Genomic DNA, 72,089 nt, shown 5'->3' on the forward strand with positions numbered 1-72,089 from the left:
AAAGGTAACTACCATATGATCTAGCAATCCCATTCTGGGTATATATCCAAAAGAACTGGATAAGAGTCTCAAAGATGTATTTTCATATTCATGGTAATAGCATTATTCACAGTTGCCAAGAAGTAAAAGCCTACCAAAGGCCCATTGACAGATGAATGGATAAACAAAATCGAATATATATCTATACAAGGAAATAGTATTCAACCTTAAAAAGGAAGGAAATTCTTTCACATGCTACAACATAGATGAACCTTGAGAACATTATGCTGAGTGAAATAAGCTACTCACAGAAGGACAAATACCGTCCCATTCCACTTACATAAGGTATCTAAAGTAGTCAAAGTCATAGAAATAGAAAATAGAATGGTGGTCTTCGCAAGGGCTGGGAGGAGGAGGAAATCGGGAGTTGATGTTCAGTGGGTATAGGGCTTCCATTTTGCCAAATGACAAAGTTCTGGAGGCCTGTTGCTCGACAGTGTCACTGTACTGAACACTACTAGGCTATGCACTTAAAAATGGTTATGATGATAAATTCTATGTTATGCATTTTACCACAATTAAAAATTAAAATTAAAAAAGCAGTTATAGAAGAAAAGTCCTATTGCATAGAGTAAAGGTGCTATGTAAAAATATAAAATCATGTAAACACCCCAATTAAAAGGTAGAGATAATCAGATTGGGTAGAAAACTAAGATTCAGTTATATGCTGCCTAAAAGAAATGAGTCCAGCTTTGTTTGGATTAGTATTAGGATGATATATCTATTTTCATGACATTACTTTAAACATTTTTATGTCTTTATATTTAAAGTGTGTTTCTTGTAGGTAGCATACAGGATGAAAATATAATAACTGAAAGTTTTCCAAAAATAATGGAAACTATCAAACCACAGAGCCAAGAAGTTCAGAGAACCTGAAGCAGATAAATAAAGAAAAAATCTTGAAGGCAACCAGAGAAGAAAGACACATATAGAGAAAGAAAGTTAAGAATTATGGCAGACTTCTCATCAGAAAATATGAAGGGAGAAGACAATGGCTAGGGATTTTTCAAAAAGTAAAATTATTTCCTTAGATCCAGATCTGTGATCTGTGAGGTGTAGAATAAGTAATCCCAGATGTAAGAAAGAATAAGAATATAGAGGAAGCTAATATAAGGTTTAATATTTTATTATGTGTTTATTATATTTCTTGTACTATAATAAAGCTTCAGCATTATCAGCAATTTCCCATGACTCTATGAAGTATTATTATCTCCATTTTACAGATGAGACACAGACATCATAATAATTGTCAGTCCTTCAGAGAACCAGAGAAGCTGCACGAGTAGGTATTTTAGAAACCAGATCCAGGGCACATTTGATCTGCAGGGAAGGAAACAGTAGAAATCCAGTGCTGAGAGTCATCCAGAGCTGAAAGATCAGCACCAGGAGGAAGACGATGGTTAGCAATGTTTGAGCGAACAGAAGACTGTCAGGCATCAGGTAGAAGAAACCAGAAAAAAAGAAGGTGAAAAAAGAGCAGGGCATAGGCGAGTCAGTGAAAGAGGAGTACGTTCCAAGTAGGAGAGAAGGCATAGAGTAGGAATACATAGCACATAATGAACTTTACACCGGTAGGCAAAAGAGTTTTGCTAAAAGGAGTATTAGAAGTTCAGATGGGAAGGTAAATGCCAGAATGTGTGAACTCTTGAACTCTGGACTATAGGGCAATACAAGATAACCCATTTTCTTTTCTTTTTTCTTTTTTTCTTTTTTTTTGGCTGTACCACATGCATGCGGGATCTTCCCGACCAGGGATGGAACCTGTGCTCCATGCACTGGAAGGTCAGAGTCTTAACCACTGGACCGCCAGGGAAGTCCAAGATACCCCATTTTCCAACCATTTCCTCTCTCTGCTTCAAGGTCCCATCATCTGACAACAAAGCTTCATACTCATAATACTCTATTTCTACTTCTAAGTGAATGACAATTCCATGAAATAACAATGGAGAGAAAGAAGTAAGAAAACTAAACACACATTACCATGACTGTGCAAATACTTTTATTGAATTTTAGAAGATAAAGAAAGCAGATTAATATCTTGTTTGAGATATTCAAGACTTCTGAAACAAAATGCCTGAAATAGCCCAGTAATAAGATATTCCCATGTTCTTAAAGCTTCCCATATGGATACTCCTGACCTTTCATGGAATCATATGGTTTATATATAAAGAGATTCAGTGACCTAAAGTGTCTCAGAATTTCTCAGTTATTCCTCTTGTCTCACTGAGGTCAGAGCATTTCAAGTGGCTCCAGAAGACTCTTTTCTGCATAGATTTAAGGACTCCAAATAAACTTGCTAACAAGAAAAAAATGTATGAGTGCTATATTTGCTTCCCATGAGAAATTTAGCCCAGAGTAACATGTGTGCCTCATTTCAAGGTTCCCAGAAGCATCTCCTTTGGGAATTCAAACCATAATTTAGTTTACCTCATTAAGACCATACAACTTGCCCAGGTTCTCTTAGCCTAGGAAAGAGAGCCAGAATATTCTCAGTGTTTTAGAAAGAACATGGGTTCTGTTGTCAGGCTGAGTAGAATCTAAATCCTGGTTCTGCCATTTAGAAACAATCTGGACAGTAGCCTCAATCTCCGAGATTCTCAGCTCCTTCTGGAAAATAGGTGCAATAATGCCTATCTGGTAGGGTTATAGTGATGATTAAAGTAAATGAGGTAATGCAGGAAAAGTGCCCATGAGATAAAAGGCACATTGTAGGGGCTACACGTCTGTTTTCTTCTCCTGTCCCCAGTACGAAATATAGTTTTAAGGGTTTAACATTTCCCTTTGGTACTTATAAAGAATAAATCTGAAATTAAACAAATACCACATATAGTACTTCTAAAAACTCCATCAAAAAAGACATTTAGCATCTATTACCATTAGCCTGCAGAGAAGCCACAAAAATAGACCAAGGAAGAAAGTGTGAAGATCTCATGACAAATAAATTTAGAGACAGTTTTCTCCTTCCCTAAGGCAGATATGTTCCATGGTTTTAATTAAACTTTTCAAAATTCATCTCAATCCTTCCTTCCATTCCTTTGAAATCTTTTCTGATACAAGTCTTCAGGCTTTCTTCTCTCCCCTATCTCCCCTATCTGGAGCCTCTATTAAACATGGACACATACACATCTCTATTAAACATGCACCCATATACATGCACATACTCTTTCTTACTCGAACTGTCTTTCTCTCTCTGTCTCCGTCTCTCACTGTCTGTGTTTGTGTGTGTGTGTGTCTCTCCCTCACTTCCTCCTTTCCTTCCTCCAACTCCCACCTCTTGCCCAAAAAGTTATTTCAACCCCTTGGAAGAAAATTGTAATTATATTGTATTTCCACAGGGAGTTCCTTCACTATTTGGTTGGCAACAGGCTGATGTTCTGAATATAGAACCGTGCGATTATTGTCATGGCAGGCTGTAAATAGACTTCTTTTCTTTGCAGATCATTTGATGACTCTTAATTACCTGTAGATTAAGTTCAAATTCCTTCATTTGACATTCAGGGCCCTTACCAATGACCCAATCATGCCAGGTTTATCTTCTGCCAACCCCATTGCATATGGGGTTCTGATCACTCTGGATAACTTACTGTTCCTTAAACACACCAGCCTTCCAGAGAACACTGCCTAGAAGTTGTACATGCCCAGCGCCTTTACTCATGCGGTATGATTCCTAAAATGCCCTCTCTCCACACCTTCCATACCTGGCGATAGCCTCCTTACACTACCTGGAGATACCTGGCGATAGCCTCCTTACATTAAGGATTCAGCTCAGTCACTCTTACTCAGCTTAGGCTAAGGAGTCCCTCTTCTGTGTCCCCAGCAAACAACAATGGAAGCTATCACCTACTGGTGGTGTATGATTCTTCCCCAATAGAATACTACAAGCTTTGGGGTCCTTTTATTCATATCTATCATTCCAGTGCTTTCAGTGCATTAGTACAATACCAGGATGTGGCTAGGACAAAATTTTTTTTTTTTTTTTGCGGTATGTGGGCCTCTCATTGTTGTGGCCTCTCCCGTTGCGAAGCACAGGCTCCGGACGCGCAGGCTCAGCAGCCATGGCTCACGGGCCCAGCCGCTCCGCGGCATGTGGGATCTTCCCAGACCGGGGCACAATCCCGTGTCCCCTGCATCAGCAGGCGAACTCTCAACCACTGCGCCACCAGGGAAGCCCTAGGACAAAAATTTTATATAAATTTTACTAATGAAACCAGAAAATAAATCCAATATGATTAAATCCAATTATGACTGACAGAAAAAAAAATTCCAAAAAAGGGTTTAATTCTCTTTTATACATCTGAAGGAAGTTTGGTGCCCATGGTGTTAGGGATCCAGGCTTCTGTGACCCTGTTATACCCCCATGCATACCTCAGGACCCAAAGTGGTTGCTCCTGTTCCAGTTATCACACTCACATTCAATCCAGCAGGGGAGAGGAAAGGGAAGAAAAAGGACATACTCCTCCAATTAAAAACACTTCCTGGGCTTCCCTGGTGGCGCAGTGGTTGAGAGTCCGCCTGCCGATGCAGGGGATGCGGGTTCGTGCCCCAATCCGGGAAGATCCCACATGCTGCGGAGCGGCTGGGCCCATGAGCCATGGCCGCTGGGCCTGTGCGTCCGGAGCCTGTGCTCCGCAACGGGAGAGGCCATGACAGTGGGAGGCCCGCGTACCACCAAAAAAAACCCAAAAACCAAAACAAAAAAAACAAACAAAAAAACACTTCCTGTACAAATGAACTTATTTACCATACATAAATAGATTCACAGACATAGAAAGCAAACTTATGGTTACCAAAGGGGAGGGAGGAGAGAGCTAAATCAGGAGTTTGGGGTTAAAATATACACACTAATATATATAAAATAGATAACCAACAAGGACCTACTGTATAGCACAGGGAAATATACTCAGTAACTTGTAATAACCTATAATGGAAGAGAATGTAAAATATATATGTATTTATATATATGTATAACTGAATCACTTTACTGTACACCTGAAACTAACACAATATTGTAAATCAACTCTATGTCAATAAAAAATTTTTTAATAAAATAAAAAAAATGAAAACACTTCCTGGAAATTGTATGTACTATTTTCACTTCCTTGTCAGAAATTAATAAACCAACAACACCTAGAATAGGGGAGGTTGGGAAGTGTAAAGCCTTTAAAGTTTTACTATTCAAATTAAACATGTACTCAGGAAACAGATTTCCCGCAACCGCAATGACTTATGATAATGTGAAGTTATGCTCAAGACAAGTTAATGTGCAATATATTTAGCATTAATTACTCTATATTCAAGCATACATTTTCATATGTATTTATAGCTGTAGCTTAACTTTATCTCAATCATGTGTTAGGATATTATTGCAGTCACTGCTTCTGAGATTGCCTGGGTCAACGCTTAGCAAGATTACTCTCCCCAGCTTTGGTCATTAAACACAGAGACTCATTACTCCCTAACGGTGTTAATGAAAAACAGCTCATAAGCAAGTTATATAACTTAATTGTAATCAAGAAATCAGCTTAGTTATATTATTTAAAGAAATTGGGCCTCCCTGGTGGCGCAAGTGGTTAAGAGTCCGCCTGCCGATGCAGGGGATACGGGTTCGTGCCCCGGTCTGGGAGGATCCCATATGCCGTGGAGCGGCTGGGCCCGTGAGCCATGGCCGCTGGGCCTGCGCATCCGGAGCCTGTGCTCCGCAACGGGAGAGGCCACAACAGTGAGAGGCCCACATACCGCAAAAAGAAAAAAAAAAAAAGAAATCACAGCGTTTCCCTCGTGGCGCGGTGGTTAAGAATCTGTCTGCCAATACAGGAGACACGGGTTCGAGCCCTGGTCTGGGAAGATCCCACATGGTGCGGAACAACTAGGCCCGTGCACCCCAACTAATGAGCCCGTGAGCCACAACTACTAAGCCTGAGCGCCTAGATCCTGTGCTCCCAACAAGAGAAGCCACCACATTGAGAAGCCTGCGCATCGCAACGAAGAGTAGGCCCCGCTCGCCATAACCAGAGAAAAGCCCGCGCGCAGCAACGAAGACCCAACACAGCCAAAAGTAAAATAAATGTATAAAAAAAAAGAAAAAGAAATCACATCTTGAATTCACTATCCCCCAAACTGAATCCTTCCCCATCCTCAGATATTCATATTCTCATCTTAACGGTAGCACCACAATCTGCCCACCTGCTCAAGCCGGAAACCTGGAAATCTATTAAGTCACTAAATTCCATTGATTCTTCCTGTTTCAATCCTTCCCTCCAGCGCCTCAGCATCACACTCTCCGTTCAGGCTCTCATCCTGCCTGACCTCCTCCTCCTAAACTTTCCCCGCCAGGCTCCGGAGCTGCTTCGGGTAAGAGCCCCTTCCTTTCTGCTGTCAGAATGACTCTCCTAATTACAAGTGCATTGCTCTCCTACTTTAAATCCTCTGGAACACTCAAGAGGAAAGAGTCCACACTCTCAAACTCCTACCCCTTCCAGCTACATGAAGAATCTGGATCCTGCCAATCTTTGTAGGTCTCGCCCCTGGCACTTCCCTTATTATTATCAATCCTTGCTTTAGGGAAATACTTGTCACTTCCAGAATGCCATGTAGCATTCCTACCTTTGCACGGGCTGTTCTCTCAGTCTGGAAGGCCCTCTGTTCTGTTCCCCTACCCTCTGCTTCCCATCCTCTGCCTGCCTCACCTTCTCCTGGTTTTCCTCCAAAAATCAGCTCAGATATCTCTCCTCTGAGTAAACTTCTCTGTCCACTCACCCTCCTCCCAGTCCACTGAAGAGGGAGGTTTCCCATAAAACATATACTTTTATTATATGACTTTTCTCAATACTTTGAAACTTTATCTCATCTAGATGACAGGATATTTCAGAGAAATAATTTTTTTAACATCTTTATTGGAGTATAATTGCTTTACAGTGGTGTGTTAGTTTCAGCTTTACAACAAAGTGAATCAGTTACACATATACATATATCCCCATATCTCTTCCCTCTTGCATCTCCCTCCCACCCTCCCTATCCCACCCCTCTAGGTGGTCACAGAGCACCAAGCTGATCTCCCTGTGCTATGCGGCTGCTTCCCACTAGTTATCTATTTTACATTTGGTAGTGTATATATGTCCATGCCACTCTCTCACTTCGTCCCAGCTTACCCTTCCCTCTCCCGGTGTCCTCAAGTCCATTCTCTATGTCTGTGTCTTTATTCCTGTCCTGCCCGTAGGTTCTTCATAACCTTTTTTTAAATTTTTCTGCCCATTTTTGGATGGGGTTATTTGCTTTTTTCATATTGAGCTGCATGAGCTGCTTGTATATTTTGGAGATTAATTCTCTGTCAGTTGCTTATTTTGAAAATATTTTCTCCCATTCTGAGGGTTGTCTTTTCATCTTGTTTATGGTTTCCTTTGCTGTGCAACAGCTTTTAAGTTTCATTAGCTCCCATTGGTTTCTATTTCCATTTCCGTAGGAGGTGGCTCAAAAAGGATCTTGATGTGATTTATGTCATAGAGTGTTCTGCCTATGTTTTCCTCTAAGAGTTTTATAGTGTCTGATCTTACATTTAGGTCTTTAATCCATTTTGAGTTTATTTTTGTGTATGGTGTTAGGGAGTGTTCTAAGTTCATCCTTTTACACGTAGCTGTCCAGTTTTCCCAGCACCACTTATTGAAGAGGCTGTCTTTTCTCCATTGCATATTCTTGCCTCCTTTATCAAAACTAAGCTGACAGTATGTGCATGAGTTTATCCCTGGGCTTTCTATCCTGTTCCATTGATCTATATTTCTGTTTTTGTACCAGTACCATATTGTCTTGATTACTGTAGCTTTGTAGTAGCTTGATTCCTCCAGCTCTGTTTTTCTTTCTCAAGATTGCTTTGGCTATTTGGGGTCTTTTGGGTTTCCATAAAAATTGTGAAATTTTTTGTTCTAGTTCTGTGCAAAAGGCCATTGGTAGTTTGACAGGGATTGCACTGAATCTGTAGATTGCTTTGGGTCGTAGAGTCATTTTCACAGTGTGGATTCTTCCAATCCAAGAACATGGTATATCTCTCCATCTGTTGGTATCATCTTTAATTTCTTTCATCAGTGTCTTACAGTTTTCTGCATACAGCTCTTTTGCCTCCTTAGGTAGGTTTATTCCTAGGTATTTTATTCTTTTTGTTGCAGTGGTAAATGGGAGTGTTTCCTTAATTCCTCTTTTAGATTTTTCATCATTAGTGTATGGGAATGCAAGTGATTTCTGTTCATTAATTTTGTATCCTGCTACTTTACCAAATTCATTGATTAGCTCTAGTACTTTTCTGCTAGCATCTTTAGGATTCTCTATGTATAGTATCATGCCATCTGCAAACAGTGACAGCTTTACTTCTTCTTTTCCGATTTGGATTCCTTTTATTTCTTTTTCTTCTCTGATTGCTGTGGCTAAATCTTCCAAAACTATGTTGAATAATAGTGGTGAGAGTGGGCAACCTTGTCTTGTTCCTGATCTTAGAGGAAATGGTTTCAGTTTTTCACGATTGAGAACAATGTTGGCTGTGTGTTTGTTATATATGGCCTTAATTATGTTGAGGTAAGTTCCCTCTATGCCTACTTTCTGGAGGGTTTTTATCATAAATGGTGTTGAATTTTGTTGAAAGCTTCTTCTGCATCTATTGAGATTATCATATGGTTTTTATCCTTCAATTTGTTAATATGGTATATCACATAGATTGATTTGCGTATATTGAAGAATCCTTGCATTCCTGGGATAAACCCCACTTGATTATGGTGTATGATCCTTTTAGTGTGCTGCTGGATTCTGTTTGCTAGTATTTCGTTGAGGATTTTTGCATCTATGTTCATCAGTGATATTGGCCTGTAATTCTCTTTGTGACATCTTTGTCTGGTTTTGGTATCAGGGTGATGGTGGCCTCATAGAATGAGTTTGGGAGTGCTCATCCCTCTGCTGTATTTTGGAAGAATTTGAGAAGGATAGGTGTTAGCTCTGCTCTAAATAGTTGATAGAATTCACCCGTGAAGCCATTTGTCCTGGGCTTTTGTTTGTTGGAAGATTTTTAATCACAGTCTCAATTTCAGTGCTTGTGATTGGTCTGTTTATATTTTCTGTTTCTTCCTGGTTCAGTCTTGGAAGGTTGTACTTTTCAAAGAATTTGTCCATTTCTTCCAGGTTGTCCATTTTATTGGCATACAGCTGCTTGTAGTAATCTCCCATGATCCTTTGTATTTCTGCAGTGTCAGTTGTTACTTCTCCTTTTTCATTTCTAATTCTATTGATTTGAGTCTTCTCCCTTTTTTTCTTGAAGAGTCTGGCTAATGGTTTATCAATTTTGTTTATCTTCTCAAAGAACCAGCTTTTAGTTTTATTGATCTTTGCTATCATTTCCTTCATTTCTTTTTCATTTATTTCTGATCTGATCTTTATGATTTCTTTTCTTCCTCTAACTTTGGGTTTTTTTGTTCTTCTTTCTCTAATTGCTTTAGGTGTAAGGTTAGGTTGTTTATTTGAGATGTTTCTTGTTTCTTGAGGTAGGATTGTATTGCTATAAACTTCCCTCTTAGAACTGCTTTTGCTGCATCCGCTAGGTTTGGGGTTGTCATGTTTTCATTGTCATTTGTTTCTAGGTACTTTTTGATTTCCTCTTTGATTTCTTCAGTGATCTCTTGGTTATTAACTAGTGTATTGTTTAGCCTCCATGTGTTTGTTTTTTTTACAGATTTTTTCCTGTAATTGATATCTAGTCTCATATCAATTATGTCCATATTGTTTAATGTATCATTTAAAGCTTGGGTTTCCTTATTTATTTTCATTTTTGATGATCTATCCATTGGTGAAAGTGGGGTGTTAAAGTCCCCTACTGTGATTGTGTTTCTGTCAGTTGCCTCTATTATGGCTGTTAGCATTTGCCTTATGTATTGAGGTGCTCCTCTGTTGGGTGCATAAATATTTACAATTGTTATATCTTCTTCTTGGATTGATCCCTTGATCATTATGTAGTGTCCTTCTTTGTCTCTTGTAATAGTCTTTACTTTAAAGACTTGTTTTTGTATCCATTCAGCCAGTATATGTCTTTGTTTGGAGCATTTAATCCATTTACATTTAAGGTAATTATCGACTTGTATGTTCCCATTACCATTTTCTTAATTGTTTTGGGTTTGTTATTGTAGGTCTTTTCCTTCTCTTGTGTTTCCTGCCTAGAGGAGTTCCTTTAGCATTTGTTGTAAGACTGGTTTGGTGGTGCTGATTTCTCTTAGCTTTTGCTTGTCTGTAAAGGTTTTAATTTCTCCGTCGAATCTGAATGAGATCCTTTCTGGGTAGAGTAATCATAGTTGTAGGTTTTTCCTATTCATCACTTTAAATATGTCCTGCCACTCCCTTCTGGCCTGCAGAATTTCTGCTGAAAGATCAGCTGTTAACCTTATGGGGATTCTCTTGTATGTTATTTGTTGTTTTTCCCTTGCTGCTTTTAATATGTTTTCTTTGTATTTAATTTTTTTTTTTTTTTTGCAGTACGCGGGCCTCTCACCGCTGTGGCCTTTCCCGTTGCGGAGCACAGGCTCCGGAAGCGCAGGCTCAGCGGCCATGGCTCACGGGCCCAGCTGCTCCGCGACACGTGGGATCTTCCCGGACCAGGGCATGAACGCGTGTCCCCTGCATCGGCCGGTGGACTCTCAACCACTGCACCACCAGGGAAGCCCCTGTATTTAATTTTTGATAGTTTGATTGATATGTGTCCTGGCATGTTTCTCCTTGGATTTATCCTGTATGGGAATCTCTGCAATTCCTGGACTTGGCTGGCTATTTCCTTTCCCATATTAGGGAAGTTTTCAACTATAATCTCTTCAAATATTTTCTCAGTCCCTTTCTTTTTCTCTTCTTCTTCTGGGACCCCTATAATTTGAACGTTGGTGCATTTAATGTTGTCCCAGAGGTCTCTGACACTGTCCTCAATTCTTTTCATTCTTTTTTCTTTATTCTGCTCTGCAGTAGTCATTTCCACTATTTTATCTTCTATGTCACTTATCCATTCTTCTTCCTCAGTTATTCTGCTATTGATTCTTCCTAGAGAATTTTTTTTTTTTTTTTTTTTTCTTTTTGCGGTATGCGGGCCTCTCACTATTGTGGCCTCTCCCGTTGCGGAGCACAGGCTCTGGATGCGCAGGCCCAGCGGCCATGGCTCACGGGCCCAGCCGCTCCGCAGCATATGGGATCCTCCCAGACCGGGGCACGAACCCGTATCCCCTGCATCGGCAGGCGGACTCTTAACCACTGCGCCACCAGGGAGGCCCCTAGAGAATTTTTTATTTCATTTATTCTGTTGTTCATCATTGTTGTTTGCTCTTTAGTTCTTCTAGGTCCTTGTTAAATGTTTCTTGTATTTTCTCCATTCTATTTCCAAGATTTTGGATTACCTTTACTATCATTACTCTGAATTCTTTTTCAAGTAGACTGCCTATTTCCTCTTCCTTTGTTTGGTCTGATGGGGTTTTTTTTTTTTTTTATTAGTTTCTGCTTTATAACAAAGTGAATCAGTCATACATATACATCTGTTCCCACATCCCTTCCCTCATGCATCTCCCTCCCTCCCACCCTCCCCATCCCACCCCTCCAGGTGGTCACAAAGCACCGAGCTGATCTCCCTGTGCTCTGCGGCTGCTTCCCACTATCTATCTACCTTACGTTTGGTAGTGTATATATGTCCATGCCTCTCTTTCACTTTGTTACAGCTTACCCTTCCCCCTCCCCATATCCTCAAGTCCATTCTCAAGTAGGTCTGTGTCTTTATTCCCGTTTTACCCCTAGGTTCTTCATGACATTTTTTTAAATTCCATATATATGTGTTAGCATACGGTATTTGTCTTTCTCTTTCTGACTTCCTTCACTCTGTATGACAGACTCTAGGTCTATCCACCTCATTACAAGTAGCTCAGTTTCGTTTCTTTTTATGGCTGAGTAATATTCCATTGTATATATGTGCCACATCTTCTTTATCCATTCAGGTCTGATGGGTTTTTAACTTGCTCCTTCGTCTGCTGTGTGTTTCTCTGTCTTCTCATTTTGCTTAACTTACTGTGTTTGGGGTCTCCTTTTTGCAGGCTGCAGGTTCATAGTTCCCGTTGTTTTTGGTGTCTTCCCCCAGTGGCTATGGCTGGTTCAGTGGGTTGTGTAGGCTTCCTGGTGGAGGGGACTGGTGCCTGTGTTCCGGTGGATGAGGCTGGATCTTGTCTTTCTGGTGGGCAGGACTGCATCCAGTGGTGTGTTTTGGGGTGTCTGTGACCTTATTATGATTTTAGGCAGCCTATCTGCTAATGGGTGGGGTTGTGTTCCTGTCTTGCTAGTTGTTTGGCATCGGGTGTCCAGCACTGTAGCTTGCTGGTCGTTGAGTGGAGCTGGGTCTTGGCATTGAGGTGCAGATCTCTGGGAGAGCTTTTGCCATTTGATATTACGGGGAGCCAGGAGGTCTCTGGTGGACCAATGTCCTGAACTCAGCTGTACCACCTCAGAGGCCCTGGCCTGACACCCAGCCGGAGCACCAAGACCCTGTCAGCCACACAGCTCAGAAGAAAAGTGAGAAAAAAGGAAAGAAGGAAAGAAAGAAAGAAAGAAAGAAAGAGAAAGTTGTTAAAATAAAAAATTATTAAACATAAGAAAATTAAAAAGTAATAAAAGAAAGAAAGAAAAGAGCAACCAAACGAAAAAACAAATCCACCAAAGATAACAAGCGCTAAAAACTATATATTAAAAAAAAAATGGACAGACCGAACCCTAGGACAAATGGTAAAAGAAAAGCTATACAGACAAAATCACACAAAGAAGCATACACATACACAGTCATAAAAAGAGAGAAAAAAAAAAAAAATATATATATATATATATATATATATATATATCGCTGCTACCAAAGTCCACCACCTCAATTTTGGGATGATTCGTTGACCAATCAGGGATTCCACAAATGCAGGGTGCATCAAGTTGATTGTAGGGATTTAATCCGCTGCTCCTGAGGCTGCTGGGAGAGATTTCCCTTTCTCTTCTTTGTTTGCACTGCTCCTGGGGTTCAGCTTTGGATTTAGCCCCGCCTCTGCATGTAGGTCACCTGAGGGCGTCTGTTCCCCGCCCAGACAGGACGGGGTTAAAGGAGCCACTGATGCAGGGGCTCTGGCTCACTCAGGCCTGGGGGAGGGAGGGGTACGGATGCGGGGCGAGCCTGCAGTGGCAGGGGCCGGCGTGACATTGCACCAGCCTCAGGTGCGCCGTGCGTTCTCCTGGGGAAGTTGTCCCTGGATCCCAGGACCCTGGCAGTGGCGGGCTGCACAGGCTCCCCGGAAGGGGGGTGTGGAGAGTGACCTGTGCTCGCACACAGGCTTCTTGGTGGCGGCAGCAGCAGCCTTAGCGTCTCATGCCCGTCTCTGGGGTCCACGCTTTTCGCCGCGGCTCGCGCCCGTCTCTGGTGCTCTCTTAAGCAGCGCTCTTAATCCCCTCTCCTCGCGCACCAGGAAACAAAGAGGCAAGAAAAAGTCTCTTACCTCTTCGGCAGGTGCAGACTTTTTCCCGGACTCCCTCCCGGCCAGCCGTGGCGCAGTAACCCCCTTCAGGCTGTGTTCACGGTGCCAACCCCAGTCCTCTCCCTGCGCTCCGACCGAAGCCCGAGCCTCAGCTCCCAGCCCCGCCCGCCCCGGCGGGTGAGCAGACAAGCCTCTGGGCTGGTGAGTGCCGGTCGGCACCGATCCTCTGTGCGGGAATCTCTCCGCTTTGCCCTCCGCAGCCCTGTGGCTGCGCTCTCCTCCGCGGCCCCGAAGCTCCCCACTCCGCCACCCTCAGTCTCTGCCCACGAAGGGGCTTCCTAGTGTGTGGAAGCCTTTCCTCCTTCATGGCTCCCTCCCACTGGTGCAGGTACCATCCCTATTCTTTTGTCTTTGTTTATTCTTTTTTCTTTTGCCCTACCCAGCTACGTGGGGAGTTACTTGCCTTTTGGGAGGTCTGAGGTCTTCTGCCAGCGTTCAGTAGGTGTTTTGTAGGAGGTGTTCCACGTGTAGATGTATTTCTGATGTGTTTGTGGGGAGGAAAGTGATCTCCGCGTCTTACTCTTCCGCCATCTTGAAGGTCTCTACAGAAAAAGAATTTTTATTGTATCTATTAGTATCCTCAGAAACTTGCACAATAACTAAATCATAATAGGATTTCAGCAGAATGAAAAGCTAATACACATAAATTAGCATTCTGGTGTGTTTATGCATGTATAATTTTATATGGTTAAGAATTACTAAATTATATATAATTTGATGTTATGCTTTTTCCACTTAAAGTTATAATTTTTTTCACATGGTCTGCTGAATCAAGCTCCCTATAACATTTGAAAATTTTCCAAACATTCATTGTATAACTGTCCCATACTTTTTAAATTATTTCCCTATTGACAGTAACATTAGTTGCATTTTAATATTATATTTAATACCCTGATGAGCATTATTGGCCATAAACTTTGTATTTCAGAATATTTCTTTAGAATAGTCTCCTAGAAAGAAAGTAAATCAATGGTTATGGACATTTTTTAAGGGTCATGTTATATATCACCAAATGGTTTGCTAAAATGGCCAAACCCATTTGGATTCACAAAAGTAGTACATGACAGGGAGCATCACACTTTAAGAGAGACATAGGCTACCTAGAAAGCCTCTAGAGAAAATAAACATTATATGCAAGTAATCATTGGAGATACATGGAAAGTTTACCTGAGGAGAAGGGTGGACATGTTAGATATTTTAAAATATCTATCATGAGGAAGATATTATGATAGCAGTATCATGAGGAAGAGGAAGTAAACTTTGGGGTCATTTTAGAGAACAATGATGGAATATCACTAGTTACTATTCACTGAACATTAGCTGTGCACCAGGTGCTGTGCTAAGCATTTTAGCTATAGTAGTTATTGAATCTTTATTTTAGAGATAGATAACTAAAACTTCCAAAGGTTTAGTCACTTACCAAGAGTCACAGAGGTAATTAACAGCAGATCCAGTATTCATAAACTCAGGTTGCAATGATTCTAATGGTCATTTTCAACCACTACACCAAGACTTCCCAAACTTTTCCGCCAAAATGACCCTAATGGTAGAGAAGAGAGCAAGCCGATCCTTGGGGTATATGGAGTATAGTGAATCTCTAGAATCCTTTGTTTTTTCCTCAAACTTTTGCAACTGCTATGGAAAACAGTGTGATAGTTCTTCCAAAAATTAAAAACAGAATTACCATGTGATCCAGCAATGCCATTTCTGGATGTATATCCAAAATAATTGAAGGAAGAGTCTTGAAGAGATATCTGTACACCCATATTCATATCAGCATTATTCCCATTAGCCAAGTGGTGGAAGTGACCCAAGTATACATCAATGGATGAATGGATAAACAAAATATGGACAATGGAATATTATTCAGCTTTAAAAAGGAAGGAAATCCTGTTACATGCTGCAACATGGATGAAGCTTAAGGATATCATGCTAAGTGAAATAAGCCAGTCACAAAAAGACAAATATTGTCTGATTCCACTTATATGAGGTATCTAATGTAGTCAAATGCGTAGAAATAGAAAGTAGCGTGTGGTTACCAGGGGCTGGAGGGTGGGGGGAAAGGGAAGTTGTTGTTTAATGGGTGCAGAGCTTCAGCCTTGCGAGATTAAAAAGTTCTGGAAATCTGTTTCACAACCATGTGAATATAATGAACATTACTGAACTGTACACTTAAAAATGGTTAGGGTGGTAAATTTTACATTATGTGTTTTTAATACAATAAAAATATCTAGGTGCATTTTTGTTTTGTATTTGATTTTTATATTTTATCATAATAATATTTTCCCCAACTTTCCAATAAAAACATTCTTCTAGGAAGATGTGCAATTTTTGTCTTGTAGCTTTGTATATCCCTGAATATCGTGTGCCAGTTTGAGAAGCATTATTCTGCATCACACTTCCAAGGAATCCAAACTTAACATTATCCATGAGGTATTGTAGTTTTCATATTTTCACCCAGAGAAAATATTTGGGTTTTTTTTGGGGGGGGAGGGTTTTTTGTTTGTTTTTGGAGTGTTAAGAGGGAAGAGAATATTGTATATGATAGTATTTTGTACTGAAGTATAGTTAATTTACAGTGTTGTGTTACTTTCAAATATACAGCAAAGTGATTCAGTTATACATATATATACATATATTCTTTTTCAGATTCTTTTCCATTATAGGTTATTACAAGACACTGAGTATAGTCCCCTGTGCTGTACAGTAGGTCCTTGTTGTTTACATATTTTATGTATAGTAGTGTGTATATGTCAATCCCAAATTTCTAATTTATCTTCCCACACCCCATGCTCTCTCCTCTGGTAACCATAAGTTTGTTTTCTATGTCTGTGAGTCTATTTCTGTTTTGTAAATCAGTTCATTTGTATCATGTTTTTAGATTCCACATATAAGTGATATCATATGAAGTTTGCCTTTCTCTGTCTGACTAACTTCACTTAATATGATAATCTCCAGGTCCATCCACATTGCTGCAAATGGCATTATTACGTTCTTTTCTTTGGCTGAGTAATATTCCATTGTGTATATATACCACATATTCTTTGTCCATTCCTCTGTCGGACATTTAGGTTGCTTCCATGTCTTGGCTATTTCAAATAGCACTGCTATGATATTGGGGTGCATGTATCCTTTTGAATTACAGTTTTGTCCAGATATATGCCCAGGTGTGGGATTGCAGGATCATATGATAACTCTATTTTTAGGTTTTTAAGGAATCTCCGTACTGTTCTCCATAGTGGCTGCACCAATGTACATTCCCACCAGCAATGTAAGAGGGTTCCCTTTTCTCGACACCCTCTCCAGCATTTATTGTTTGTAGGCTTTTTAATGATGGCCATTCTGACTGGTGTGAGGTATAAGGTGATACTTCATTGTAGTTTTTATTTGCATTTCTCTAATAATTAGCAATATTGAGCATTTTTCATGTTCCTGTTGGCCATCTGTGTCTTCCTGTTTCTAATTTTATTGATTTCTGCTCTTATCTTTTTGCTTTCCTTCTGGCTACTTTGGGTTTATTTTGCTCTTGCTTTTCTAAATTCTTAAGGTGAAAACTTAGATTATTGATTTGAGATCTTCCCTCTTTTCTAATATAAGCATTTAAAGTAAATTTCTCTTTAAGCATTTCTTTAGCTGCATCTCATAATTTATGATATATTGTGCTTTTCTATTTAGTTCAAAGTATTTCTAATTTTTCTTGTGATATATGCTTTCCCTCATGGTTTATTTAGAGTGTGTAGTTTAATTCCCAAATATTTTAGAGTTTTCCAAAGATCTTTCTGTTACTAAATTTCTGCTTTAATTCCCTAGAGTCAGAAAATTTATTTTGTATGATTTCCATCCTATTGAACTTTTTTTTTTTTTGCGGTACACGGGCATCCCACTGCTGCGGCCTCTCCCGCCACGGAGCACAGGCTCCGGACGCACAGGCTCAGCGTCCATGGCTCACGGGCCCAGCTGCTCCACGGCATGTGGGATCCTCCCAGACTGGGGCACGAACCTGTGTCCCCTGCATCGGCAGGCGGACCCCCAACCACTGCGCCACCAGGGAAGTCCTATTGAACTTTTTGAAACTTGTTTTATGGCCCAGAATTTAGTCCATCTTGATGAATTCCATGTGCACTTAAAAAAGAATGTATACTCTGCTGTTGTTGGATATAGTGTTCTAGTTGGTCAACTATTTCTCCTTTCAGTTTTATTAGGTTTTGCCCCATGTATTCTGAAACTCTGTTATTAGATGCACATATATTTAGAATTGTTTTCTCTTGATAAATTGCCTCCTTTATCATTATATATTGTCCCTTTTTATGCCTGGTAGTAATTCTGAAATCTTACTTTGTCTGATAAGAATACGGTCACTCCAGCTTTCTTTTGATTAGTGCTTACATGATATATCTTTATCCTTTTACTTGTAACCTATCTTTGTATTTATATTGAAACTGGGTTACTTGTGTCTAGCACTCTATGCTTTGTAATTGGAGTGTTTAGACCATTTAAGTTTAATGTAATTATCAACATGGTATATTTGAAAGTTGTTAAGAGAGCAAATTTTATGAGTTCTCATCACTAGGGGAAAAAACCCAATTTTGTGTGTGTTTCTATACAAGATGACAAATGTTAACTAAATTTATCATGGTAATCATTTCACAATATATGTAAGTCAAATCATTAGGCTGTACACCTTAAACTTATACAGTGCTATAGGTTGATTATATCTCAATAAAACTGTAAAAAAAAGTGAAGAAAAATATCTATATGGTTAAGATATAAATTTACCATTTGCTATTTGTTTTACAATTGTCCCAGAGTTTTGTTCCTTTTTTCCTATCTTGTTTTGGATTGGATTGGACTTTTTTAATATTACACCTTATCTCCAGTCTTGGCTCATTAGCTATATCTCTTTGTTTTTGTGGTTGTCATCTTCCTTGTTGTCGTCATCACTGTTTTAGTTGTAGCTCTCAGGCTAGTTTCTACTGTACAGCAAAGTGAAGTAGCGTTCCTTGTGCTATACAGCAGGTTCTCATCAGTTATCTATTTTATACATATTAGTCATATTAGTGTATCTATGTCAATCCCAATCTCCCAATTCATGCCACCCCCTCTTTTCCTCCTTAGTGTCCATATGTTTGTTCTCTACATCTGTGTCTCTATTTCTGCCTTGCAAACTGGTTCATCTGTACCATTTTTCTAGATTCCACATATATGTGTTAATATACAATATTTGTTTTTCTCTTTCTGACTTACTTCACTATGTATGACAGTTTCTAGGTCCATCCATGTCTCTACAAATGACCCAATTTCATTCCTTTTTATGGCTGAGTAATAATCCATTGTATATATGTACCACATCTTCTTTATCCATTTGTCTGTTGATGGACATTTAGGTTGCTTCCATGATCTGGCTATTGTAAATAGTGCTGCAATTAACTTTGGGATGCATGTGTCTTTTTGAATTATGGTTTTCTCTGGATAGGTGCCCAGGAGTGGGATTGCTGGGTCATATAGTAATCCTGTTTTTAGTTTTTTAAGGGACCTCCATACTGTTCTCCATAGTGACTGTATCGATTTACATTCCCACCAACAGTGCCAGAGGGTCCCTTTTCTAGTGGCTGTTTTTAAATCTTTGTCTATTAATTCCATCATAGCTGTCATTTCTATATTTGCTTCCATAGATTTTTCTCCTGATTATATGCAATATTATCGTGCTTCTTTGTATGCCTGTATGTAGATTTTTATTAGATGCCAGATACTTTTAATTTTACATTGTTGGACCCGGTTTGGACTTTGTTCTGGCATGCCTATAATTTACTTGAAAGCAGTATGATTCTTTCAAGGCTTGCTTTTAAGTTTTGTCAGAGTGGGTCCAAATTAGCCTTTTGTCTGTGAGAAGGTGCTGTTCAGGAGAAAAGAACCAAGTCCAAGGACAAAGTGACTGGAGAGAAATAGGACTCAGGAGCCAAGGATAGAGCACAGAGAAATGGAGAGATCAAGGAGCAAAGACCTAAGACTGGCACAGCAGAGGAGTCACATTCCTGCAAAAGTCACTGGGGTGGAGTGGGAGGGAGTTTGTGTTTATATGTAACACTGAGTTAGGTTCTGGGCTTAGATAATCATAAGCAAGTTTCTCACTTACATACAGAGGCTGAGTGTGATGTGAACATCTAGCATACTTTGTCTCCACCCACTCAAAGGAAGAGCTGAGTCGGCTCCACGTATTAACGAAAATTCTTGCCACACAATTACAAAGTGACCTCTAGGGGGCATTGCAGACCCCGTTGAAAACCACTGGTTTGGGATCTCAGGATTTAAAATATGCCCTTACTCTGCCCTTTATTGGCACCAGTTTCTCAGCTTGCCACATCATGAGAGGCCTCCCAAAAGCCCTTTCCTTCAGATACTCTTCCTGGATGAGGAATTCATTTACTTCTGTGGCTGCAGCTATTGCCCAAGGTTCATGGCTCCCACACCTACATCCCAAGCCTTGTCCTCCTGTGTCTGCCTCTTCCTGTCTGCTCAAAGTCAGCTCACTCTTTAAACCTCAGCTTAAGTGCCACCTATGTCATGAAGTCGTCTCCAGTGCCTCCAGTTGTCAGTAACGTGTCCCTCCTCTTGCCCTCAGAGATGCTGCCAATGGTTTAGTTCTTAATTGTGCAGAACTCCTCAAGCTTTAGTCCTGATTCTCTCCCTAAAAACCTGGAGAATGGCTTGTTAAAATGGAAGTGCCAAGGCAACATCCTCAAAAGATAATAATTTCAATAAGCCTGGTCAATTATTTTCATTTACAAACACCCACATCAAAGAAATGCATATTTCAACAAACTCTCAGGGATTTTGATACAACTTGAAATTTGAAGAAAAATTGCCTTGGGCGTTTCATGTATGTCCCACATGGTTGTCCCCATTGAAAGGTTTTGTAAACCTTTTCAATGTGAGAATTGTTTTTTAATGCTTGGAAGTGAGCTCCATGCTGGACATATAATTGGAATTTTTAGTTTTCAGCATCAGGAATTGTAGATCAGTGGGACCCAGGGGGGTCTTGGTGATGGGTTTTAGTCTCCTGCATAATCTGGATCAACCACCTTTATTCCTTGATATGTGCAATTGATAGTGCTTTCTGAGTCCTACATACAGTGCTTCAGTAAAATTCAATACAAAGGAAGCTTCAAGACAAGTACCCTGGCCTTTCTTTCAACCAGATTACTGCCTCTAATCCCATCCTATACAGACATGCTGGAGCAACCATTGCCTGGGACCCAAAGATTAAAAAAACTAGTTTGTTTTCAAGGAATTTCAAGTCTAACATCTGGGAAAAATAGGTAAATATAATCATACAGTAATAAAAACATCTAAGAGGTACAGAAGTATTGGCTGAGTCAGGGAACTTAATATCTAAACTGAGTTTAAAAGAATGCATAGGAATTAATTCAACCAGGCAGTGAAGAGCAACTTAAGCAAGGGAACCTAAATGTGCAAATAATGGAGGTGTGGATCAACACGGTTTATCAGGGAATGAATGGGAAGTGCAGGAGTTTGGTGAAAGAGGGTTGTGGGAATGGACCTTCCTCTTGACCTCGGGTATTCCAATGAAAAGATGAAGAAGCTGGTGGGATAAATTTGTGGGAATAGACCCTTGAGGTCACTCTTGTCTCCTTTGACTCAGAAGCAGACAGTTCTTTTTTTAATTTTTTTTATTAATTAGTTTATTTATTTATTTTTGGCTGCATTGGGTCTTCGTTGCTGCACGTGGGCTTTCTCTAGTTGCGGCGAGCAGGGGCTACTCTTTGTTGCGGTGTGCAGGTTTCTCATTGTGGTGGCTTCTCTTGTTGCAGAGCATGGGCTCTAAGCACACGGGCTTCAGTAGTTGTGGCACATGGGCTTAGTTGCTCTGCGGCATGTGGGATCTTCCCTCAGCAGGGCTCGAACCTGTGTCCCCTGCATTGGCAGGTGGATTCTTAACCACTGCGCCACCAGGGAAGTCCCCAGAAGCAGACAGTTCTTGATGGTATGGTCACAGCCTCTCACTTTCTCAAGCATAGCAGGTTTCCGAAGCCCCTGGGGTTACAGCTTTGGGCTCCTTATTCATTGTAGGGCAGTGACTTTCCAAAGTTTGACTGCAACTTCTAGTAAGAAATACATCTTCTTTTCCCATTTAGGTTGTTACATAATATTGAGCAAAGAATTTGAAAAAGAATAGATAACATGTATAATGTATAACTGAATCACTTTGCTCTATACCTGAAACTAACATGACATTGTTAATCAACTGTACCCCAATATAAAATAAAAAGTTTAAAAAAATACATCTTATGCTATGACCTGGAACTTACATACAAATATAAAATTGAAATACAATTTCCATAAAACAATATCTCCATTACTGGCTGGAATCACTTTGATATGTTATTTTCTATTTCCATTTCCATTTAAATTCTCTTCTGTTCCTATTTTTAAAAAATTAAATTTGGGTGGCACACACTAAGTTGATTTCACAGTCCAATGAGTTACAACTCACAGTTTGAGAACACTGTCCTAAGACTTATATCCTAGTTCAAGAGTGTTGAGAAGCAGCACAGTGCAGGAGCTAAGAACTTGGACTCTGGAAGCAAAACACCAGAATTGACGGCTTTGTTCTCTCACTTACAACCTGTGTGGCCTTGGACAAGTTACTTAACCTTTCTAAGCCTCAGTTGCCTTGTCTGCAAAATGGGATAATAGAGTTGTGAGGATTAAGTGAGTGTATATATATATATATATATATATATATATATATATATATATAGACTCAGAAAATTGTCAGGCATCTAGTAAATGTTGCCTGTGTATTAGCTGCCACCACCACCACCACCATCATCATCATCATCATCATCATCTCTGTTCCCTCCTGTTATCCTATTCTAAAATGAAGCTAAATTGCAGTACCACTAGTGGGGGCGGGGGTGATAGCAATACCAAACGATTTATTTACAAAGCTGTACAAAACTACAGTGTGAGGGGCAGGGTGGGGAGGTGCCCTGGGATCCTGTTCACACAGGCTGCCCCCACCCCACTCCTGTTTGCAGGGATAGGAGGAGGGAGATTCCTTTCCCAGCCGTGGTTTGGCGTTCTGGGTAAAGGGATGACTGCTGAATCTGAAATGATCCCCTCTGCTTTCCACTAACAAACGCTTTATTTCCTCACTAGCTCGCTATTTGTGACCACCTAGCATACCACACCCCTAAAGTGAGGACTTCCTTCTTACTCTGCATCTTGGGGACCACATTAGAATGTCAATCCATGCAAAGGAAAATTGGATTTGTTTTCTTACCAATTCAGTGCACTCAGTCCAACACGGGGCAGCCCACAAGCGGGGGATGGGGGGCGGGGGGCAGGGTGGTAAAAAGAAGGCTGGCGTGTTTCAACCCTCCTCACCCAGCACCTCAGATACTCTGATGGTCCAACTAAGGAATAAAAGGGGCATCTGGCACCTGATGGGCAGAAACCAAATTCAAGAACATTCTATCAATTACACAAAGGACAAATTCAAGAAATAAAAAACCGGAGACTTGGAGTAAATGTTTCATTATTGGTCATGATGATCAAAAGATGATGGTTAAAACACACACACGCACACACACACACGCACGCGCGCACACACACACTCAGACCTCATCCCCCAGCCACAGGGCCCCCCCACCCCACCTCCTGCTGGCGTCTCTGGCCACGCCCTGCAGCCCTCGCTCCACCCAGGACTCCGCCCTTCCCTCGGAATTCTACCGCCTGATGTTAACTTCCCTCAAGGCGGTGCCCGGATGCTCACTGTGCAGAAAAGCCGAGGAGTTGTCCTGGGCTGGGTAGCAAATGCCCACGAGTCCTCCATCTCCCTTTCCAAACCTCGCTCCTTTTCTCCCCTCTCCCACCCCATCATTGTTCCCCTGAAACAAATAGGATGGCTTCACAGGTCAATTCTTAACACGTACAAACACCAAAAGCAGAGGAAACGCCCCTGGCCACCCCCCTCCCCCCAAACCCCAGTGCTGGGAGAGCAGCCAGCGGCGGGCGAGGCTGCCTCGGGAACTGCGGAGCCGCTGGAGCTGTCCGGCCGTTCTGGAAACTTCTGTGCCTCGGGGCTTTACCGGGAGGCCTCCTCCTTCAGCTCTTTGTTTTTCCGCACCTCCTCCGCGTGCTTGTCCTGGGAAGGAAGGGAGGGAAAAGGACAGGTCACACGGGCTTCCCCAGGAGAAAGGGAGGCCGAGGGGCAGGCGAGCCAAAGCAAAGAGTGTGGCCACCACTGGCCACCACAGGAAGTGACGAGCAGGGTCTGCAAAGGCGTCCTGAGAAGGGGCAGAATGTGGCAGGTGAGCGAGCCTGCTGGTGGGGCCCCTGGATGCTCGTTGACTAGACACAGCCTCCCTGGGGGAACCCACCTGACAGGGACCACCGGTCTCCACCGCCCTTACCTGGCCGTCTGGGGGCTGCACTGATTACACTGCTTGACTTAATGTAAGGACAGAAGAGCAGGTGGAACTCACTGCAGGTGGCCCCTGCACACAGGCAACTGGACTGCCCTTGTGTTCCCTGTCCATCTCCTTAGTGAGGGTTGTCTTAAGCCCCCTGACGAACGGTGAGGGCTTATAAAGTATACATCGACTAAAGAACTTCTGGAAATGTCCAGCTCCACAAAGTGGCTTTTTTTGTAAGTGTGGTCAAAGAATCCTCTTTTGTGTCCCAGCATCATCAAACCAAATGATAGATCTGACTTCAAACGCCCATCAGCTGTGTGACTTTGACAAGCTCACTTCACCCGTCAGGCTCAGTTCTCTGGTATTAAAAGGGAAGGGCATGGATGGGAAGCTCTTTTACCTCTAGAATTCTGTGATTTTAGTGTTCACTTCTAGGGCTTATCTCGGTCTACCTTACATCCCTGCTCATGGTGAAGACATCTGGGTCCTCCTTGTGGGCAGGGAGCACGCCTTTTCCTCTTTGTATCTCTCAGTTCCTCATATGGCACCTTGTGCATAGTAGGTGCTCAATAAATCCTGTCTCTGCCAGAGCCTGGCATCCACCCAGATATCATCACATCCAGGTATGGATCAGCCTGGGGGAGACCCACTGAGGCAGCCCAGGGTGCCAGGATCTACCTTAAACTACAGATCTGTCCCTGGAGAGGCCCTAGAACTTTCCACGTCCCTGGGGAACGTGTGGGGAGTGGTACATCTAAGGCAGTGGTTCTCAACCTTGCTGTTCATCAGCATGACCTGAGAAGCTTGTTAAACTGAGGTCCTCAGGCACCATCCCTGGAGAGACGGGATTGGTAGGTCTGGAGTAGGGTCCAAGTATCTGTAGTTTTAAACTTTACACCAAGTGAGTCTGGTGCGGATGGCCAGTGATTCACACAAGTACTGACAAAGAGACATCGTTGTAGGTGTCCCTGGCCTGGGGCAGAGCACACACCTGTCTCTCATCCCACCTCCTGCCTTCATCGTTGGGCAAAGGTGAAAAGTGGTCAAGCTTCCAGAGGAGTGATGCTCACCCAAATGTCTGCTCGGACATCTTGCTTCTTTAAGGCTTATCTCACTTCCAGAGCACTTCCTCCAGCCTGTGGACCTTCCCAATCTCTCCAGCTCAGAATCTACCTCTATTCCCAAGTGAGCTCACTGAACAGAGCCCTAGGTTTCTGGACTCCCTTTCCTTGGCCTCCAGTGGCTCCCTGTCTGACAAAAGGCTGGCAGGATGATTGTGGGCTGGTCTCCCTGAAACAAGCATTGAAAGAGCCACCTGGGACTTCCCTGGTGGTCCAGTGGTTAAGATTCCGTGCTTCTAATGCAGGGGCTGTGGGTTTGATACCTGGTCGGGGAACTAAGATCCCACGTGCCACATGGCATGGCCAAATTTTAAAAAAAAAGAAAGAAAGAAAGAAAAAAAGAGCCACCTGGCCTCATATCCAAAGAACTGGGCTGTAGTCGCAGCTCCACTGCTTAGTGGCTGTGTGACCCTGGACAAGTCATTTGACCTTCTCTAACATGGTTTCCTCATCAGTAAAATAAGGATAACACCCATCCTGCTTACCTCATTGTGGGGATAGGGGTATGACGAAATAAAAGTGTTTTGCAGTTTTTCAAATCCCATATCATGGCTCTAGCCTCAATATTTCTCTTGGGTTTAGCCTAAGAACCCATGCCCCATCCTAATCCAATCCCAGATTTTTTTTCCTTCAAGAGTTTGCTCCTACCCATCCCTCAATAACTGGGGAAGCCTGAAATCAGACCCAGAACACTTCCCTCCCATGTGATACTTGATGGAGGCCTTGCTGCCCCTAGAAGGATGGAGAAAGAGAGCGGAGGACCTGACACATGCTGGCCAGCTGCAGGACCTACACAACATCCAGATCCCCTGTGAAGAAACCAGATTTTTCTAGTAGCTTTGCCAAGGGCCTGAGACTCTAGGTGTTGGGCAGAAAGGAGCGGGGACCACGCAGCTCACCATGGGACGAGGCCACCGATCGGGTCCCGGGAGTCACCGCGCAGCAGGCGGCGCCTGGAAATAAAACACAGAGCTGGAGCTCTCCCAGGAGCCGCAGGAGAAACTGGGGCAGCCTTGGGACTCAGGAAACGAGGCCAGCATGTTCTCAGCAGAACGGGCTGTTATTCCACTGACACGTGGGACCAACCCCAGTCTCTCACGTTTCTCATATTCAGGTGACACCATTTGGTTTATTGACAAAAGGCAGAATATTGGAAAGACCAGTGACTCACTCAGTCCATATCAAGGGATTTGGAGAGGATTGTGTTTCCTGCTCAGTGGGCAACTCAGCTCATCATGCCCTTAGCTTAGAGCCAAGAGCTCAGGTCAGCATCTTTCATTAAGTCGAATCGGTCCATTCAAGGATGAAGCCAGGAATGTATAACTGCTTGTTCATCCCTACTCCCCTGCATTAGGCAGGCTTTCTCTAGAAGATAAGAGGTCTGATCTCCCTCAGACAATAAGAAATTTTGATTGTGTAGCTGGGCAGCATGTCACCCAAGGAATTCCAAAGCTCGGTTCATTTTTCTTGCCTACGACTTCCCCAATCATCCCTTGGAACTCTCTAAGGATCTAGCCTAGCAGAATTCTTGCCTGAGGCTGCCTGCTTCCTGAAATGATCTGCATGTCCATTATACTTGCCGTGGAAGGAAGAACAGGTCCCAAGAGTCTCCTCTCTGATCCAAGACCACTTACCTTCTCTTGCAGCCGTTCCAACATGGCGGCAAGGTGGGCCTCCCGGTTCTCCTTATTGGACTCCATCTTCTGAGCCAGTTTCTCCTTTGCCATCTTGATGAAGTTGTTGTTTTCCTCAATGGCTTTTTGGATCACCTCCCGCTCATGTTCTCGCTTCTCTGCCAGGTGCTTCAGAAGCTCAGCTTCCTGGTACTAGTGGAGCATGGAGGGAGAAAGAGGCCCTTGAAGGTGAGCATGCCAGGGTGTGTTTTTAGCATCATGACTTAAGAGCTCCACACTCAGAACACACACCTCCCTGAGCCTGGTTGCCTGGCCCATTGGCAGGAAGCAAGGACACTTCCTGGATTCTCCCACTGGACCCTCGGCCCTCTTTTTCTTGTTGCCATAATTCATTCATTCATTCATTCATTCACAAATAGGGAGTGACCAGATACTAAGTACCAGGCACTATTCCAGCAACTTGGGAAAGAAAAAAGTCTACTAGAGACAAGGATGTATAAATAACTCTAACCCAGGCTAGCATGCGACATATGCCTTGAGAGATAGAAAAGAACTGCTCTAGGAATTCAAGGGTGATAATTTTCAGCTTCAAAGATGAAGGAAAGCTTACGCAGAAATGGCATAAGAGTTGGGCCATAAGAATCCATAGAAAGCAAGGAAGGCACACCAAGGGGTGAAGGTATACCATGCCATGACCTTCTTCCTCCATCCCCCAATTAAGGACCCCTTTCCTTAATTGTCTAGCCTTTCCCTAAATCCTTAGAGTTGGTCAATGTCTTACCTTGTCACGATAAGGTCACCTCTGGGAGTTATGTAATTCAGTGACTTATCCTCCTAACCAAACTCCTGGAGACCTGGGGCTTTTACTTCTTTGTTTCCCTCAACGGTGTCTCATTCTCTGCCCGGTACCTGGAAGAGCTGCCTAAATATCTATAGGTTGGTGGTGACCTGACCCCCCGCTCAGAGCCACCACCTGTCTTCCTCAACATCCTCCCCCTCATGCTCAGACAGAGGGGAGAAAAGGACAGCACCGACCTTCCTTCGCTCCTCAGCCGCTTCCAGTTTCTTCTGGATTTCTTCCAGCGATGGGTCTCGCCTCCTGGGGAGGGAGGCATTGAACTCGGGCACCCCATCAAAGGAGGGGGGCTTCAGGATGACTTCAAAGGACTGGCCAGAGGTGCATTTGTTCAGCTCGATGACTTCCATGTCGGAAATGACACACCAGTTCAGGTCCACCGTGTCTGCTGCAGAGAGCAGAAAAGGAGTTGCTCACCCCCTGAAGACCATATGGGGCCCCCCCCAAAGCATGCACACATGCACACATACATGGGAGGTCTGGGGTCCCCAAGGGAGACTAATGACCAGCGTTCTGGGTCTGTCCTAAACATGGCACCGAACGTCGCTGGGCTCTGGTGGGGCTGAAGGAGTTGGTAGCCACAGGAAGGTCTCAGACTCTGCGAGCAGGGGCCCCAGGATAAGGGATTTCTAATAATGGCTCTAGCAACTGCCTTTGCCTCTGCTTCTGACAAGGTTCCTCCAGTGGCTGAGCTCTTGCTTATATTGGCACACACTGAGGCGTTTACTTACCACCCACCTCCCGTCCACTCCTCGCCCCACTACCGATCCGATGGCTCAGCCTTCGGACGCCTCTCCCCCTGCCCCGTCCTACCCTGCTCTCTTCTTTCTCTCCAGTCAGTACTGTCTCTCCGCTGGCTTTCATCTTTTCTCCTACACTCTCTCCCACACCAGCCTAAACAGAAAAAACAATCTCAGGTGACCCAAGCACTCCCACCTGTCATTTCCAGACCAAACCCATCCTTTCCTTCAAAGCCCCAGGAAACTAAGAGGTGACCTATGCCCTGACCACCACCTCCAATCAGGACGTGGCCATTCAGTGCTCCCTGCCAGTGTCCTGGGACCTGTCACAGGGCTCAGGTGGCAGAGCGATGCCAGAGCCTCCTTGGGTGGCTGAAGAGCGGAAGTCCCTTGCCACATCTGGACCTGCTCAGAGCATTCTCGACCCTTTACTGAGGAGGCCTGTGGGCGGCTCATTTACACCATGACTGTCCCCCTTTTAGGCTAGGTGTCCCCGAGGGCAGATCCCTTGTCTACTCGGCCTCTGTGTCCTCCATGGCACCCATCTGTTACACGTGTGAACAAAACCTGAGATCGAGGGCACTCTGCAGAGGGTCTGACTCAGACCCCCAGCTGCTGTCTGGTCCCCCAAGCCGCAGCCCCACGCCCACCTTCGTGTGGGACTTAGACCCTCAGAATCAGCTGTGGTGATTTTACTGGCTCTGGGAAAGAGAATGCGATGTAGGGGGGAGATTTTCAGGAAACTGCGGTGGAGGTGCTGGCCTCCTGGATGCAAGCTACAGGAAGCTTCCGTCCTTACCCTTCTGACTGTGACCCTCACGTACCTTCATATTTATAGGATGACTTATTCAGGGGGTCTGCCAGGAAACAGGAGCAGAACAAGGACACCAGTGGGAGTTCCTTCATCTTCTCTTTGTAGGCTGTGGAAACACCCGACAGGTGAAGAGGGCGACCCCCTTCCTAGACTCAGAAGCCAGCACCCATGCAAGTGTGGGTGTCTGAGCAGCGGGGGGTCACCGAGCTCCACAGAGGCACCCAAACCACCCAAATCCATCCACCCCTTGGCTGGAGACCCAGCCCCTTTTACCCTGAGCAGCTCTGTTCAGGATCCCTGTGTGTGATTTGGACCCACTTCCGTCCCCCTGTGCCTTCCAGGGCACCCAGAGGCCCCCATCTTCTCTCCAGCACATCATCTCCCTTTGTGGTACTGAACGCAAAATGCCTGCAGGTATGGACCCCAAGCACCAGTACCCTCGCCCCCACCGGCACCCTGGACCTCCATTTCTATGTCCCCGTACGTGCCCAGGATATTCTGTTCCTTTTGCTCCAGGACTGAGGAACCCACACTCCATTCTCAAAGTACTGGGCAGGGCTTCCCTGGAGGTAAAGAGGCCACTACCATCCCTGTGGTCCTGCCTCTCCCTGGGTGACAAGGTCAGGCTGTGAGCTTTCCCTGACCATCCCAGGGCAGGGGTCAAAGCCAGTGGGGCTGGTGTCCATGAGGGCTTGAGGGGCCCCCCCACCCCCATTTGGTCTCTCAGTGTTTGGGGAAGATTTGGAAACTGCGAGGTCACAAGTTAGAGCTGATATCTGTTTTTGTTTTTTTTTTTTGCCATGTCGCACAGCTTGTGGGATCTTAGTTTCCTGGCTAGGGATCGAACCCAGGCCCTCAGCAGTGCAAGCGCCGAGTCTTAGCCACCGGACCACCAGGGAGTTCTCTAGAGTTGATTTGTTGGGTCCAGTCCAACCCACCTCCTCTGGGCCCTGGTGTGTGATCCTGTCGGCCCCTCCCCCAGCCCTACTGGCCTGAACTTCCCCTCATTTCCTTTTACAAATTGAAAACAGGATTAACTACAAAAATAATACATGGACATTGTAAAGACTTTTTTAAAAACAAGTGCAGATGAGTAAAAGGAAGAAGAGCTCAGCTGTGATCCCACCCCTCGTCCAAAGAGGACCTCGCTTAACCCTTAGGTGTATTTCCTGTCAGCCTTTTATCTTTTCTATGCACATGTAAGTACATCTATGCATGTACAGAAATACCCTATGCTGTAGTGCCCCATTACGTAAAAAGTTTTTGTACCTACCGGCGAGGGTCATGTTTTCTGGAATGTGAGAGGTGAGTCCTAGTGCAAGTCAGGGTAGGTCTGCCACCAGCTCAGGACACTGTCACAAATCCGAAAAGCAGATCGTTTTAACTGACAGGTTATTCGCATAAGGAAGGTCTTTACACAATTGGGGAGGAAATCCCAGGAGGTACCTCATCTGCCCCCACTCTCCCTTCCCCAAACACTGACCCCACTCTCCCACGTCACTCAGTCAAGTTCAGTTTCCAAGCACTGAACTTGGAACATTTCATAATTGAGAAGTTTATCATTTCATAATTGGTTTCCCAATCGCAAGACCCCCTGAGTCTCAAACATGGGTTTCCCCAAACTGAATGTACCAATGGATGTTGATCTGTCTCCCTGTGCAGCTCAGTGGCCTGGTCCAAAGGAAAGGTTAAGGTGAGAAACAAAGCCTAAGTCAGAATCGCCTGGGAGGTATTTGCAAAATAACTCTGTATCCTGAATTCCTCCCTACACCCAGCCCAGACCTTCCTGCCCAGAGCATTCTGACATTGGACAGAGGATGTCAAGATACCTCTTCAGTTCCCCCTCACTCTCTTGCCCCCTGCCTGCTCCGAACCAGTGTTCTAAGCATTGCTTGACCCCCTTTAAGACAACCCTGGACTATGAGAAGAAACAAATACTAAGGAATAATGTAATCATTATGTGATTTGTGCAGAGATGGAAATCCGCATTCAGGATTACCGTGGGAGCTCAGAGACAGGTCTCCAGACTCAGCACAGGGCCTGGGGAGCTAGGAAGGGCCCCCTGATGTTAACAGCACTGGAACTGCTGAATGATGAGTCGAAATGAAGCAGGAGACGGCAGGGAGGGTGTTCTGCCGGGGGAACAGCACATGCCAGAGTCGGGCTGAGAAAGCCTGGTGTCTATGGGGTCTCAAGCTGATTGATGCCGGAACAGAAAGTGTGAAGGAGGCGAAACAGGAGAGGCAGGGAGGGAGCAGATTGGGGAGTATCTGGGGGGACAGGAGGCGACAGGAATCTACTGAAAGCTACTATCTGATGGAGTGAGGAATAGCCAGCAGTGAGTGGCCATCATGGGGACCACTTGATCCTTGGCCACTGTGATGGTTAATTTTTGTGTCAACTCGACTGGGCTGAGAGATGCCCAGATAGCTGGTCAACATCATCCTTGGGTGCGTCTGTGAGGTTGTCTCTGGAAGAGATGAGCGTTTGCGTGACAGAGTAAAGAAGATGACCCTCCCCAGTGTGGGTGGGCATCACCCAATCCACTGAGGGAGTAAAACAAAAAGACGGAGAAAGGGAGAATTTTCCCTGTCTGCTTGAGCTGGGACATCTGTCTTCTCCTGACCTCAGGCACGGGAGCTCCTGGTCCTCTGGCCTTCAGACTTGGACTAGGATTCCACCCCTGGCCTTCCTGGGCCTCCAGCTGGCAGCCAGCTCTGATCGTGAGACTTCTCAGCCTCCATAATTGCATGAGCCAATCCTTCATAATAAATCTCTTTCTATATGTATCCTATTGGTCCGTTTCTCTGGAGAACCCCGACAAACACAGCCACTCTCAGCGGTCGCTGTGCCAGCAGAGGGTGGCACGAGCGCACAGCTTCCCTGCCTGCTGCTCCATGAGCAGGAGGGGCTCTGAGGCCAACTGAGAAGCCCTTTCCCTGCTTACTGAGGTGTTTTCCCTCTGGGGACCAGGGTCTGTCCTGGCTGGGGATGGGCAGGGGAGCGGATGGGGGCAGCAGACTCAGCTCTGGCTGTGGGGCTGGGCCAGTGTGGAGTCAGACACAGACTTCATCTCTCTCATAGGTGTTACTGGTTACTTCACATGTCTAACCTTGCTCGCCCCATCTTAGTTGTACAAATTAAACGAGAAAAGCGTCCAGCAAGAGGGAACGCTTCATAAATATTAGTTCCTTTTCCCCTGCTTTTTACAACAAGGTCGCTACCAGGTACCACACACCTGCTTCCGAGTCCTCACCAGCCCTACAGGTAAGGACTGTGGTCCCCATATGCAGGTGAGGAAACGGAGTCTCAGAGGGTTTGTGTGGCTTGCTCAGGGTCACGCAGCTAAAAAGTGAAAGCGCAGAGATTTGAAACCAGGTCAACTGGCCTTGCAGGGCTCTATTCCCTGCAGCATCTCTGTGTTCTTCTCCTTGTGCTTTGGAGCCAGAGGCCCCGGTCGTGCCCCTCCCGATGCAACACAATGGGCCTCTATCCTCAGAGTCAAGTTGATCCTGGCAGTACCAGCGAGTCCCCAAACAGGGATGCGGGCTAGGTGCCTGGATACAACAGTCCTGGTCATGAGCTCTGTTCCACACCATCTCCCATTCATGTCCAGGCTGATTGATGGGGCGACTGGCAGAGGGAGTGAGCTGTTGCCAGGAGAGGGCACGGCCTTGGACCTTAACCTGGGTAATGAATCAGAAGAGGTGTGGGGGGGGGGTCCAAATAGGAAAGAGGAGGCAGAGGAGGCACCCTGAGAAAGAAGGGCACTGAGCTGGGCTTTTTCTGTAGGCGTGGGTACCTGGAGTCAGGGACCTCACCCTTTGACTTGAGCTGGAAATGATCATTAAGACCCTACACTCATGGAGCACTTTACTGATTACAGTTCTGGTCACCTACATTATCCCAGTTGATCTTTGCAGGAGGCTGGGCTGGGCTGTTAAAAGAGGCATCATCAGCTTTGCTTTTCATAAAGAACCTGGGGCTCTGAGATGTTAAGACTCTTAGCTAAGGTCACACAGCTAGTTGGTGTAGAGCTGGCTCTAGGATCCAGGTCTTCTGACTTATAAGTGCTTCTCTTGTGGCCAGTGGAAGGACTGGATGCTAACTGTTGTCTCCTCCATGGTCCTGGGGACTCGGGGAAAAACAGTCTAGCCTCAGGATATGGTTAAATGAAAAATATGTATTAAGTGCTCTCTACACGTCAATGGAAGATGTTATGCTAGGAGTTTTAGGTGTAGGAGGAATCAAGTAGAGAACACAGGTCAGAGAGACAGAGAAGGAAGACGGGGCAGGGAAGAGGAGACATCCTAAAGATGGGCAGAGGGGACTTCCCTGGTAGTCCAATGGTTAAGACTCCACGCTTCCAATGCAGGGGGCATTGATTTGATCCCTGGTTGGCGAACTAAGATCTCACAGGCCATGCACTGTGACCAAAAAATAAGGTTAAATAAATTTTAAAAAAAGAAGATTAAAAAAAAAAAAAAGATGAGCAGAGGTATGCACGGCCAAGGGATTTGCAACTGAGATCTCTCAGCTTCACAGGGCTGGAATCTGCATCATTAAGCATGTGTATTTATAGAGCATCTACTATGTGACAAATGATTTCACTTTTTCATCGTGACCTTGTGATGTAGGAATTACTATCCCTGTTTTATACAGGTACGAACTGTGGCTCAGAGAGGCTAAGTGGCATTTCCAGGTTCACTCAGTGTAATGGGTTGAATGGTGTCCCCCAGTAAGGTATGTCCACGTCCTAATCCCTGCAATTTGAGAATGTGACTTTCTTTGGAAAGGGTCTTTGCAGATTTAAGTGAGTTAAGGATCTCAAGACAAGATCATTCTGTATTATCTGGGTGGCACCTAAATCCGATGACAAGTGTCCTTCTAAGAAACATGCAGGGGAGAGATACACAGAGAGAAGAAGACCATGTAAAGATGGAGACAGAGGTTGGAGTGAAGCTGCCACAAGCCAAGGAATGCCTGGAGCACTGGAAGCTGGCAGAAACAGGAAGGACCCTCCCCTAGAGTTTTTGGGGGAGTGATGCCCTGCTGACACCTTCATGTTTGGACTTCTGGACACCAGAACTTCGAGAGAAGGATTTGTTTTTGATTTAAGCCTTTAAGTTTGTGATAATTTGTTACAGCGGCCGCAGGAAACTAATACACTCAATAAGTGACAGAGTCAGGGTTCCAATCCATGATTCGTTCATTGCATCTCAGCTCCCAGTGTTTACATGTGGTCTGATTTGTTCCTCAAAATAATCTGTGTATGTGTACCTGTGCATACAGGTGCCCTGATAATTGCTCATGCCAATAGTCACATCATTTCTATTGCACTCAAGATGCGCAGGAACATTCTGAGAAAGGCTATAACGGGATAGGAGGAGGGCAAGACTCTTCTGGAAGGCCCAGCAATGCATAGGGGTCCTGAGTCCCTGGGTGGTGACAGCCACAGCAGAGACCCTGACTTTATCTGTATTTAACCTGTGGCATCAACACTGGGTGGGACCAGTCACACCCCCTCCCCAGCCCTCAGCCTGACTGCCTGAGGACTCCGGGGACTGCCAGAGAAGGGCAATAACAGGTGTTATTGCCGAGGTCAGAGAAGACAGAATGCCAGGAGTTCAGGGGAGCAGGTGAAGATTAATAGACAATAAAAGCTAGAGTAGGCAGGAGGCCATAAGGACAGACCCATCAGTGGGAGATTCTATCCAACACATCAGATATCAGAGCATCATCAGGTAAAACCCCTACTGAGCCAAACCTCAGGCCCTCCCAGAGGCTCCTTGTGAGTTTTCTATTAAGGCAGAGGCCAATCCCAGGCCTTGGGTTGCCCCCTAAGGAAGACCAGGACACTGACTGAATCCAGCAATAGCAAAGATCAAAGGGACCCCAACGGAAGGTGGATGCATCACAGTCACTCAGCCGATAACCACAGAACCAGAGCCTGAGCTCAGGACGGTGGCTTCCCGACCCCCGCCCAGTGCTCACTCCCACGCATTTCTGATGGGTGCAGACTTGTTGGTCAAGAAGCAGGGCCTCTCTGGGCAGCCCAGCCCCTGTGCTGTCAGTTATTGAGCCAGCCTAGTCAGTGGTGAGAGGACTCAAGCTTCAGGTGGCAAAGGTAGGAATGTGATGGGGTTATGAGGCAATTTATAATAGATTCTGCCTTGCTTCTAACTTTGCAATGGCTCTGGAACTTGACTGTGCTGGGCATGTGGACTAGGTTTATTGGGGAACAGAGAGGGCCCGCTGGGCTGCATGCAGGATTCATTGCGACCATTTGCTAGAAGAGGAATAGGAAGAGACCTCCAGACCAGGGAAAGGGTTTGTACTTTATCTTCTATTCAGTAGGAAGCCACTGACATCTTTTGAATAAAAAGGAAGAGAGGAAATGGTGATGCGGAGGATCATTGCAACAATAATAGCTCTCACTTCTTGTGGCCAGTGGCTGACAGAGAAGAGCATCCAGCTCTCAGATGCCACATGGCCTTTTACTGTGTGCAAGCCTGACCTCCGGAGGCATCTCTGACCGCCAACACGACCCAAGTGAGCAAGCATTTTATTTGTCACTGCAAACACTGCCCAGATAATGCCATCAGGATGTATCACATCTCATGTGGACTGTTTTTGAGAGGAAATAAACTAATGCACATCTAAATGGTTTGAATAGAGTGGACCTTGGCAAGAGTGTTCAGAGACAGTAAAAGAACTCTGGTACAGAATCAGGCTGTGGAAGCGCTGAGTTCTGACCCACGTGCTTTAGCCACAAGCAGTACAGGAAGCTGGCTATTTAGTTTCATGCCAATTATTAGTCTTTTTAAAAGCCCTGTTGAAATTATAATATTCACTGGAAATAAGCTGCACAAGCTACTTAAATGTCATAGAATCATATCCATATGTATCATGTCCATATAGTATCCTGGTTATTTCGCGCTGATTGGCAGCCTTATGTCTTCTTTGGGGTTTTAAAACGAAAAGGAGATAAATTATTTTTTCATGATTGTGGTTTTCATTCCTTCCACAATATTTATTGAATATTTAATTCTGTGCCAAGCCCTCAGCTAGTTCCTAAAATAACCACAGGGGTTTTCAATAATGAAAGAATGAAATGGGTCCCCTGGGTGGGAATTTGGAGCCTCTGGAAGTTTCTGCTTAGCCTTTGGCAATTCTCCGGCAGTAACAAGGACCACGTCATACAAGGAGAAAGAGTAGATTTTAGAGCACAGGCCAAGAAGGGACTATTGAGATTCACAGATGGACACTGGGCAAAGCAGAATATAGTCAGCCCTCCGGATCCACGGGGGATCTGTTCCAGGACCCCCACGGATACCAGAATCCATGGATGCTCAAGTCCCAGGCGTGGTACAGTCGGCCCTCCATGTCCGTGGATGTGGAACCTTCAGATACTGAGGGTTGACCGTCATTTGGCATTAACTGACTTTGGGCAACTGGTGCTTGTCTGATCACTGCCCTGCTCCACCCTGTTAGGTTTGCTTCCGAGGCTTCAAAGGGAAGAAATGGTGGGAGCCCCAGACAGTCCCTAACACGCTAAGAAATGCAGCTTCGTTTCCTAGAAATGGTGTTTCCAGGAAATAAGGAGGTGTCACCTGTTGGCAAATGCAGAGCTCTGGTGGCCTAAGTCTGAGGAGCCCCTCCTAATTGTAGGCAAGCCAGAGGAAGAAAATTAAGTCTGCAAAATGGACAACCCCAAATAATCCACAATGATGGCACTTTCTGGGCTAATTTTATTTTCCATTCAATAGATGCAGAAGAGTCAATATATTAGAAGTAAAAGTCAGGGGCATGGGCTTCTGTGCAGGGTTGCTGGATGGAGTGCAAGGTGTTGGAACCCAGCTCTGTGTGAGGTCCTGGGGTCAAAGCACTTGGAAGCATCAACATATAGAACACGTCCCTGTAATCTAACTCCAAGTCACAACAGGAATATTTTGTAGTGCTTTACAGTTTACCAGGCACTTTCAAGTGCATATATATATACATCAATTCCTTTTATCTATAATGTTTTAATTACAAACATATTAATATCATATTTCAGAACACCTATGTGACAGAGAAAAGGAAACAAATCCCTGTCATCTTACTTTTTGGTATTGGCATTTCCTTCTAGTTTTCTTTTTATGTCTATTATTTTTACATAGTTGTAATCTGGCATATATATTTTATCATTTCACTCTCTCCAAACCCTATCAAACAGATACTAATATACCCATTTTACAGATGATCAATTCAGGTAGCTGGCTTGATTTGCTTAAAGTTGTATAAGTAGAAAATGATAAAGATGGGATTTCAACCAGAGTCTTCTTATATCAGAGTTCCATGGTACTTCTTCAGACACAAGGCCAAGTGTAAATGTAAGCAAGATGAATGATTGCCTGGGGCATGTGGCTGAAGGACACACAAAGGCTTGCCTGTGCCAGATCAGCCTCCCAACCATGGGTGGCCCAGTCTCACCATTAAGCTCTCTTTTGTGTCAGGCATTGCCTCAGAAAGTCCCTGTTAAAATGCACACACATGACCTACCAACTGTAGTAAATTAAATCATTTTCACATCAGCAGAGAACAAGCAATAGATTTGTGAACATTTCCAGGGGTCAAGCTCTCTGCCCATAAGTGGGAGGAGCCATGGAGATCCTTAGCGTTTCCCGTTCACACCCTTTTTCAGAGGGCCCAAGAGGTCCAGTGTCCTTCCCAAGATCAAGTAGGAGCAAAGCCTTGTTTCTGGCCCAACATTTAGCTACCTTAAAGCAAGACCCTTCTCTTTCACAATATTACTCTTATTTCTTTGTTCTTTCATTCTTCTCCAGTGCTTTGTAAGTTTAACATCTTGCTCTTATCTTTAAGTTAAAATCATTTATGTCTACAGGCAGACCTTGGAGACATAGTGGGTTCAGTTCCAGATCACCACAGCAAAGCGAATGTTGCAATAAAACAAGTCACATGAATTTTTTGGTTTCCCGGTGCATATAAAAGTTATGTTTACACTATCCTGTAGTCTATTAAATGTGCAATAGCATTATGTCTAAAAACCACTTTATTGTTAAATAATAATTATCCATCATCTGACAACACAGGGTTGCCACAAACCTTCAGTGTGTAAAAAAAAAAGCAATATCTCTGAAGCACAATAAAATGAGGTATGCATGTAAATTTCATTACATGAAGAATAAAACAGTATCTAATAATTTTCTTTATGAGATAAGAGTTTTAGCATACTTTTGCTTCCTTTCCCTACAAACATGATTTTGTCACAATGACTTGTATTTTCAGTTCTGGAGTATCATTATTGATTTCCTTCTTGCATTATTCATTCAACAAATATTTATGAAGAACCTACTATATGCACTAGGCGAGGTGCTAAGGAGAAATACAATGATGAATTTAATAGATCTATTCCCCAGCCTCAAGATATTTGACATTTGCATTCAGCTTTATGAACGTGTTGATTATCATTAGACAATGACTAAATTCTAGTGTTTTCTTCCCTGGTGATCATTATCAATAGCCTGTCTTTTTTGTACTTGAGTTTTTTAATTTGATAAAACTTTTTGATTAGCTAGACTACTTCTGGAGTAGTTTTTTTGTTTGTTTGTTTTTGTTTTTGTTTTTGCTGTATGCGGGCCTCTCACTGTTGTGGCCTCTCCCGTTGAGGAGCACAGGCTCCGGACGCACAGGCCCAGCGGCCATGGCTCACGGGCCCAGCCGCTCCGCGGCATGTGGGATCTTCCCAGACCGGGGCACGAACCCGTGTCCCCTGCCTCGGCAGGCGGACTCTCAACCGCTGCGCCAACAGGGAAGCCCTGGAGTAGTTTTTTTTCCAGGATGGGCTCATGGAATCTCTGTTGAGTCCATACATATCTGGTTTCGTGGCAGGTTTAGGGAACAGACCTGTCCTGGGATCTATAGCCCAGTTGTGTATGGGCCATCAGCAGACTGCGTCTATCCACCTATTTCCACATACTCAGTCTGAACCTTGCTCCCTACCTGGTCTGGATTTCTGGGCACCGACACCCAAATGAGCCAATGTAACTCTGCACTCTGCCCTCCTCCCTCCCCGCCAGGTCTTTTACCCCAGAGTCTGCACTCAGCTCTTTTCTCTGTACTCACGTTCACTGGTTTGTTCTCTGAACCCTCAGGTTGCCTGTGCCCTGTCATAAATTAGGCCAACCCACCAGATGCCTGCCCCTTCTGTTGTGTCCTCCTGCCTCTCACCACCCACCGTGGACAGCAGGACCCTAACAGAGTAGACACACAATGATCAGTCTGGATTGATGGGAAAGGCCAGCGAGCCTTGCTGGGGAAACAAGATAGGTGTGTGTGAGAAGGCAGGGGTGGTGTACCTTTATCTGTGTGTCTCCCTGTCTTCCTTGTGGGACCAAAAATGTAAAACGCTGAAAAATGCTTTTTAAAATGTCGGGGGAGATTTTTTTTTCTTTGGTCCTTACTCTTCCTCAAAGAAAAGCAGAAAAAGTAAACTTTTCCAAGACGATCACATCTCTAAATATAGCAAGTTCTAATTTAATAAGCAAATTAGATTATACATGATGTATGTTTATTTCCCAAGCCAAAATAAAAGGCGGGGGGGGGGATGGGGAAGGAGAGAGTTTGGTTCCCTCCACGGCATTATAAAAATTACATATTGCATGTTTTAGCATTTTCCTCCAAATTTCTACCCTCCTTCCCACCCCACCCCCCAAACTGTCTACCTACTCATGATTTCAAAACCTCTGGGAATTCTGGATCTCCAAATGAGAGCCTCCAGGTAAGTAGGAAATAATACGAAGATATCAAGGGGGTCTGGAGAGAGGATCTTAGGGGTTCAGGAAAAATGAAGCCTTTCTTTGGTTATGATCCTGATTTTTTAGATATCCAATTGTTTAAAATCAAGAACACAAAAGAACTGAATTTTCCCATTCTCTATGGTTGGTTTCATGTAGACACGCTGGCTTTAGCTCTCTCTTACCCTCCTTCTACGCCATGTCCCTGTTTCCTGTTCCACGACCTCGCTCTCTGGATCTCAGTTTATGGCTTGATTGCTCTATTTTAAATCTTGTCAGTCAGCCTGCTTCTGTCCCACAGGGCAAATGTGGTTAAAGCGGCCTCGTTGTATGAGAGAAGGCAGCTAATCTCCCTTCGCCCTAGGATGTCTATGATTGAGCCACGATGAGATATACATAAGGAAGCAAGAAATGCAAGACCCTCCCGCTACCGCACCAGCAATAACATGTCTGTCCCACAATCTGCTCAAGAGGGACAATATTAGACCAGACTTCTCTGACTTTGATGGGTCCTTTAGAACAAAGTCTCTCCTTAAAGAGGCACAGTTTTCCATTTAAAACAACACTTGGACTCTGGGCACTTATTTTGTACATGGGACACTTAGGAACAAAACAGTTCTCCTTGTAAGAAGTTCACAGTCTATGACATGGATGAACCTTGAGGACATTCAGCTAAATGAAATGAGCCAGTCACAAAAAGACAAACACTATGATTCCACTTATATGAGGGACCTAGAGTAGTCAGATTCATAGACAGAAAGTAGCATGGGGGTAGCCAGGGACTGCGGGGGTGAGAAGAATGGTGAGTTATTGTTTAGCGGGGGTAGAGTTTCAGTTTGGGAAAGTGAAAAAGTTCTGGAGATGAATGGTGGTGATGGTTGCACAACAATGTGAAGCACTTAATATCACTGAACTATACACTTAAAAATGGCTAAAATGGTAAATTTCACATTATGTGTATTTTACCACAATCAAAAATCTTTTTAAATTTTAAATGAACTTCACATTCTAATAAGAGTTATCCATAGGCTTACAGTCTTATAGTTAGAAAAAGTAATTAGAGGTTACTTAGCCCAATATTTCTCAATCCTTTTTCTTACTGAAATCCGCAGTGAAGAACTACATTTTATATCATGATCCAATAGGTATATGTCATGACACTGACATATATATGTATATGTGTATATATATGTATATACATATATATACATACACATATATATAACTGAAATATAAACAAATATTTTCATATTTATTTATAAATATAACACTATTATTAAATATATTTATAAACATAATAATATATTTATATTTAACATAACTGAGAATATATAACTAAAAATGGTATAGGAAACATTACTATATGAGATGCATTTTGACTTTTTTCTTCTCTACTTTATCCCATTTTATCTAAAAAAAAATACCAGTCACAACCCACAAAATTGATTTCACAATCCACTAACAGGTCTCAACCTGCAGTTTGAAAAACACTAATCTAGTCCAGTCTCCAACACAACACAGAAATCTCCTCTATAGCTACCCTGCTGGGTGGTCATCCAACTTCTGCTTGGGTACCTTCAGTGATGGGGAACTCACTCCCTACAGTGCTCTGTGGCGGATCCATCCAGCAGTTGAGGATCCTTGCCCACTTCAAACCTGTTCCCTAAGCAGCCTAGGTGAAGCTGGGGATCCCAGAAGGGCCGGGACCTGCTGACAGGTGCTCTGGCTCTGGCAGTGATAAGTGGGCTTCAAGGAGGGGTGGAAGAACAGTTCCCAGTGGCAAGGTGAGGGTGTGGTGCCAGCTGAGGAGAGGGGGTCTGGCTGACCCTAGAGGGTGGGGCAGGGTCTCTGGGCAACTCCAGCTCTGTTCTGTGGAGCTGTGGATCAGAACTTTCCCCACTGCCCCCTCACGGCTGGCTCTAGCGCTACGATTATCTCCTTATCTAAAGGATGATCTCATCCCCCCGCCCCCCCCCACCCTGACTCCCTGCCTGTGGGAGAGGCTTCCTCCCCCTAGAGGGAGCCTCAGCCTCAGTGGAGACAGATTCTCCCACATCCCCTCTCAACCTCCCACCCACCCCGCAGGACTCCTGCAGGCCACCGCTGGCTGTCCCTCCACCCCCCCCCACTATTCTCTTGGTCTTGAGACACGGGGGTCCCTGCACAAGCTATTTTGACACGTGCTGCCTGAATATTTCTGAGCCACCCAAGAGGGTCCTGGAGACCTGCCCTTTTCAGGACAATGAGACTCCTTCACACCTGACCGTGCCTTCCAAGAGGAATAAAACAAAGGCAGCACCACCACGTGGGGACAGAGCTGGCCACTGGCTGTCAAATCCCTGGTTCCTGGGGATGAGGTGGGGACAATGCCCAAACTCCTGGCCAGGGCGGCGGGCTGAGCGCCAGGGGTGGGCGGCTGGGTCACAGGCAGGGACCAGGGTGTGGTAGGTGTGGTTTCCAGCAGTTTGCAGCTTTACAGCCAGCCAGCCATCCCTGCCCAGGTAGGACCAGGTTGACCTCAGGGTGGGGCGGGGCGAGAAGAGATGGTGATCTCATCGCACCCTTAGAACCAAGAGAAAAAAGTAACCCAGTGCAGACAGAGGAGAAAGCAAAGGATGATGCAAATGGGAAAAGGAGACAGAACAGCTGTGGCTGAGAAAGCAATGTAAACCACAGGGCAGCTTCCAGCTTGAAAGCGCTCTGGTGGGCCAGAGCCGCTCCAGGGAAAGCCAGACTCTGAACAAAACCTTTCTGCCTCAGCAACAAAACATTTTTATGCAGAAAGAACTCACAGTGGACACCCGATCTGAAAGAAACTCTGGCGATTCCCACCCATCCTGTGTCCCCTGAGCTCCAGAATAGAAGAAACACCTGGAGCCCACCCTCGCCCCTCTGCCAGGCACCATCCTTTTCACCTCGCCCCGTTTCCACCAGGATTTGACAAAGTTTAATTGATTGAGTGAAACCGAAAGGCAACACAATAGGTGCCAGACTCCTTGCTTCTCCTCTCTGCAGCTGCTGGGTTGTTTTTGTTTTTGTTTTCTTTTGTCTGAAAAGCCTCAAATAATTTGCATTCTATTTCTACTTACCTGCAGTCCAGTTCGAAGTGAGCTGCTTCCTTCTTCACTCCCTCAATTAGTGGTACCCTGGGCTTCTCTCCACATCAGCACCACTGCTCAGCTCTTGCCATGACATCACCTCCAAGCTCCGTGATTGGCCAACAGTGGGTTGCTTGGCAATTGGACAGTCTCCTCTGGCGGAGCAGGGATTGCCTGAGTGAGTAACTCTTAGCAGGCCGGGGAGTAGAAGATGATGTCAGACAAATAGCTTGCTTTCTGTGCTGCCTCCGGAGCTGGTGAACCGGAGGGTGAGGGTGGGCATGAAGAAAGAAAGAGGGAGTGGTACGGGAAGGTGAGGGTGAGAGCCCAGCTTGCAAACCGAGCTGCCCAGTGAAGAAAGAGCACCTAGACAGAGGGGATGATGAGTGATTTCCAGATTCTTTAGCTTTTTCGGATCTGGGGGTGGGAGAATATGGAATCTAGAGGAGAAATCAGAAAGAACAGATGAAACCTAAAAATAGCTCCCTGGAGGGCTTGGTGTCTGCTTCCAGCTCTGTCAGAAGGGCTGGTGGGTTTGAACAGTGCATCAGAAGGCAAGGAGGGGCTGCAGGCACCCCGGGCCCTGGAGCTGGTGTGGGCATGGCACGGGGGTCCCAGGAGAACACCGCTTCCTTCTCGTCACCTGGCTGGCACATGGCCCACACATTTGCTGTGGCCACTTGGCCAGCACTGGTGGGTCCTCACAGCCCACCACGCCCACCTGCACCTTCCAGAGGAAGGAAGAGCATGACTGAAGGGGAGGGTCATCACCACCCTGGTGATTCCTAAATGAGATGGAACCCTACGGGGAGGTGATGGGTCATCCGTGGTGGCTTCAGCACACGGGGGCAGGGAGCCCAGGACACAAACCTCTCAGCCTGCCCACCCTCAGCCAGTTGGCTGGAGGTGGCAGGGTGAGGCAGTGAGGGGCACAGAGGTCTATGGAGCCCTGCAGAGCGCGGCTCCCCATCAAAGCCTTCTTGAGGAAGCCCTGCATCCCCACACCTCCACGGCAGGAGCAACCAGCTACCTGGCCACCAACCAGCCTCGCCTCCCCACTTTTTTGTGGGGAGTGATTTTTGTTATTGTGGTAAAATACACATAACATAAAATTTACCATTTCGACCATTTTTTAAGATAAATTTATTTATGGCTGTGTTGGGTCTTCATTGCTGAGCACGGGCTTTCTCTAGTTGTGGCGAGCGGGGGCTACTCTTCATTGCGGCGTGCAGGCTTCTCATTGCGGTGGCTTCTCTTGTTTCAGAGCATGGGCTCTAGGCACGGGGGCTTCAGTAGTTGTGGCTTGCAGGCTCCGTAGTTGTGGCTCGCGGGCTCTAGAGCGCAGGCTCAGTAGTTGTGGTGCACAGGCTTAGTTACTCCACAGCATGTGGGAACTTCCTGGACCAGGGCTCGAACCTGTGTTCCCTGCATTGGCAGGCGGACTCTCAACCGCTGCGCCACCAGGGAAGTCCCATTTCACATTTTTAAGTGTGCCGTTCAGTGGCATTAAGTACATTCACAATGTTGTGCTACCATCACCCTGGCCCTCATCTTAGGAAATTTTTCATCTTCCGGAACTGAAGCTCCGTCTCCATTAAACCCTAAATCCCCTTTCCCTCTCCTCACAACCTCCAGTAAGCTCTAATCTTTTTTTTTTTTTTTGGCTCAATGAATCTGCCTAATCCAGCAAACTCATTACCTCATGTATTACCTCACGTAGGTGGAATCATACGGTATTTGTCCTTTTGTGTCTGGCTTACTTCACTCAGCAGAATGTCCTCAAGGTCCATCCACTTTGTAGCCTGAGTCCAAGTTCCATGCCCTCACCCTTTTAAAGGAGGGTTTGTTCAACCACCATCAATTTCACGGACCCTTGCCTTCTACCACCACAGCCCTGCTGACTGAGAACGCACATCATGACAAAATGTTACCTCGAATTCAGCCCATGCTTTGAAATTACTTTTTCTAACTACAAGAGCACCAATGAGCATTTATCTGCATGTCGCAGGTCCTGCACGTATAAGACGTGGATGTGTTGATTCTGCAGGTGAGCTGGGGAAAAGGTAGGTTCTCAAGATCTGGCGCTGACCCCCGGGCTGCACCCCACAGCTGGGACTCACTGGTTGGCATCTCATGCCCACTGCCCCTGTGTTGTCCTCCAGGAGGTCCCATGTGGACATGTATCACCAAGCCCCCCACTTCACTTCAGGAGGGGAGACCTTTCATTAGGCTGCTCCGCTCTGGCCAACCACACTGGGATTGGCCAGAATAACGAACGTCCCCTGACAGCCTTTGGCATTTGCAAAGCTCATCGCCACTGGTTCTACGGTGTAATCGCAGATAGAACCAGCAGTGCTGCCAGAGCAGCAGAAGAGACCGATCTTCTGTTTGAACATCACGCTTACCTACCGTGCATGTCACATGTCACTAGCCCATCACCCTCGGGCCCCACGCTGGCCCATCTCAGAGGGAATCAGGAGTGCCTAGGGATACCTAAAAGGTTTCCTCAACAGGCGGGGACAACAGAGGCCACACTGCATACCTGGCTGGGATCGGGTTTCCAAGCCAACCTGAACCCTGTGGCTGCCTCTGCAGTCAAGGGAGCTTCTCTCCCCTCCCCCAGTCTCTTTCTTCTTCCCTCCCAGCCCTGAGAAGTCTGGAACTCCACAAATCTGTCGGCTCTGGAAAGTGAGGGGAGGGGGGAGGAGGCAGTGAGTTGCCATGGTGACGGCAGCCAGTGAACGGTCCTCCGCTGCTGGGGAAGCGGAGTGCTCTGTGAGTCCCCCTGACTGACTGATAAGAGGGTGGGGCTGGGACAAGGGGGTGGGGGACAGGTCTTCACCACCTGCGAGCAGAGACCAAGATGGGGGACGGATAGGGGGAGGGCTGCCCATTTCTAGAATTATCTAGTTACGATCTGAGCACTAAGATGTGATGGGATATATAAATATACTTACAATGATGTGCTGCCATCCGTCTCCAGAACGTTTCATCTTCCCAAACTGAAAATTTGTGCCCATTAAACAAGAATTCCCCTCTCCCTCTCCTCACAGCCCCTGGTGTAACATAATCCAGAAATCTCACAACAGCCTTGTGAGAAAAGGACTCAAAAAAGGACCCCATTTATAAAAGAAATAGAGTCAGATGGGAAAGGTAAGTTGCAAACAGCCTAGCTGGTAAGTGGTGAGGCCTGGAGTTGAACTGGGGGGAGGGGGAGAGAAAAGAATATTGGGAAGAGGGATAGTGGGTAGAACCACCCCCCCTGGAGCCTTACTGGAAGGGAGAGTCCCAGGGCTGCTTCCCTGAGGCGGCATAAGGCAACGTGGTGACGGAACAAAGAAAGAACCACGGTTTGTAAGAAAATGGACCAAGCATCAAGTCCGAAGGACAAAGGGTGAGGCGAGAAAAGAGCAAGGCCAAAGCTGGGAGGCTCAGAGGGCTGGGGAGGGGGGGGTGCCCAGGGAACAGATGGAGGGGAGGGTGGGTGGGCTGCGTGCACCTCACACCTCAGTGTCCAAAGCTGCCATGAACTTCACTGAGAAAGACGGGCAGGGCAGAGGATATTCCTGGACCTGCTGGGTCTGCTGGGTGTTGAGACAGCTGATTGTGATCAATCCATCAAAACGCAGCAGCTGGATATTGGCCAAAGTGACTTGGGTCCACGACGTGCAGATCTGCAGCTTCACTCTGCTGACACCACCCTCCACTGTGGCAGTGGCATGTGTGGCCACTCCCTGAATCCCATGTGCTGCCCGGCTGCACCATGGGGACCCCATTCATTTGCCTCTTCCAAGGGTGGAAACGTAACTGTCTAACATGTGGGAATGGGTTCTGCATCCTCCTGTTGATTGGAAGTGTGGAAAGAAGCAGCAGCACAGATGATCGATCATCCAGAAGCCGGGTGCCCAAGGGCAATCCTGCTCAATGACTCACCAGTAACTCACACTGACAGCCCCGGGGCACAGAGGAGGTATCCAGTCCCCAAAGGGGTCCTGCCCGTCACGGGGTGGTTCTACTGTTCGGCCAACTGTGCAGTCGCCTTGCGGACCCTGAACAAACTTCCCATCTCTTTCCAAACCTCAGGAAATATGGTCCCAACCTCATCCAGGAACTCAGAATATCTGATCACTGCATGTGTATCTGCTTCACTCACACCAATGCGGGTTTTTAAAAACTATGTAATGGGGGAGGGTAGGAGGGAGGCTCGAGAGGGAGGGGATATAGGTATACATATAGCTGATTCACTTTGTTGTACAGTAGAAACTAACACACCATTGTAAAGCAATTATAATCCAATAAAGACGTTAAAAAAATAAAAATAAAACATAAAAAAAGAAACTACTCAATGTAAGTGGGCATTTATTTTCTGCCCTTGTTTTAGGAGGAAACTAAAGTTTGAGGGATTTTTTTTTTGTAGAATGTGTTGAACTGAACATGGTCAGATATTTACTTAAAACAAACACAAAGGTGTGTACTATGTGATATGTTTTAACTGTGAGCGCTGTTATTCCACTTGAAGAGCGGCTATCCTGACTTGTGTATCAGTGGCTTAGAATTTTTTCAATCAACTGGAACACAAATAAACTCAGCCAGTTTGAATTTAGGCAATGCCAGAGCTGTTTGTTTATGCTGACAGTTATTTGTAAAGTAAATTGTAACAGCAAGTAATGTTTAGAACAACAATATATGATGTTTGTAAACAACGAATATCCAGTGAGCTAAAACCTGGGAGTCACTTAGAACAGTGCCTGACACAGTGTGTGCTCAATAAACATTAGATGTTATTATGATTGTCACTAAATACAAAGTAGACTACCTATAAGTTTGCAAGTAACAACAGCCCATTTCAAACCTGTTAACAAAACAAGATAATTTATATCAAAACTTGATAGTACTGGGATTGATATATATACACTAATATGTGTAAAATAGATAACTAGTAAGAACCTGCTATATAGCACAGGGAACTCCACTTCACTGTACAGTAGAAACTAACACAACATTGTAAAACAACTATATCGCAATAATAAAATAAACAAATAAATAAATTCAATTATAAAATACTAAAAAAAAAAAGATGTTGGAGGAGATGCATCCTCATCCAAAAAAAAACAAACAAAAAACTTGATAGTAAACACACACACACATCAGTTAGAAATGGGCAGGGCTTCCCTGGTGGCGCAGTGGTTAAGAATCCGCCTGCCAATGTGGGGGTCACGGGTTCAATCCCTGGTCCAGGAAGATCCCACATGGAGCAGAGCAACTAAGCCTGTGTGCCACAACTACTGAGCTTGTTCTCTAGAGCCCGTGAGCCACAACTACTGAGCCCATGTGCCACATCTCCTGAATCCCATGCACCTAGAGCCCGTGCTCCGCAACAAGAGAAGCCACCGCAATGAGAAGCCCATGCACTGCAACAAAGAGTAGCCCCCGCTCGCCACAACTAGAGAAAGCCCACGCACAGCAATGAAGACCCAATGCAGCCAAAAATAAATAAATAAAATAAATAAATTTTAAAAAAAGAAAATGGGCAAAAGATATGAAGAGACATTTCATCAATTAGGGCATGCAGACAACAAACATACCTGTGAAAAAATGTTCAACATTACTAGCAATAAAGGAAATGAAATTTAAGACCACCAGGCGATATCACTCTACACCTATTAGAGCAGGTAAAATAAAAAATGACGATACCAAATGCTGGCAAGGATGCAGAGAAATTGGAACTCTCGTGCATAGCTGGTGTGAACATAAAATGGTAAGTCACTCCAGAAAATAGTCAGTTTCTTAAAAAAAACAAAACGTACGCTCACCATAATTGCACTCCTGGCATTGTTCCCAGAGAAATGAATACAAGTTCACAGGAAAACCTGTACACAAATGCTCACAGCAGCTTTATTTATAATAGCCCCAAACTGGAAACAACCAAAATGTCCCTCCCTGGGTGAATGGTTAAAAAACCCTTGGAGGATATGGAGAGGGGGAAGGGTAAGCTGTGACAAAGCGAGAGAGAGGCATAGACATATATACACTACCAAAAGTAAGGTAGATAGATAGTGGGAAGCAGTCTCATAGCACAGGGAGATCAGCTCGGTGCTTTGTGACTGCCTGGAGGGGTGGGATAGGGAGGGTGGGAGGGAGGGAGACGCAAGAGGGAAGGGATATGGGAACAGATGTGTATGTATGACTGATTCACTTTGCTATAAAGTAGAAACTAATAAAAATAAATAAATAAACAAATAAATAATAAAGTCTATCTTGTCTGATTAAAAAAAAAAAAAAAAAAAAAAAACCCTGGTCCATCCGTGCCATGGGTTACTAGTCATCAATAACGTGAGTGGACTAGTGATACACACCCTAACTTGGACGGATCTCAAGGGAATGATGCTGAGGAAAAGAAGCCAGTCTCAGAAAGTCACAAACTGTGATTCCACTTGTAGAATATTCTCAAAATAATGAAATTATAGAGATAAAAAACAGATTGGTAGTTGCTGGGGATTAGGAATGGTGGGAGGAGGGGTGACTAGTACGATCTTTATGGGATGCATAGTTCTGTATCTTGACTGCAGTGGTGGTTACACAAATCCACACGTGATAAAATAGCACACATTATACTGATGTCAGTTTCCTGCTTTGATATTGTATTACGGTTATGTAAATTGTAACTGTGAGTGAAACACTGATGGACACATGGGACCTCCCTGTCCTGTCTTGCAACTTCCTCTGGATCTATAATTATTTCACAACTAAAAGTTTGTTTTTAAGGCGGAGGGAGTATCAGGGATGGAGCCCAAAGCCCGGTGCAACACCTCCCCCCAGGAAACAAACAGCAGGAAAGCAATCATGAATCAGTCTGTCTCCCTGTCTCTCTCTTTCTGTATCTCTCTATCTTTATCTCTGTCTCTGTCTCTCTCCTCTTTGCAAAGGTGCTTCCTTCTCTCTTTGTAGACTACTGTCTCTGCTGCTCTGTGCCTGTGGCTGCTTCACGGCCATGAGGGACCCCGTTGCCTTCTGGCCTTGCTGGTATACTTTGTAGTTGGGCCACACAGAGGAATCCATTAGCTCTCTTTGGTTCAATTCAAAATGTCCAGGAAAACACAATGAACCAGGCCTGTCTGGGCCTGGAGTCCTGCCTCATCCCATGGCAGGGGGTCACACAGCACAGATGTGCCTGCCAATGTCAACAGCTTCACCTCTCCCATTGAGGCCCTATTCCCAGACAATGTCTCCTTCTCCAAGTCAGTCCCAAGCCTATTCAGTCTGTAGAGGACATGACAAAAACCTGCCATCTATATCCCATCTGATACAGAATGCAGGGAGAGAGACCAGACAATAACCACAAAGCCTCCACTTAAAAATGAAGACGGGGGCTTCCCTGGTGACGCAGTGGTTGAGAGTCCGCCTGCCGATGCAGGGGACATGGGTTCGTGCCCCGGTCTGGGAGGATCCCACATGCCACGGAGTGGCTAGGCCCATGAGCCATGGCCACTGGGCCTGCGCGTCCGGAGCCTGTGCTCTGTAACGGGAGAGGCCACAGTAGTGGGATGCCCACGTACCGTAAAAAAAAAAAAAAAAAAAAAAATGAAGACGGGGGTGGGCCTCCAAGACAGCAGCCCCAAGTCAGTCACTGGTTGTCTGATGAAGTGTGTGGCCATCGCCTGTTGAATTCTGCAGGATGAGCTCCTTGGTTCTCCAGTAGAGCCACTCCAGGTTCCTCCCCCGAGGACCTGGCCCTTGTCCTGGGTCCTCCAGGGCCACCCCTGGAAGGAGACTGGGAAGGAGTTAGATGTGGGGCATGTGACACCTTCTGAATGGAGCCTGGCAGCCTCTGAGCTTGAGCCTGGGTTTGCCTGAGGGACCAAAAAGCCCTGTGGCGTGGATTTGTGTCCTTCCAAAGACCCTGTTCTCCAGGCTTGAGGTTTCCTGGCAGTGTAATGCCTGTAAGACCTTAACTGGCAGCCCGTTAAGTTAGGGAGATTCAACTTGTAGGATTCCTTTTCTAGACGTCTTGTTCAGCTGGGCAGTCAGAGGTGGGCCATGCATGGTGGGCTTCAGTTTCTTAGAAGGGCTGTGCCCAGTTCTCTGCTTAATGGGTTTCACCTTAGGGTGCAAGATGGCAGCGGAGAGCCTGTTTCACCTCGTTAGCTCAATAGAGCATCCAAAACCTGTCCTAAGGAGTGCTTCACAGTGGCAGGTGTCAGCACCTCTGTCCTGCAAGAGGGTGCAGCAGACAGACTTCGAAGAAGCGTTGAAAGATCAGGACTCCCCAGCACCCCTGGCACATCCCAGATGTCCTCTTTCCAAGCACTGGCTCATCACTGTTTCATAACTGATTCACTACGTTTAGCTCTCAATGTAGGTTGCCCCACAGAGTGGAAGTGCAGCAGCTAAGTAAGTCCTACGATGAATTTTGAAAACGGACCAAAAGTGGTCTCAGCTCCTATACTATAAGCAGAAAGGACTTCCAGGAGCAGAGTTGCATAACTGACCTGTTTTCCCCCATCCATTTTAAGCCAGGCAGCCTCAGACTGGTGCATGTCTCCCGTGCACCATACTGAAGTCCCAAGGAGTCGCCAGCATGGTCAGACATCCTTCAAGGTGGCCTTTGGAGCCTCCTAAAGTCTCAGCCTCAAAAGGAAAATTATTGAAGTCCCTGAAACAACTGACACTAATTTCACTGGCTGCTTTAGTCTCTGTTCCACTAACATTCCTCCGTGTCCTGGGATGGAGGAATCCTTACCGTTCCCAAGCCCTGAAATGGGCCAGTTCTGTGGTTATGTGCAACTTCATTTCCTGATACCAGGTTGCATCTTATTCAGAGTCTTTTGGCTTCAAATTAACAGGAAACTACTCCAAATTACCGTAGGCAAAAACAGGAAGCTTATTCAAGTTTACCGGGCTATCGTATAGAAGCTAACACAAAAGAACAGCTGGGCTGGAACTAGGAACTAGGAAACCAACAGAATCTGAGAAGCAGATTTCTCTCTCCCTCTGCCCCTCTTTCCCCGTCTCCCAGCCTCTCTCCTTCTTTCTGGATGTGGATGTGCTTCCCTCCCACATCATCACGTGGTCACTCATGTCCACATCTGCATTCATCTAAAGGCTATTTCCTTCCATCCCCATGATAAACTCTCTCTGTTTTCTGAGCACTGGCCATCCCATGTTTCTTGTGGTGACAGAGAAACAGACTAGCCCTCTTTCAATCCTAATTTCACATGTCCAGGCAAGAGAATCCATCTGGCCCAATTTCACTAAGGTGTGCGTGTCTGATGTCAAGGATTGGGGCCAGGGGCTGGGCTGCATAGTGTGAATCTGCAGGAAGTAAGGGTTCTGTTCTCAGAGTGGGACATCATGGAGACCGGAGCAGACATCCCACCTGGGTACCCCACCAGGGTTAGTGACTCATAGTAAAACAGCAATATTGTGCTCACTGCAAAAATGTCTTTGAAAAATAGGTAATTGCCAATTGCAAAACACCTGAATCAGGATAGGTAAAAAAAAGAGAAATGCTGGGAATGAGAAGAATATTTGCCTTCTGCATATCTTGGCCTCTAGCACTAGAGCTATCTCCTTCCCCAGGGCGGAATTCCAGGGAGAAGGGGGCTGAACCCTCTGGCTGGTATCAGAGCTCGGAGCTAAGAAGTGATGCTTTGAATACAGGGTGTCAGAAGGGCTGGAGGCTGGGAGGGGAGGGGACCATGTGCCCTCCCAGCCAAGGTCACGGGTAGTCAGCGGCCCAGTTCTGTCTGCTGCATGTTTCTGCATGTGGAAGGTGCTAGAACCAGGAAGTTGGTATCACCTCTGGGGTCATCTTGATATGTTCCCTCCTTACCCCACTCAGGAGGGCAGAGAGAACAGTGGGGAAAGGGCCAACTTGCCCCTTCCCTATAGAATTTAGGTTTAAGGGACAGTAGGGACTGGGAAAAGTGTAAGATCGGAATTGGAAGAAATACACACAATCCTGCCACAGTGACAAAAAGCCCCAGTGACTCTCATTCATCCTGTAGTTTAGCATCTGCCTCATTCTGCCCAAAGGCTTCAAAACCATTTTAGATCAATGAATAGACCAAATTCAAGCAAAGTAAACTTGAAGACATATTAGCCCATGAAAAATCAATCTGTGTCCAAAACTCCAAGGAAATTAGAAATACCCATAAGCAGAATGCCAATAGCATTTTCATATTCTAGTAAAATAAATAAGACATCAAAGAAAAATGGCAACAGAGAAATTGAAGGAGGGGTGATGCGTGAGGAAGCACAGGGATTTGGAGCTAATTGGAATATGTAGTCAAAACCACTACACTTCAGTGCGTTTGCTCTCTAGAAAGAATGAATATTGGCTTGCTTGTTATAAGGAAACGATTCACACTTTAAACTGACTTTCTTATTTTCTAGAAAGAAATTGGAGTTTTTTCATCTAGACAGATTTTTTTCTTGAATTATCACATATTATTCTATTTATACGAAGCTCTAGGAAAGACCCATCTCATGTGAAGTAATAGAAAGCAGATCAGGGGCTGCCTGGGGCTTGGCGGGAGTGTGAGGACTGTCTGGAGAGGGGCACAGGGGAACTTTGGGGTGATGGAAATGTTCTATACCTTGATTGTGGTAGTGATTGCATGAGTTTATATGTTTGTCAAAACTCATCAAATCTAGTATGAGTTTATTGTTGGTAAATTATATCTCAATAAAGTTGTTTTTTTTAAAAAAAACTTCTGTATGGTGCAACAAATATCATATGATATCACTTATATGTGGAATCAAAAAAAAAAAAGATACCAGTGAACTTATTTACAAAACAGAAACAGACTCACAGACTTCGAAAACAAGTTTATGGTTACCAAAGGAGAAACGTGGAGGAGAGAGATAAATTAGGAGTTTGGGATTAACATATATATACTATCATATGTAAAATAGATAATCAACAAGGACCTACTATATAGCACAGGGAACTCTACTCAATATTCTGTAATGTCCTATATGGGAAAAGAATCTGAAAAAGAATGGATATATGTATATGTATAACTGAACCACTTTTTTGTCCACCTGAAACTAACACAACATTGTAAATCAACTATACTCTAATACACGATAAAAATTAAATTTAAAAAATTTGCTGTATGGGAAAGGCAATATATATATATATATATATATTTTCTGTATATATAGAGAGAGAAGGAGGGAGGGAAAGAGGGAGGGAGGGAGAGAAAGAGAGAGAGATAAAAGAATAGCATCCTCTTCCAAAGCTGGGGCACTGATAGGTACTGAACTTCTGGAATCAAACAAGTGCGGCCCTTCTCTCTCCACAAAGGAAAGCAGGTAGAGGGAGTTTCAAGAAGGATAACCTGGAAGAAATGGACAAATTCTTAGAAAGGTATAACCTTCCAAGACTGAACCAGGAAGAAACAGAAAATATGAACAGATCAATCACAAGTACTGAAATTGAAACTGTGATTAAAAATCTTCCAACAAACAAAAGTCCAGGACCAGATGGCTTCACAGGTGAATTCTATCACACATTTAGAGAACTAACACCTGTCCTTCTCAAACTCTTCCAAAAAACTGCAGAGGAAGGAACACTCCCAAACTCATTCTTTGAGGCCACTATCACCCTGATACCAAAACCAGACAAAGATACTACAAAAAAAGAAAATTACAGACCAATATCACTGATGAATATAGATGCAAAAATCCTCAACAAAATACCAGCAAACAGAATCCAACAACACATTAAAAGGATCATACACCACGATCAAGTGGGATTTATCCCAGGGATGCAAGGATTCTTCAATATATGCAAATCAATCAATGTGATACACCATATTAACAAACTGCAGAATAAAAACCATATGATCATCTCAATAGATGCAGAAAAAGCGTTTTTTTTTTAATTTTTTTTTTTTTTTGCAGTATGTGGGCCTCTCACTGTTGTGGCCTCTCCCGTTGTGGAGCACAGGTTCCGGATGCGCAGGCTCAGCGGCCATGGCTCACGGGCCCAGCTGCTCTGCGGCATGTGGGATCTTCCCGGACTGGGGCACGAACCCGTGTCCACTGCATCAGCAGGTGGACTCTCAACCACTGCGCCACCAGGGAAGCCCAGAAAAAGCTTTTGACAAAATTCAACACCCATTTATGATAAAAACTCTCCAGAAAGTGGACATAGAGGGAACCTACCTCAACATAATAAAGACCATATGTGACAAACCCACAGCAAACATCATTCTCAAAGGTGAAAAACGGAAAGTATTTCTTCTAAGATCAGGGACAAGACAAGGTTGTCCACTCTCACCACTATTATTCAACATAGTTTTGGAAGTCCTAGCCATGGCAATCAGAGAAGAAAAAGAAATAAAAGGAATACAAACTGGAAAAGAAGAAGTAAAACTGTCACTGTTTGCAGATGGCATGATACTATACATAGAGTATCCAAAAATGCCACCAGAAAACTACGAGAGCTAATCAATGAATTTGGTAAAGTTGCAGGATACAAAATTAATGCACAGAAATCTCTTGCATTCCTATACACTAATGATGAAAAATCTGAAAGAGAAATTAAGGAAACACTCCCATTTACCATTGCAACAAAAACAATAAAATACCTAGGAATAAACCTACCTAGGGAGACAAAAGACCTGTATGCAGAAAACTATAAGACACTAATGAAAGAAATTAAAGATGATACCAGCAGATGGAGAGATATACCATGTTCTTGGATTGGAAGAATCAATATTGTGAAAATGACTACACTACCCAAAGCAATCTACAGATTCAATGCAATCCCTATCAAATTACCAATGGCATTTTTTACAGAACTAGAACAAATAATCTTAAAATTTGTATGGAGACACAAAAGACCCCGAATAGTCAAAGCAGTCTTGAGGGAAAAAAACGGAGCTGGAGGAATCAGACTCCTTGACTTCAGACTATACTACAAAGCTACAGTAATCAAGACAATATGGTACTGGCACAAAAACAGAAACATAGATCAATGAAAAAAGATAGAAAGCCCAGAGATAAACCCATGCACCTATGGTCAACTAATCTATGACAAAGGAGGCAAAGATATACAATGGAGAAAAGACAGTCTCTGCAATAAGTGGTGCTGGGAAAACTGGAGAGCTACATGTTAAAGAATGAAATTAGAACACTCCCTAACACCATACACAAAAATAAACTCAAAATGGATTTGAGACCTAAATGTAAGACCAGACACTATAAAACTCTTAGAGGAAAACATAGGAAGAACACTCTTCAACATAAACCACAGCAAGATCTTTTTTGATCCACCTCCTAGAGTAATGGAAATAAAAACAAAAATAAACAAATGGGACCTAATGAAACTTCAAAGCTTTTACACAGCAAAGGAAACCATAAACAAGACGAAAAGACAACCCTCAGAATGGGAGAAAATATTTGCAAATGAATCAACGGACAAAGGATTAATCTCCAAAATATATAAACAGCTCATGCAGCTCAATATTAAAAAAGCAAACAACCCAATCCAAAACTGGGCAGAAGACCTAAATAGACAGTTCTCCAAAGAAGACATACAGATGGCGAAGAAGCACATGAAAAGCTGCTCAACATCACTAACTATTAGAGAAATGCAAATCAAAACTACAATGAGATATCACCTCACACCAGTTAGAATGGGCATCATCAGAAAATCTACAAACAACAAATGCTGGAGAGGGTGTGGAGAAAAGGGAACCCACTTGCACTGTTGGTGGGAATGTAAATTGATACAGCCACTATGGAGAACAGTATGGAGGTTCCTTAAAAAACTAAAAATAGAATTACCTTATGATCCAGCAATCCCACTACTGGGCATATACCCAGAGAAAACCATAATTCAAAAAGACACATGCACCCATTGTTCATTGCAGCACTATTTACAATAGCCAGGTCATGGAAGCAACCTAAATGCCCGTCAACAGACGAATGGATAAAGAAGTTGTGGTGCATATATACAATGGAATATTATTCAGCCATAAAAAGGAACGAAGTTGAGTCATTTGTTGAGACGGGCATGGATCTAGAGACTGTCATACAGAGTGAAGTAAGTCAGAAAGAGGAAAACAAATATCGTATATTAACACATGTATGTGGAACCTAGAAAAATGGTACAGATGAACCGGTTTGCAGGGCAGAAGTTGAGATACAGATGTAGAGAACAAACGTATGGACACCAAGGGGGGAAAACCGCGGGGGGGTGGGGATGGTGGTGTGCTGAATGGGGCGATTGGGATTGACATGTATACACTGATGTGTATAAAATTGATGACTAATAAGAACCTGCTGCATAAAAAAAATCAGAATGTAAAAACAGAATTCATAATATTAATTTGATGACAGGATTAAGTTAAGCTTATCTGTCACACTAATTATTACAAATGAGCTAACCTTGCTTAATAAAAGGAAAAAACTCACAGATTTGATAGCTATGTGTAAGAATAGTCATTGTAGCATTATTTGTAATAGCAAATATTAGTGATAACCTTAATTTCTCTCAAAACTGAGGTGGCTAAGTAAATTATAAGTTTCATACAATGAGACCACACAGCTTTTCAAAAGAATGGAGTACCTCTACGTGTATATATAAGATATAATCTTCAAAGTATATTATGTTTTTAAAAAGCAAGGTAAAGGTATTTACAGTCTGTGACTATTCTGTGGTTAAAAAAAATAAAACAACGTGCTTGTTTTTAGTATATCTATGGAAAGATCCATAATAAACCAGTAATAATGGTTGCTTATGGGAAGAGGAAGTAGATGGTTGGGGGCAGAGAAGAGAGAGCAATTTAACTTGTAATGTCTTCCTTTTGAAGTTGCATTTGTTCCCAAGTGAATATTATTAATTAAAATTCTTTTTAATTTTTAAATTTAATTTATTTTTATACAGCATAATTTTAAAATTAATAAAGATATTGTAATAAAGTTTTAATTGAAGCTTTAACTTTTTGAACTAAAAATAATTAAAAATTTTAATACTTAGTAAAGCATAGATTAATTGAATTGAGTTGACTAATAATTATGTAAACTATTTTAAAAGTGGTCAAAGAATTACCTCCAGTAATGACTCTGGTTCTTTAAACTTTCCAGGAACATAAACTATTCCATGGCACAGAAAAAAAATAGAAAAGCTGTCCAATTACACTACAAAAGTAACTGAACACTGCAACAAAAGCTCGACAAAAAATAGCATATTAAAAGAAAACCATACACCCACTTATGTATCTATTAAAAAAGAGTCAAGGGGCTTCCTTGGCAGTCCAGGGGTTAAAATTCTGTACTTCCACAGCAAAGGATGCAGGTTTAATCCCTGGTAAAGTAACTAAGATCCTGCATGCCATGTGGCTCAGCCAATAAGTAAATAAATAAATAGGAGTCAAGAAAACAGTGTCAAGCTGGATTAAAGGTCTTGCAAATAGATTAGAAAAAAGCAAACATCCTGATATAAAAATGGGCAAAGAAGACACAGAACTCAGAAAAGAAATATGAGGCCATTGAATACATGGAAACATGGTCAACATCACTAGTAATGAGAAAATGAAGTTTGAAAAAGATTCATGAGCTACCTATCATTCTGTACTAGATTATCAGTGATGTAAAAGATTGAAAACACCCATGTTTGTTTAGGATGTTGAGAACTGAACACTCTCATGGACTGTTGGCACCTTGTCTGGAGAGCAGTTTGGGAACATGTATTTTAATCTTTGACACAGGAATTTCACTTCCAGGAATTTATCCTAAGGAATTAATTGGACAATGTATATATCAAAATATACAATGTACATATAACGGTGCTCGTTGCAGTATTATTTTCAATCGTGATCAGGGCACTTTAAAAATAAATTATGATATATCCATACGATACAACTCCTTGCAGCCAGTAAAAATGATAGCATTGATTTATATACTGGAAATTGGGGCACTTACGGAATGCCCATTTAGTTGAAAAGTTTTGCAGCCATTAAGTACTACTGCATTTGAAGACTATTAATTATCCACAATAAATGGATGAAAAATGCTACAAAAATTATACTGTGAGTTAATTTCAGTAAAAATCTCTCTCTTTTGAGTTTACAAACGTAGGAAGAAACTGCACTGAAATGTTTAATATTATTAACTCTAGGTGGTGGAATACGAGTGATTCTTTTTACAGTTTTCTGAATGAACATACATTACTTTTATACGTTAAAAAATCATAGCTATACCTATATCTACAAAACCTGGCACTATCTGGTCTCCCGTTTATTTCCAACCCCACCTGCTCACTCTCCTGGCAAAGAGAAGCCAAAAAAGATGACGTGCACTGTTTTTGCCTGCCCCTATGGTTTAGGAAGAGTTAATTAATTCCTAATTAACTCCTTCTCCTGGGAGGAGCTGCTGACTTCAGATTGGCTGATGGTGACATCATGCCAGGAGCAGGAACCAACAGAAGCGTCCCTGCTTAGGAAGCGTCCTTAAGACCCGGATGCTCTAAAGAGGCGTCCGGACCCCCTTGGTGGCTGCCCAATTCCACCCTAGACGTGGCCCGCTAAGCACTGTGGACCCGACCTGCGGATCTAGACCCCCCTGACCCCCGTCCCCCCCAACCTAGTGCCCTGACGGGGCTTGTTCTGCAAGCCAGCCTAGGGTCTCCTCCAAGTCCGCGGTGCTGGCCCTTGCACGGCAGCTCTTTGAAGGGCTCTGGCTACCTCTCGCAGCCCCTCTGTCCAGAGCTTCACTGCTGCTGCTTTTTTTTTCCGGACACCTCAGCTGCTTGCTTTTTCAGCAGACGGCTGAAAACAATAGAAGGTTCACGAGTCAATGCGACTGCTTCAGTTTGTCCGCGTATTGTCATTTACCTTCTCTGTGAGGACCCAGTTCAGCGTTGATGCCCCGTCTCCCTTGTCTGTTCAGGTGTCCCCCTCATAGTTCTGGAAATAAACCCCGGTGTCACTGGCACAAGTAACCACCTAATAGCCGCATCTAACAGACTCTCATTTTCTTAAAGTTACTTTTTTTCTGATTTTTCAGTGTAATGCTTTCTCTTTTTAGAAAACAAAGGAGGAAGAGGAATGAGGGAGGAGGAGGAGGAAGAAAACAAGTCCTGTGTAAGCATCATCCAAAGATAGCCATGGTTAACAATATCAGATGTTCACTTCAAAAATATGTTACATTTGCAAATTTGGAAATGCACTGATTATAGTTTGTTCATGACCCCCTCCCCTTTGGCTTTTCTCATGTGAGCATTTCCTCATGTCTTTAAATATTCTTAGTGGTTTTGTTTTGTTTTTTGAGTGGCTTCAAAGTTTTGCAGCATAAGAAATAATGTAACTATACCCCTATTCTTATATATTTAGATGATTTCCAACTATTCCCTATTTTAAATCTGTGATGAACAGGAGCCTTTGTACATAATTTCTAGTCCCAATATCTGAAGATTTCAGATGCAATCTTAGTGATAGAATTATCTTAAAGACTTTTTACCCCCAAATATTTTGATTAATCTTCCTTTCTTGTTATCCCAAATTAAATTAAAATCACTGTCTAATTTCAAAGTCAAACCTTAGTTATTTTGATCTATGGCTGCTTAGTCTAGTGAATTTTTTTTTAAATTTCGGTAAAGTTTTCTAGTTCAGTTTTAGAATTTAATTCAAGGTAGTTTTATATTTTAATTTATTTTGTGAACGGAATCTTATTTCTCTCCTATTTTCTAGCTGGATATTGCTGACATAAAAATGTTGATTTTTATAAACTGATGTCATTTGGATTCACTTTACCAAATCTCTTATTAGTTCTCTTTGCAGTTGATTTTCTTGGGTTTGTAGGCAAATACTACAGCAGCCACCTTGCAGTGTATGTCCAACAACTTGCCTCATATTTTTTGATGCTTTCGTCCGTATGAAATAGCCCTTTAAATTCCACTTTGTGCTTTCTACCTCATTAGAGCCCGAAGTACCAACAGCAGAACCTCTGTAGCATCTGGTCCACACAATACAGATAGAGGAGAGATGGGAGAAGACAAAGTAGCTTTTGATGTCTCCTGGGTGGGCATTTCAAGAGGCAAAGTCTGAGTGGGTGCTAAAACTGCAGCTCCCCTGGGGGGCGTTCCTCCTCATGTCTGCCAACAGGGTGGTCACCCATCACTTCTTGTGGACGATGTGCGTTTTCATCTTTTCTTTTGTCTTCGCTAATATTGGGAGATGCTGTGCCAGGGCCCCTGAGTAAACTAGAGTCAGTGAATTATTTTCCGTCTTCATTTTACCTGACTTTCTGGGCCTTTTGATACTGTTGCTCCCTCCCTCTACCTTTAACCTGTTGTATTTGCTTCTGCCGCACTACCTGGCCCTGGTTCTGCTCCTGCTTCTCTATTTCCTCGTGTCTATGGAATCCCCGGCCCACCTTAACGTGTGTCACTGCCCCCAGGACTCTGTCCCTGCCTCCTTCTACTCCAGACACTCTCCACGCGAGAGCTCAGACTCCAATAGCTCCAATGAGACAACTCTGTCGACGGCGCCTGACTCTGTATTTCCCATCCCATCCAGATCCTGGGCTACAGAACTGTATCAGCAGCCTTCTCTATACTTCCACCCAGTGCCCCCGACACAGCACTGAAGCCACCTGCTCTCCTATGGTTCACAGCTCAGTGACCAGCACATCACTCGAGCCAGGAACCCGGCAGCCATCAGACTCCTCACCTGGGACATTCCTCCAGGACACTTCCTGACCATCTTACCTCCTTCGGTATAACTAATGCCCATTTCCCTTTATCCTCACTCCCCATCCCTTGGTTCAGGCCTCACAAACTGAACTGCCTCAGTTATGCCACATTGGATGCTGGGAACCCCAGGAGATGTTTTACGATTTGGGGATGGTAACTCCAGGGGACCTGGGATTGAGGTCTGGCTCTGCTACAGATTAGTCACATGACCATTGGACTAGTCTCCTGACTTGGTGGTGAATCTCTCTCACAGGGTGGGCAAATGAAGAGTGGGTGTTAAAATGAGAGGGCACAATATAATTTTCTGAAAGGACATAGAAGAAGATAACTGCGATTAACACTGAGGTTAAGATAAGGAAGAAAATACAACAATGTGAATACACCTAACACTATGGAACCGTACACTTAAAAGTAAGTGAGATGGTAATTTTTTTAAACATGTTTATTGGAGTATAATTGCTTTACAATGGTGTCTTAGTTTGTGCTTTATAACAAAGTGAATCAGCTATACATATACATATATCCCCATATCTCCTCACTCTAGCGTCTCCCTCCCACCCTCCCTATCCCACCTCTCTAGGTGGTCACAAAGCACCGCGCTGATCTCCCTGTGCTATGCGGCTGCTTCCCACTAGCTATCTATTTTACGTTTGGTAGTGTATATATGTCCATGCCACTCTCTCACTTCTTCCCAGCTTACCCTTCCCACTCCCCGTGTCCTCAAGTCCATTTTCTACGTCTGCGTCTTTATTCCTGTCCTGCCCCTAGTTTCTTCAGAACATTTTTTTTAGATGCCATATATATGTGCTAGCATACAGTATTTGTTTTTCTTTCTGACTTACTTCATTCTGTATGACAGACTCTAGGTCCATCCACCTCACTACAAATAACTCAGTTTCGTTTCTTTTTATGGCTGAGTAGTATTTCATTGTATGTATGTGCCACATCTTCTTTATCCATTCATCTGTCAATGGACACTTAGGTTGCTTCCATGTCCTGGCTATTGTAAATAGAGCTGCAATGAACATTGTGGTACATGACTCTTTTTGAATTATGTTTTTCTCATGGTATATGCCCAGTAGTGGGATTGCTGGGTCGTATGGTAGTTCTACTTTTAGTTTTTTAAGGAACCTCCATACTGTTCTCCATAGTGGCTGTATCAATTTACATTCCCACCAACAGTGCAGAAGGGTTCCCTTTCCTCCACACCCTCTCCAGCATGATCATGGCCATTCGGACTGGTGTGAGGTGATATCTCATTGTAGTTTTGATTTGCATTTCTCTAATGATTAGTGATGTTGAGCATTCTTTCATGTGTTTGTTGGCAGTCTGTATATCTTCTTTGGAGAAATGTCTATTTAGGTCTTCTGCCCATTTTTGGATTGGGTTGTTTGTTTTTTTGATATTGAGCTGCATGAGCTGCTTATAAATTTTGGAGATTAATCCTTTGTCAGTTGCTTCATTTGCAAATATTTTCTCCCATTCGGAGGGTTGTCTTTTTGTCTTGTTTATGTTTTCCTTTGCTGTGCAAAAGCTTTTAGGTTTCATTAGGTCCCATTTGTTTGTTTTTGTTTTTATTTCCATTTCCCTAGGAGGTGGCTCAAAAAGGATCTTGCTGTGATTTATGCCACAGAGTGTTCTGCCTATGTTTTCCTCTAAGAGTTTTATAGTGTCTGATCTTACATTTAGGTCTTTAATCCATTTTGAGTTTATTTTTGTGTATGGTGTTAGGGAGTGTTCTAAGTTCATTCTTTTACATGTACCTGTCCAGTTTTCCCAGCACCACTTATTGAAGAGGCTGTCTTTTCTCCATTGTATATTCTTGCCTCCTTTATCAAAAATAAGCTGACCATATGTGCGTGGGTTTATCTCTGGGCTTTCTATCCTGTTCCATTGATCTATATTTCTGTTTTTGTGCCAGTACCATACTGTCTTGATTACTGTAGCTTTGTAGTATAGTCTGAAGCCTGGAAGCCTGATTCCTCTAGCTCTGTTTTTCTTTCTCAAGATTGCTTTGGCTATTTGGGGTCTTTTGGGTTTCCATACAAATTGTGAAATTTTTTTTCTAGTTCTGTGGAAAATGTCATTGGTAGTTTGATAGGGATTGCATTAGACCTGTAGATTGCTTTGGGTAGTATAGGCATTTTCACAATGTTGATTTTTCCAATCCAAGAACATGGTATATCTCTCCATCTGTTGGTATCATCTTTAATTTCTTTCATCAGTGTCTTATAGTTTTCTGCATACAGCTCTTTTGTCTCCTTAGGTAGGTTTATTCCTAAGTATTTTATTGTCTTTTTGTTGCAATGGTAAATGGGAGTGTTTCCTTAATTTCTCTTTGAGATTTGTCATCATTAGTGTATAGGAATGCAAGAGATTTCTGTTCATTAAATTTGTATCCTGCTACTTTACCAAATTCATTGATTAGCTCTAGTACTTTTCTGCTAGCATCTTTAGGATTCTCTATGTATAGTATCATGTCATCTGCAAACAGTGACAGCTTTACTTCTTCTTTTCCTATTTGGCTTCCTTTTATTTCTTTTTCTTCTCTGATTGCTGTGGCTAAAACTTCCAAAACTATGTTGAATAATAGTGGTGAGAGTGGACAACCTTGTCTTGTTCCTGATCTAAGAGGAAATGATTTCAATTTTTCACCATTGAGAACAATGTTAGCTGTGGGTTTGTCATATATGGCCTTTATTATGTTGAGGTAAGTTCCCTCTATGCCTACTTTCTGGAGGGTTTTTATCATAAAAATGGGTGTTGAATTTTATCAAAAGGTTTTTCTGCATCTATTGATATGATCATATGGTTTTTATTCTTCAATTTGTTAATATGGTTTATCACATTGATTGATTTGCATATATTTAAGAATCCTTGCATTCCTGGGATGAACCCCACTTGATCATGGTGTATGATCCTTTTAATGTGCTGTAAGATTCTGTTTGCTAGTTGTTGAGGATTTTTGCATCTATGTTTATCAGTGATATTGGCCTGTAGTTTTCTTTCTTTGTTACATTCTTGTCTCGTTTTGGTATCAAGATGATGCTGGCCTCATAGAATGAGTTTGGGAGTGTTCCTCCCTCTGCTATATTTTGGAAGAGTTTGAAAAGGATAGGTGTTAGCTCTTCTCTAAATGTTTGATAGAATTCACCTCTGAAGCTATCTGGTCCTGGGCTTTTGTATGTTGGAAGATTTTAAATCACAGTTTCAATTTCAGTGCTTGTGATTGGTCTGTTCATATTTTCTATTTCTTCCTGATTCAGTCTTGGCAGGTTGTGCATTTCTAAGAATTTGTCCATTTCTTCCAGGTTGTCCATTTTATTGGCATAGAGTTGCTTATAGTAATCTCTCATGATCTTTTGTATTTCTGCAGTGTCAGTTGTTACTTCTCCTTTTTCATTTCTAATTCTATTGATTTGAGTCTTCTCCCTTTTTTTCTTGATGAGTCTGGCTAATGGTTTATCAATTTTGTTTATCTTCTCAAAGAACCAGCTTTTAGTTTTATTGATCTTTGCTATCGTTTCCTTCATTTCTTTTTCATTTATTTCTGATCTGATTTTTATGATTTCTTTCCTTCTGCTAACTTTGGGATGTTTTTGTTCTTCTTTCTCTAATTGCTTTAGGTGCAAGGTTAGGTTGTTTATTCGAGATATTTCCTGTTTCTTAAGGTGGGATTGTATTGCCATAAACTTCCCTCTTAGAACTGCTTTTGCTGCATCCCATAGGTTTTGGGTCATCATGTTTTCATTGTCATTTGTTTCCAGGTATTTTTTGATTTCTTTAGTGATCTCTTCATTATTTAGTAGTGTATTATTTAGCCTCCATGTGTTTGTATTTTTTACAATTTTTTTCCTGTAATTGATATCTAGTCTCATAGCATTGTGGTTGGAAAAGATACTTGTTACGATTTCAATTTTCTTAAATTTACCAAGGCTTAATTTGTGACCCACTATGTGATCTATCCTGGAGGATGTTCCATGAGCACTTGAGAAGAAAGTGTATTCTGTTGTTTTGGGATGGAATGTCCTATAAATATCAATTAAGTCCCTCTTGTTTAATGTATCATTTAAAGCTTGTGTTTCCTTATTTATTTTCATTTTGGATGATCTGTCTGTTGGTGAAAGTGGGGTGTTAAAGTCCCCTACTATGATTGTATTACTGTCAATTTCCCCTTTTATGGCTGTTAGCATTATCCTTATATATTGAGGTGCTCCTATGTTTGGTGCATAAATATTTACAATTGTTATATCTTCTTCTTGGATTGATCCCTTGATCATTATGTAGTGTCCTTCTTTATCTCTTGTAATAGTCTTTATTTTAAAGTCTATTTTGTCTGATATGAGAATTGCTACTCCAGCTTTCTTTAATTTCCATTTGCATGGAATATCTTTTTCCATCCCCTCACTTTCAGTCTATGTGTGTCCCTAGGTCTGAAGTGGGTCTCTTGTAGACAGCATACATATGGGCCTTGTTTTTGTATCCATTCAGCCAATCTGTGTCTTTTGGTTGGAGCATTTAATCCATTTACATTTAAGGTAGTTATCGATATGTATTTTCCTATTACCATTTTCTTAATTGTTTTGGGTTTGTTATTGTAGGTCTTTTCCTTCTCTTGTGTTTCCTGCCTAGAGGAGTTCCTTTAGCATTTGTTGTAAAGCTGGTTTGGTGGTGCTGAATTCTCTTAGCTTTTGCTTGTCTGTAAAGGTTTTAATTTCTCCTTCGAATCTGAATGAGATCCCTGCTGGGTAATCTTTGTTGTAGGTTTCTCTCTTTCATCACTGTAAATATGTCCTGCCACTCTCTTCTCGCTTGCAGAGTTTCTCTGAAAGATCAGCTGTTAAGCTTATGGGGATTCCTTTGTCTGTTATTTGTTGTTTTTCCTTTGCTGCTTTTAATATTTTTTGTTTGTATTTAATTTTTGATAGTTTGATTAATATGTGTCTTGGCGTTTTCCTCCATGGATTTATCCTGTATGGGACTCTTTGTGCTTCCTGGACTTGATTATTTCTTTTCCCATATTAGGGAAGTTTTCAACTATAATCTCTTCAAATATTTCCTAGTCCCTTTCTTTTTCTCTTCTTCTTCTGGGACCCCTATAATTTGAATGTTGGTGCATTTAATGTTGTCCCAGGCAATTGTAATTTTTATGTTATGTGTATTTTTACCATAATAAAAATAAAAAATACTATTAACGGAGAAGGGAAAAACGAGGGGCATGGTGGAATGCTTTGTAAATAAACAAGGGAGGAGTCGCACGCTAAACCTATTTATTGATGGATCCCCTTAGTCCATAGCTGAGATAAAAGGGGAAGCAAAAGAGCGGGAATATTTGTTGAACCCCCAGTACATGCCATGCCCTGTAGGGGGCGCCGTTCATGCACCACATCCTTGGACCCTCGGGGCTCCAAGTTGCCACCTTTCCAGAAGGTAGGGGAGGATCCCAGACCCACATCTCCAGAGGACGGCTGAAATGGAGCCTGACAACTCAGACCCTCCAACCTGTTTCCATGTGCCTCTATGTTCCTCCTGGGCCCAGTGTCCCCAGACTATCTGTCTCTGAAATACATTATGCAAATCCCAGCTAGCCCAGTATCCATAGAAACCAAAATCGCCCATCTTCCTCGGCCTGTTCCCCAGCGAAAGAAACCCACCCAAGAGACACCCACAAACGAGGACTGACGGCGCCCATAGGAGCACTTCCCCTGCGCTGAGGAATCAGGCTTTCACAGCCAGTGATCCATCTTGCTCAGTCCCCCATTCGTGGCTGGGGAAGGAATGGGTGACACAGGCGCATGTGAGAAGATGCAGTTTCTTTTTGAAAATTGAAGTGACTTGCTACAGTCCCCACCACGAACAATCAACAGTCAGTCATTTTCTGCCCAACAGCTCTGCCGCCACAGAGATCATATTCACGGTGCATGTGAGTCAATATTTGACATCATCTTATTTTATTATTTTTGGCTGCACAGCATGTGGGATCTTAGCTCCCCAACCAGGGATCCAACCTGCGCCCCCTGCACTGGAAGCGTGGAGTCTTAACCACTGGACCACCAGGGAAGTCCACTGACATCATCTTTAACCTCCCACAAACAAGCACATGAGCCAACTGTGGAACATGACAGTACAATTTTATTGTGCATGATTGATTAGTAATCTTAGGAACAAAGTTTCAAGACCTGCTGCTCTCTGGAATAACTTTTCTATCCTTCACACATTATGACTCATTCGTTTTCTTTTTCTCCAGACTCAAACGTGAGGCAAGCCTTCTGGTACCACATGGAGGGTCTTGGATACTGGTCGACAGCAGCACCCTAAATCAGCAGCCCCTACTGCATGCAGGATCCCAGCCTTCGCTAGGGACACAAATTATGAATCACAGGACATTAGAACTGGAAAAGACCTTGAAAAAATCATGCCCATGTTTTCATTTCCCCGTTTACAGAAGTCAAATGGCTTTATCTGAAGTCACAGAGCTATGGAGTAGCAGCGCCAGGGGAAACAATAGTAAACTCTCAATGGCAAAGTATATGCCAGACCCTGTCCTAAGTGCTTTACACACTTGCTCACTTAATCTCATAACCACCTTATGAAGTAGGTTATTATCTCCATTAATCTTAAGATATTATCTCCGTTCTTTCACATGATGAAACTAAGGCACCGAGAAGTTAAATAACTCTCCCAAGGTGACACAGTGGTTGAAGCAGAGCTTGAATCCAGGTTGTCCATCCCATAGCCCAGCCTCTTAACTACTAGCTATCTAGGTCACTAGACACCTTGGTGAAGATTGAGATTTTAAAAACATATGTTGAGGTCTCAAGTGTAAGGTTTGTCTTCCAATGTCAGGAGCAACTAAATTCCACTTTGTTTTTTCCCTGTTTTAAAACCCTAGGGTGAAATAAACAATGAAAAGCTGAATCCACCAGTGAAGTGACTGCATGAAAACATCCATGACAAACCTCCCCCTGGAGGGGAGGAAATTATTTGAATAACATCCTTTATTTTGAGTGTTCTCCTCTTGTTGGGTTGCTTAGAGATACAGATCTAGAGTATCTGCTTTTAAATTACAGTGTATTGGGGGAGCCAGAATATACTCGTAAAACAAGAGTATTGCTGTACATAAAATCTCTCTGGAAGGATTTTTTCATGGTAATGATTGCCCACAAGGAAGGGAGCTGAGTGTTTGGGCAGAAGTGGGAGACTGTTCTAGAACCTTTGGTACCTTTGGAATTTACAGCCCCATAAATGGATGATCTAATCACACAACACACACACATTAGAGACAAATTGTCTTTGTGTGTGTGTTGCGTGTCTATACATATAAATCCTAGTCTTCTCGGTCATCGCAACATAACCATTTTCCCATGTTACTGAAATTTGTCATAAACATAAGTTTTGTGTACACATTCTTGTTAAAAGTCTCAAGAAATCTGAGCACTCCCAATATTGGATAACTTACATGTCTCAGCTTCCTTTGGGATTTTTCATTAACATGACTCGTAAGGTCATCATTCAAAACCTCCCACTTTCTGAAGAATTAGCCAACAGGTATTACATCTATACTATGTTTAGGATATACCACATGGCATTTGTACACCAAAATCCCCACAACAGCCTGAGGTAGGTATACTAATCCTCATTTAGATGACGGAGCAGAGGTTCAAAAGGCTCAGGTAGCTCATGAATCATTAAGTCAACCTCCAGCCTGGATGTCACATTGAGCAGGAGAATGAAATGGGGGCTAGTGAGAGAGGGAGGCGGCGGTAGGAGGGCTCAAGGGAAGAAGGAACGGGCTCTTGGACTAGGGCTCCTTGTCAGCAGGACAAATGCCCAAGCCGGAGCCAAAATCCAGAATCTGGAGTCTCTGAGCTTAAGGGCAGTGTCCAAGGTAAGAGATCTAGGATACACAAGCAATGAAAGGAAAAATAAACTGGCCATCATCAAAATTAAAACTTTTGTGTTTCAAAGGACATCTTCCAGCAAGTGAAAAGACAACCCACAGAGTGGCAGAACATTTTTGCAAATCATGTATGTGATAAGGGACTTGTATCTAGAATGTATATAAAGAAGTCTTGCAACTCAATAGGAAAAAGACAAAAAACTCAGTTAAAAATGGGCAAAGGATCTGAAGTCAGTTCTCCTAAGATAAACAAATGGAGAATAAGCACAGGAAAAGAGGCTTGATACCGTTAAGCATCAGGGAAATCCAAGTCAAAACTACAATGAGATACCACTTCACACCCACTAGGATGGCTAAGTTAAAATACAGACAATAACAAGTGCTGATGAGGATATAGAGCAATTGGAACCCCCATACCCTGCTGGTAAGACTATAAAATGGTGCAGCCATACTGGAAAGTCCCTGGCAGTCCCTCAGAAGGTTAAACAGAGTTACCACATGATCCAGCAAGTCTACACCTAGATACATACCCAAGAGGACGAAAAACCTATGTCCACACAAAATCTTGTACTCAAGTGTTCACAGTGGCGTTATTCATAACGGCAAAAAGTGGAAACAATCGAAATGTTTCCACCAACTGAAGAATAAATAAAATGTAGAATATCCATACAATAGATTATCCAATAATAAAAACAAAAAAAGTGGGATACATGCCACAAGGTGAATGAACTTTTGTTTACAACAACACTGAAAAGAAAATGTCAAAAGACAAAGTGGGCTTTAGCTCAAATATCGTTTTTCATTTTGGTAAAAAGGGGCCTAGGCTATGTAAATTACCCTCTAGAAAAAACCTCTTCCAACACCTAAGGTGGAAAGGAAAAACATTTTTTATAAGTTTATTACAACGAACAAAATAATTTCAGGTCAACATTTTTATGTAGAAATTATATTTGATGGGCTAAATACTTTATGGTAGAAAGTGCACACAGGACTCAGATGTGTTGGCTGCAAAGTGCCTTGAGCTTTGCTGAGTCTGAGAGCCTTTAGTGGGGCCCTGCTCAGCTCACACCTGTTTGCCAACATCCTCACCCCCTCGCCCACGCCTGCTCTTCCTTCACTCAGTGGCATATCCTACCACATCCCTCCCCATGGCCACCAATGATGTACACATCCCATTTGTAACCAATTTTTAGTTTTGAATCATCGTTTCTGCTTAAAATGTCCATTTCTGTGAACCAGGGGACACAAGCAGGAGAAAGTTTGTGAGTCCTTGGTCAGGAAAGCGCCCCCATTAGAACACTGCTCCAGTGGGAAAACATTTCCTTTTACAGTACTGTCCCAGGACACGGTGAGTTGACAATGAAAAACTCTCTGCAGGCAGGTATGAGGAAGAAAAGGTGGAGGTAGGAGTCTATAGGCATGGCAGAGGGAGAAATCAGGACGAGAACGCAAAAGCCAGGAGAACAAGAACGAGCAGGCTGTCAGCAAAGACAAGAGCCCTGGAGCTCCCTCCCTCCTTGTACCTCCCCTGCAGGCTGAGGTCAGCAAAGACAAGAGCCCTGGAGCTCCCTCCCTCCTTGTACTTCCCCTGGACCGAGTCCCCTTCCCTCCTTCCTAACTGAAAGGGCCCCTCTTTCCCTCCCTTCTGTACCTTTGTGAGAAGAATCAGAGGAAGATGCTCCACACAATTACAGAAGGGCACCACCTTCCAGGCCTACAGTCTCACTGCAGATGAGGAAAGTGAGGCCCACAGAGGGAACAAGTCTAAACCATGGTTTTTAAATGATGTGTTTTAAAGTGCTCTGGAACCTCTGTTCAGAGGAAATCATCCAAGAAGTGTAAATCAATACATCAGAGCCAAGCTGATGGGCAGCCTTGCCCCCAACCCCACCCTGAAGGGCTCCAGGGAGGTCCTTGGAGCAGTTTTAAATACTGGTATAAAGTGACAGACAAGCCTGGCCATGGGTCCTCTCCAAAGCCATGGCAATGGTCCTGTATTAACTATATTTTCTTCCTTTCTGTAATCTTGACACTTCGGCATCTGGGGGTTCTCCGGCTAGCAAATTCCTGGATACAGCAAACAACTCCCCTATGAGCACGCCTTTCAAATGCAGCCAACGTTCTACACGCAGAGCTGTACCCCCCAACCACCTCCGGTATCAGCCTCTCACAGGGCTCCTCCACTCCAGGCCAGTATCTCCCTGTCCTAAGCATCCCAGGGCCAGGTATCAGACAACTAGGGGCAGCCCCTGAGCCTGAGCGCTGGTCAAAAGTATTCCAACTTGCTGATCATAAACCCACTTACCCTGCCTGGCCTGTTCCTTCCCTTGAAAAGCACAATAAGTCTCCCACCCAAGCTTTCCCCTCACACCCCCTGCGTCCTAAGG

At 43.6% G+C, this 72,089-nt stretch overlaps 2 protein-coding genes across 4 annotated transcripts in view; both read right to left on the bottom strand.

The window, feature by feature from the left end:
• Nucleotides 1–23,700: 23,700 nt before the first annotated feature.
• STMN4 (stathmin 4) lies at nt 23,701–30,482 on the bottom strand. 3 transcript variants are annotated; one of them, XM_060101391.1, is made up of 6 exons: nt 30,470–30,482; nt 29,207–29,302; nt 28,456–28,536; nt 27,822–28,030; nt 26,787–26,978; nt 23,701–23,760 (listed from the first exon to the last, which is right to left on the bottom strand). In XM_060101391.1, exons 1-6 carry the CDS (start codon nt 30,480–30,482, stop codon nt 23,701–23,703), a joined length of 651 nt encoding a protein of 216 aa, XP_059957374.1. The 3 variants fall into 3 exon arrangements, with proteins under 3 accessions (XP_059957374.1, XP_059957376.1, XP_059957375.1); XM_060101393.1 differs by lacking the exon at nt 28,456–28,536 and having other exon boundaries at nt 27,822–28,027; XM_060101392.1 differs by lacking the exon at nt 28,456–28,536.
• A 37,434-nt stretch (nt 30,483–67,916) lies between these two features.
• Nucleotides 67,917–72,089, bottom strand: part of TRIM35 (tripartite motif containing 35) — a 24,584-nt gene continuing 20,411 nt past the window's right edge. The window contains exon 6 of the mRNA XM_060102597.1: nt 67,917–72,089. This exon is cut by the window's right edge and continues 1,053 nt beyond it. The gene's annotated coding sequence lies outside the window, so the exon portion shown is untranslated.

The sequence above is a fragment of the Mesoplodon densirostris genome, chromosome 6, assembly GCF_025265405.1.
Source record: "Mesoplodon densirostris isolate mMesDen1 chromosome 6, mMesDen1 primary haplotype, whole genome shotgun sequence".
Classification (NCBI taxonomy): Eukaryota; Metazoa; Chordata; class Mammalia; order Artiodactyla; family Ziphiidae; genus Mesoplodon; species Mesoplodon densirostris.

Coding starts and splice junctions, on each gene's coding strand:
- STMN4 (XM_060101391.1), bottom strand. Junction 28,537..29,206: donor GTCATCCTATAAATATGAAG/GTACGTGAGGGT, acceptor TTTTCTGTTTAG/GCTGGTGTGGGAGAGAGTGT. Junction 28,031..28,455: donor GAGAGAAAGAAGAGAGCAGG/GTAGGACGGGGC, acceptor TGCTCTCTGCAG/CAGACACGGTGGACCTGAAC.